Genomic DNA, 71,371 nt, shown 5'->3' with positions numbered 1-71,371 from the left:
GAAGGGCCTACTGTAAGTCCCACCTCAAGATCCCTAAACCCTGAGCTCTGTTTTTGCTGGCAGAGGGCTGCAGGAGACCTCAATGGCCAAAAATGGAGTCAGAGGGGAGGGGGTTTGTGCACTGCCCTCCTTAGCTCCATTTTCTCCTGGCAGAGGCACTGCGGGATGGTCCATTGTGGTTTCCATAGTGACCCCATGGGCCAGATCTAAGCAGCCCATGGGCTGGATGCGGCCTGCAAGCCTTAAGTTTGACACCCCTGCTCTAAAAAGATGCAAACGACCAGCTGCCTGCAAGGGATATACATCCTTCCATTCCCCACTGTTCGGTCAGAGCTGAAGAAGCTTCTCGGATGGGAAGCGAAACGTCTTCAAAAGAAAAACCAAGAAAACAACCATGTCCTGAACAACTGAGAATGTCTACAAACTGCAGCTCTCCAGATTTTGTGTGCTACTCTACTATTCACTAACTGGCTTTTGTAGGAGGTGTCATTTGGCAAAAATCTGAACTAGTGGTGCTATTCAAAAAATTTTTACTACTGGTTCTGTGGGAGTGGCTTGGTGTGCATAGCAGGGGAAAGATCAGAGGTGGTTTTTTACTTGTTCAGACTAGTTCGGCTGAGTAGGTAGTAACTCGGCCTGCCATGCCTCTGAACCGGTTCTCTCAGCAGCGCCATTTGTGCCGCCATCTTGTTGTTTGCTTCCGTGCATGTGCAGAAGCATTTCTAGTACTGCGCATGCAAGCACAGTCCACCCCTGGGAAGGATACTGTAAAATCTCCATTCCCACCCCACTCCAGGGGAAGGTTACTGCAAAATCCCCCATTTCCTCCCGATCAGCTGGGACTCAGGAGGCAGAGAATAGACGGGGCGGGGCCAGCCAGAGGCGGAATTTACCAATTATCCGAACTACTCAACATTTCCATACTGGTTCTCCAGAATTGGTCAAAACCTGCTGAATACCACCTCTGTCTTAGATGGAGCTGAACATGTTGTTTCAACACATTTGAAAGTCAGAACAGAATAGAACATAATAACAAAGTTGGAAGGGACCATGGAGATCTTCTAGTCCAACCTTCTGCTCAAGCAGGAGACCCTATGCCAGTGTTGATGAGCAGTTCCCCAGTGTGCACACAAGGGAGTGCCAGAAACCGGAAGAGCAGTTCTACGGAGCACACACAAGGGAGTGCCAGAAACTGGAAGAGCAATTCCCCAGCGCGCACACAAGGGAGTGCCAGAAACCGGAAGAGCAGTTCCCCAGTGTGCACACAAGAGAGTGCCAGAGACCGGAAGAGCAGTTCCCCAGTGTGCACACAAGGGAGTGCCAGAAACCGGAAGAGCAGTTCCCCAGTGTGCACACAAGGGAGTGCCAGAAACCAGAACACCAGTTCCCCAGTGTGCACACAAGGGAGTGCCAGAAACCGGAAGAGTAGTTCCCCAGTGTGCACACAAGAGAGTGCCAGAAACCGGAAGAGCAGTTCCCCAGTGTGCACACAAGGGAGTGCCAGAAACTGGAAGAGCAGTACCCCAGTGTGCACACAAGGGAGTGCCAGAAACTGGAAGAGCAGTACCCCAGTGTGCACACAAGGGAGTGCCAGAAACCGGAAGATCAGTTTTCCAGAGCGCAAAGGGAGTGTCAGAAACCGGAAGAGCAGTTCCCCAGTGTGCACACAAGGGAGTGCCGTAAACCGGAAGAGCAGTTCTCTGGAGCACACAAGGGAGTGCCAGAAACCAGAAGAGCAGTTCCACGGCACACACACAAGGGAGTGCCAGAAACTAGAAGAGCAGTTCCATGGCGCGCACACAAGGGAGTGCCTGAAAACGGAAGAGCAGTTCCCCAGCGCGCACACAAGGGAGTGCCGTAAACCGGAAGAGCAGTTCTCTGGAGCATACAAGGGAGTGCCAGAACCCAGAAGAGCAGTTCCCCAGCGTGCACACAAGGGAGTGCCAGAAACTGGAAGAGCAGTTCCATGGCGCGCACACAAGGGAGTGCCAGAACCCAGAAGAGCAGTTCCCCAGCGCGCACACAAGGGAGTGCCCGAAACCAGAAGAGCAGTTCTTCAGCGTGCACACAAGGGAGTGCCAGAAACTGGAAGAGCAGTTCCATGGCGTGCACACAAGGGAGTGCCAGAACCCAGAAGAGCAGTTCCCCAGCGCGCACACAAGGGAGTGCCGTAAACCGGAAGAGCAGTTCTCTGGAGCATACAAGGGAGTGCCCGAAACCAGAAGAGCAGTTCTTCAGCGCGCACACAAGGGAGTGCCAGAAACTGGAAGAGCAGTTCCATGGCGTGCACACAAGGGAGTGCCAGAAACCAGAAGAGCAGTTCCCCAGCGCGCACACAAGGGAGTGCCCGAAACCAGAAGAGCAGTTCTTCAGCGCGCACACAAGGGAGTGCCGTAAACCGGAAGAGCAGTTCTCTGGAGCATACAAGGGAGTGCCCGAAACCAGAAGAGCAGTTCTTCAGCGCGCACACAAGGGAGTGCCGTAAACCGGAAGAGCAGTTCTCTGGAGCATACAAGGGAGTGCCCGAAACCAGAAGAGCAGTTCTTCAGCGCGCACACAAGGGAGCGCCAGAAAGTGGAAGAGCAGTTCCATGGCGTGCACACAAGGGAGTGCCCGAAACCAGAAGAGCAGTTCTTCAGCGCGCACACAAGGGAGTGCCGTAAACCGGAAGAGCAGTTCTCTGGAGCATACAAGGGAGTGCCAGAAACCAGAAGAGCAGTTCCCCAGCGCGCATACAAGGGAGTGCCGTAAACCGGAAGAGCAGTTCTCTGGAGCATACAAGGGAGTGCCAGAACCCAGAAGAGCAGTTCCCCAGCGTGCACACAAGGGAGTGCCAGAAACTGGAAGAGCAGTTCCATGGCGCGCACACAAGGGAGTGCCAGAACCCAGAAGAGCAGTTCCCCAGCGTGCACACAAGGGAGTGCCAGAAACTGGAAGAGCAGTTCCATGGCGTGCACACAAGGGAGTGCCAGAACCCAGAAGAGCAGTTCCCCAGCGCGCACACAAGGGAGTGCCGTAAACCGGAAGAGCAGTTCTCTGGAGCATACAAGGGAGTGCCAGAACCCAGAAGAGCAGTTCCCCAGCGTGCACACAAGGGAGTGCCAGAAACTGGAAGAGCAGTTCCATGGCGTGCACACAAGGGAGTGCCAGAACCCAGAATAGCAGTTCCCCAGCGCGCACACAAGGGAGTGCCGTAAACCGGAAGAGCAGTTCTATGGAGCATACAAGGGAGTGCCCGAAACCAGAAGAGCAGTTCTTCAGCGCGCACACAAGGGAGCGCCAGAAACTGGAAGAGCAGTTCCATGGCGTGCACACAAGGGAGTGCCAGAAAACGGAAGAGCAGTTCCCCAGCGTGCACACAAGGGAGTGCCAGAAACTGGAAGAGCAGTTCCATGGCGCGCACACAAGGGAGTGCCATAAACCGGAAGAGCAGTTCTACAGCGCCCATGCAAGGGAGTGGCAGAAACCGGAAGAGCAGTTCCCCAGCGCATGCATGCTGAGTTTCTGGTTTCCGGCATGCGCATGCTCACCGGTCACCTGGTCTTCTTGTTTCTGACATTCCTGTGTGTGCAAAGACCAGCTGATCAGCGCACATGTACACACTGGAACTCGGAAGAGCAACGGGCAATGGCAACAGAGGCAAAGAATAGATGGGGGCAAGGCTAGTCACAGGTGTTATTTCCTGGTTCTCCAAACTACTCCAAATGTCCACTACCGGTTCTCCAGAACTGGTCAGAACCTGCTGAAAACCACTTCTGATCTGAACCGCAGAGAACTTTGGCTTGGAAGAAGATTGGTTGAGCCGTAACCAATCAATTGCATCACGCAGATTCCTCAATGTCGAAGTAGCCACTTCTCACAACAACAGCCCATCCCCAGTTGCGCAAGGGAGCCGAAGGAGCAAAAGGTTGGACCACACCAATTGAGATGTGCTTGCCAGATGTTTCGTTTTATTCTGCCTGGTTGAGGCTGAGGTAGGGCAATGCATTCCCCTGTTCCCTGATCTCGCCATCAGCCGCATATCGGAGAGGAGGAGGGGGAGGAGGACCCCTGTGATGGTCCCTTGGAACCACGTACCATGTAGGAGGAGGTAGGTCTTCTTCGGCCACCATGGATGAAACCAGAGTTCCCATCAGGCGATGGTAGCGGTGGTTTTCTTCCCGTTCTCCTCCATCTCCGGAAATCCACAACGTCCAAGAAGACAAAGGGGGATAAGATCTCTGGGCAGCCCGACGTAGTCTTGACCCTCTCCATCCCCAGGTTGAAGGCACCTCCTTTGGAATGGGCTCCAAACCTTGGTACAGTATCTCCTTGGAGGTAAGTGGTGTCTCTTTGGACTGGAACACAAAGACAGAAGAGGAGAACCTCTTTTGGAATCCAACCAGTTGAGTATCCCACTTGTTAATACCCCGTTTCCCTGAAAATAAGCCCTAGCGTGAGGGTCAAAACCAACATGATGACATCCGGGTTGGTGGGCAGAGCCTGCTACCGAGTGCGCCTGCAAAGGCAAGCAAACCGCGAGGGGGGGAAGAGTCTGCTGGGCCGCGTGATTAAGATTAGCTAGAAAGCAGAAAATCCTAATCTAAATCGCCCGTCACAGCTGATCGTCGGGAAAAACAGTTCGCCCGAACCGGTAGCAATTTTTTAAAAATTACCAGTTCGGGTGAACCGGTAGCATTTCACCCCTGGTTGGATCAGACGAGCTAGCAGATCCTATCCAAGTTCTAGGTTCTCTGATTCTAATTGGAGGAGAGAAGGTTTGTGGCAGTGGTAGGTTCTGGATCACGTTGCAACTGGTACGGTGCAATGGGGCCGGGCGCCCACCACATGAACGCACACAATGCGTGCATGCGTACTTACCGCCCGCGACACTCTGTGATGCCTCCGCGATGCTCCAGCTGCTCGGTAGAGCATCGTGCAGGCGCCGTTCACTCCTTGCATGTGCGCGGAAGCCCCGAAAACCTCAAATACCGGTAAGGAGTGGGGGTGCGTGGGGGGGACCTACGGAGCACTGTACCAGAACGGTACCCAGTGCTCCCAGCAGGCACCCATACGCCCATACCGGGGCATACCAGTCGTAACCCACCATTGGTTTGTGGTTGGCTAGAAATGACCCCTGGCATAATCTGGTGGAATCAGATTGGAGAAGACATCTCCTGGCCAGCCTCATCTAAAGCTTCGTTGGGCAGATTTAATGAATAGGGGAAGTTTTTCAAGTTTTCTGTTAAAAGAAAAATCTTCAAGCTTGGTGTTTTTTCTCACAAGATCCAGAACGAATAAACTTCACCCCACCACAATTCTCAAGATTAACCTCTGATACTCACTGCCCATTGGCCTCTCCGGAAGAACTTCAGTCGTCCCGGAGCTTGAGGTCCCTTTGTCTGTTCTTCCGGTTTGAGTTCTTCATCCTCCATTGCCTCTGACTTCCTTCCAGAGGTCCAGTTCCCCATTCCAGGGGGCTAAGCGCCCCTTGAGAGGAGATGCCCTTCTCCCCTCTTTTTCTCCCCTCTTTTAAGCCAGGTTGCTAGCCTCCACTGCAGCTGAGGAGGTGTGGTGGGATGATGCCATTGTGACCTCATGAAACTGGCCACCTGGGAGACCCTGAGATCAGTAGCCTCCAGCTCAACCCATTCAGAAGTTCTTCGCTTGCATTGTACTGCTTCCTAGTTCACACCATTCTTGACGGACCAGAGTCCGAATTTCAAACCTAGGAGTGTGACAGGCAAGCCAGTGTGTTTACTGGGATAGGTCCGAAAAGTCAAAATGGTGACTATAGCAACTCACAATCATATCACAGAAACCCTCTTGTCTGTCTTTTTTTCTTTCTTCCTTCATTTCTTTCTTTCTTTCTTTTTTCCATTTCTCTTTCTGTCCTTCCTTCCTTTATTTCCCTCCATTCCTTCCTTCTTTCTTTCTTTCCTTCCTTCCTTCTTTAGTTTTCTCTTTCTGTCCTTCCTCCCTCCCTGCTTCCCTCCTTCATTCCTTCATTTCTTTTTCTTTCTTCTCTCTTTCTGTCCTTCCTTTTTCTTTCTTTTTCTTTCTTTCTTTCCTTCCTTTTTTTCTTTCCCTTTCTTTCCCTTCCTTCCTTCTTCCTTCATTTCTTTCTTTCTTTCCTTATCTCTTTCTGTCTTTCCTTCAATCCCTTCTTTCTTTCTTTCCTCTTTCCTTCCTTTCTTTCTTTTGGTCCTTCCTTCCTTCCTTTCTTTCCCCCTTTCTTTCTTTCTTTCTTTCTTTCTTTCTTTCTTTCTTTCTTTTCTTTCCCTCCCTTCCTCTTATTCTGCCTGCCTGCCTTCTTTCATTTCCTCCTTCCTTTATTTCTTTCTTTCTTTTCTTCTTTTCCCTTTTTGTTCTTCCTTTCTTTTTTCTTTCCTTCTTCCTTCCTCCATTTCTTTCTTTCCTTTTCTCTTTCTTTCTTTCTTTCTTTCTTTCTTTCTTCCTCGCTCCTTTTTTCTTTCCTTCCTTCCTTCCTTTCGTTCTTTCCCTCCCTTCCTTCCTCTCTTCCTGCCAGCTTTCCTTCTTTCCTTCCTTCTTCATTTCTTTCTTTCCTTTTTGTCCTTTCTTCCTTCTTCCTTCCTTCTTTCTTTCTTTTTTCTTTTCTCCTTCCTTCATTTCTTTCTTTCCTATTCTCTCTCTTCCCTCCCTCCCTCCCTTTCTTGACAGTTCTATAAACTTGATCCTGCATCTCGATTCTACTCTCAAGGACCTTTTCAGTGACAACATGCAATCGTGCCTTTATGTATTCTGAAATTAATATTTTTTTGAAAGAACAGACTCCTTCCTTACTTTGTTTATAACACAGTGAAGCAACAGGGATGATTGAAAATGTTGTATCTTTTTAACACGTGGCTGGGTGTATGTGTGCGTTCCAACATGAACCCACAATCTGGGTTTCCTTATTTGGAAACCTATTAGGGGTCACCACTAGATGGCAGCAAAACCCAGGGATTTCTTTATAGAAGCAGTTACAAGCAGAGAATTGGAATCACAATTTCTGTCCTAAATCATTAGGGTCGTAAGCTGAATAGGACCCAATTTTATGACCATTTTCAGGACTGTTGTTAAACAAATCCATGGTCATGAAGCAAACATCATATTATAAGTATGCATCCATTCTTCCAAAGGACAGTTTTTTTATGGATTTGGGGGGGAAAGAGCCAGGAATTAAGATTATGTGACTGAAGGGCATTGCAATTGCTCATGTTGGAAGAAAAATCCAGTTCGGTTCCAAGCCGGGAGAAAGATGCTGGAAATAAAATGGAGACTGGCTACAAGGAAGGAATGACTTCTGTTTATTTGGAGGCCAGAAACATCAGGGACAGCAGCATGTTTCTGGAGTGGCTGACAAAATGGCTAAGTGAATGAATGAATGAATGAATGAATGAATGAATGAATGAATGAATGAATGAATGAATGAATGAATGAATGAATGAATATTTATTTCTTAGCCGCACCCTCTCCCGAAGGACTCGGGGCGGCGTACAATAAAACATATAAAATACATATCTAGACAAGACATACATATAACAAAAACGTGTACTAAGACGTGTACAAGGAGGAGGTGGGCTGATGGATAAAACCAATTAAAACCACAATATTTAAAAACCCCTAAATAAATAAATACAATTAAATTACACAAATAAAAAACCCGTCAGGAGCAATATAGTTAGATCATGGTTGAGCCAGGCCAGCTACTTGGAATAGGTGGGTCTTGAGCTTTACACGGAAGGAGCGGAGGTCGGAGGTAGTCCTAATATCCGGAGGGAGATCATTCCACAGGGCTGGGCCCGCCACAGAGAAGGCTCTACTCCTAGGTGCCGCCCCTCGGCACTGTCTGGTGGACAGCACCTGGAGGAGTCCCTCTCTGTGCGAGCGAATTGGTCGCAGGGATGTATGGGGCAGGATACGATCCCGCAAGTAACTAGGTCCTGAGCCATGGAGCGCTTTAAAGATCATTATCAAAACCTTGAAATGCACCCGATAGCCCACAGGAAGCCAGTGCAGCTCGCGCAGGAAAGGTGTCACATGGGAGTACCTAGTACTCCCCATAATTACCCGCGCGGCTGCGTTCTGGACCAACTGTAGCCTCCAAGTGCATTTCAAGGGAAGCCCCATGTAGAGAGCGTTACAGTAGTCCAGACGAGACGTCACCAGCGCATGAGTGACTGTGCATAAGGCGTCCCAGTCCAGTAGGGGGCGCAATTGGTGCACCAGGCGGATCTGGTGGAACGCCCCCCTTGCCATGGCTGTCACATGGTCATCCATGGACAGCCGGGCATCCAAGAGGACGCCCAAATTGCGCGCCCGCTCCACGGGGGCAAGTTGAACGCCCCCGATGGCCAAAGATGGAATTAATTGGCTGAACCGGGGAGCCGGTACCCACAGCCACTCCGTCTTGGAGGGGTTGAGTTTGAGTCGGTGAATGGATGGATTTTTACAGGGTTCTGGGGTTTGAGATGCTCCAGGGGGGTTGTGCAATGTAGTGAGCCTTGTGTCTTTTGCTATTCTAATCATTATCGTCCTTTAATGACCCCCATGTCCCTTGCGGGGTGAAGTCTGGGCTACTGAATGAAGCTAGCGGAGTGTTTTAATGGCCAGATACCGTTCCTATCACCAATGCGGAGTTTTTGTTCAGCAGATATATTCTCATTGTGCCCAGAGAGAGAAATATATCTCTGCCTCTACCTAGGATCGATCTCACAGCCTCCACTTCTAAACCAGTGCACCACTCCATCTTTTGCTATTCTAATCATCATCATCATCCTTTAATGACCCCCATGTCCCTTGCGGGGTGAAGTCTGGGCTACTGAATGAAGCTAGCGGAGTGTTTTAATGGCCAGATGCCGTTCCTGTCACCAATGCAGAGTTTTTGTTCAGCAGATATATTCTCATTGTGCCCAGAGAGAGAAATATATCTCTGCCTCTACCTAGGATCAAACTCACAGCCTCCCACCTCTAAACCAGTGCACCCTTCCGTCTTTTGCTATTCTAATGGTGGTCGGTAAATCCTATTATGTCTTGTCCTGTCTTTAGGATTTGGATGGGGAAATGTAAATTCTTAATTCCCATCAGCTTCAGCTGAAACGGTATAGGGTTTCCTGCCTAGGCAGGGGGTTGGAGTAGAAGACCTCCAAGGTCCCTTCCAACTCTACTATTGTATTGTATTGTATTGAAGGAGTTTCGTTTATGAATAGGATTCATAAATGGCTTTCTTAACAGGTACAAAATATCCATCTCTAAAGAACTGAGGCTTCTGCTTCAGGCAATGGCAGGAAGATTGTGTCTGCTTTCTGCCTTTGTTAAGATTTTTCCCCTTTAGAGAAATGTAATATTCTGCCTCTTGTTTTTAACAAAAATAAATTTTTATTCAACGTTTGGCCGTGTATAAGGAAAAATATTTACAAAATGTTTTGTAGGTGGCATTTCCCCCCAGCAAGATTGGCCAAAATGTTCCCCTTCAGCCTCCCCCTCACCCCAAGTTGTTGGAAATGCAACTCTCAACAAGGGACCTTCTATCACATATGGTGAACATGTCCCAAAGCTAGAGAATACTGGACGAAAATTTCAAAAATGGTTGGAGGAAATAACGGAACAAAAAAATTGACATGAAAACCAGAGTTGTTTCTTCTGGCAATAATAAAAGTAGAAATATAAGTAAGGAAATTCCATATATTATGCTTCGTGTAATTACTGCAGACAGAGTTGCATTTGCTCAAAACTGGAAACAAAATATTCTGCCTCTTTTAATATCCCCCAAAATATTTCATTCTCTGGGGGAGCGCAGGGGCTTCCCATAATCATATATATGAGCTGATTATCAACCACACAAAGTAAGCACATGAACATAAGAGTGGTCTGATCATCAGAAGTGCAAGGACCAATTCTAAGTGAGAGGAACGGGACTTGAGCATAGTGGCGATCCAATCAATAACGAAGATGAGAATTACATGAAACTAATCTCCTCGGAGGTGGAGGTCGTTTCTTTCAAAATCCCCCCCCCCCCCAAAAAACCATCAACCCAAAATGAGTTCTCGAAATGACAAGACGAGCATTGCGTTCACCAAAATGGCAGAAGGATGGTTGAAATCATTCCCCACCATCCAGTCAAGGCTGAAGAAGCTTCTTGGATGAGAAGCGAAATCTCTTCAAAGATAAAACAGGAAGTCCAGTTGACTCTTGAAAAGGCAACCTTTGGGACAATGGTCCTTGGACTTTATTGAAGGAAGGAGTTGACTCTTGAAAAGGCAACCTTTGGGACAATGGTCCTTGGACTTTATTGAAGGAAGGAGTTGACTCTTGAAAAGGCAACCTTTGGGACAATGGTTCTTGGACTTTATTGAAGGAAGGAGTTGACTCTTGAAAAGGCAACCTTTGGGACAATGGTCCTTGGACTTTACTGAAGGAAGCTCCACCCCTTGGTTCCCCAGGACACAACTCAACCGTGACATAACTCAACCATATTTTACAAACTCTTGGGTTCTCCTGTGCGTAAAACAGGGGTCGGCAATCTTAAACCCTCAAAGAACTGCAAAGATTCTAAACGGAAGCCCCCCATTCAATTCTGTAGCAGACCGGAAGTCCTGGTTCCCCACCATACACTTTCCTCCTAGCGCAGCATCTTTTTTCCTCTACCTCTCCTAACCGAAAGCCCTATCAATTGTGGAGCTGACCAGCGAACAGGGAGCCGCAGCAGAGAGATGAAAGAACCACATGCAGCTCTAGAGCTGTGGGTTACTGACCTCTGGCCTGAACACTTCATAGCACTTCTTCTTCTGCAAAAAAAGAGAGAGAGAGAGAGAGAGAGAGAAAGAGAAGACCGCTAGAACAAACTCACCTCTTACTACTTAGCACTCAGTTCTTTATTGTCCAGCAAAAACGCACAATTTACCGCATTACCCCAAATTAGACTTCCTTTGCCCCGAGGACAATCAGAACACCGTCAAGTTTTTCCATCGACGCTTGATGTCTCGAGAGAATTGGTCCAGCCACCATTCTGCAAACATGACTTCCTGGAGCCAGAGTTGAAACTTCTCCCATTCGTAAGGGTTCCGGAAGTCTTGTGGGGTCAACTCTAAAAGGGCAGACTCCAACTTACGGAGCGTTGCTCCCGAAAGACGAAGGTTCCGATAACGGAAGTTTTCCTTCCAGCTTCTTACTTGCCCCTGGAATGCAATAGCGAGCGGGAGTGTTGATCAAAAAGATTCACAAGCCAGGGGGGAAAAAAATGTGCCACCACACCACCTCTCTCGTCTTGACCCCACAGAGATATAGAATGCTTGAATGAACAGATAAGGGAGGGCATAGCCCACAACTGCATAACGGACTGAGAAAGAAACTCAGAATCAAGTTTCTCTAACTTCTCAGGCGATAAAACAGACAGCGGGAGTTTTGTACATTCAGATGTGCAAGGTTCTATTAATGTAGCCTGACAATAAAGTGCCACAGCTCGGCTGGTCAGTTTTTCTGCCTGGTTTACCTTGGAAGACTGACTTCCACCCCTGAATGCCTGCACGTATAATTCTCCCACTGTCTATTTTACTGCATGAAGAGTTCAAAAGGTTCTTTTTTGAGTTTCTTTCTGTGCATGTTGCACAGCTGTGGGCTATGCCCTCTCTCATCTGATTGTGGCTAGCCTCTCTCCCACCCTCATGTCTCCCCTCTGAACCTCCATTTTGGCCTGCAATGTGCCAGGCGAGGCCTAAGCAGGACTAAACGGAGCATCGGAGAAGAATCCCCTCTGAACCTCCATTTTGGTCTGCAATGTGCCGGTCGAGGCCTGCGCAGGACTAAACGAAGCATCGGAGAAGAGTCCCCTCTGAACCTCCATTTTGGCCTGCAATGTGCTGGCTGAGGTCTCTATGGGCCTAAATGGAGCATCGGAGAAGAGTCCCCTCTGAACCTCCATTTTGGCCTGCAATGTGCCAGTCAAGGCCTACGCAGGCCTAAATGGAGAATTGGAGAAGAGTCCCCTCTGAACCTCCATTTTGGCCTGCAATGTGCCCTTCGAGGCCTGCGCAGGCCTAAATGGAGCATCGGAGAAGCGTCTTCTCTGAACCTCCATTTTGGCCTTCAATGTGCCAGTCAAGGCCTGCGCAGGCCTAAATGGAGCATCGGAGAAGAGTCCCCTCTGAACCTCCATTTTGGCCTGCCATGTGCCGGGCGAGGCCTGTATGGGCCTAAATGGAGCATCGGAAGAGAGTCTCCTCTGAACCTCCATTTTGGCCTGCCATGTGCCGGGTGAGGCCTGTATGGGCCTAAATGGAGCATCGGATAGGAGTCTCCTCTGAACCTCCATTTTGGCCTGCAATGTGCCGGTCGAGGCCTGCGCAGGGCTAAATAAAACATCGGAGAAGAGTCCCCTCTGAACCTCCATTTTGTCCTGCAATGTGCCCTTCGAGGCCTGCGCAGGCCTAAATGGAGCATCGGAGAAGAGTCCCCTCTGAACCTCCATTTTGGCCTGCCATGTGCCGGGCGAGGCCTGTATGGGCCTAAATGGAGCATCGGAAGAGAGTCTCCTCTGAACCTCCATTTTGGCCTGCCATGTGCCGGGTGAGGCCTGTATGGGCCTAAATGGAGCATCGGATAGGAGTCTCCTCTGAACCTCCATTTTGGCCTGCAATGTGCCGGTCGAGGCCTGCGCAGGCCTAAATAAAACATCGGAGAAGAGTCCCCTCTGAACCTCCATTTTGTCCTGCAATGTGCCCTTCGAGGCCTGCGCAGGCCTAAATGGAGCATCGGAGAAGAGTCCCCTCTGAACCTCCATTTTGGCCTGCAATGTGCCAGGTGAGGCCTATGCAGGCCTAAATGGAGCATCGGAGGGGAGTCTCCTCTGAACCTCCATTTTGGCCTGGCACATGTCTCTGTGGTTGTTGCAAGATTGGTCATTTCAAGACTCGTTCAATGCTCATACCCCAGGGATTACCTGAATTTGAGGGGCTATCACAAAGAAGAGTGGCTCAGCCTATTTGCCAAAAGGCAAGACAAGAAAGAATGGATGGAAACTAGTCAAGGAGAGAAGCACCCTGGAATTAAGGAGAAATGTCCTAACAGTGAGAACAATTAACCAGTGAAATGCCTCAGAAGTTCTGGGTGCTTCATCCCTGGAAGTTTTTAAAGAAAAGACTAAACAGCTGCTTGTCTGAAATGATGTAGGGTCTCCTGCTTGAGCCCGTAGACATTTACAATATACAATAATACAATAGTAGAGTTGGAAGGGACCTTGGAGGTCTTCTAGTCCAACCCTCTGCCTAGGCAGGAAATCCTATACCGTTTCAGACAAATAGCTATCCAACATCTTCTTAAAGACTTCCAGTGTTGGGGCATTCACAACTTCTGGAGGCAAGCTGTTCCACTGATTAATTGTTCTAACTGTCTAAATTGTTCTAACTGTCTAAATTTTAGAAACAACGACAGAGGGAATAGCTTGTGGAGATTGAGCCACCAAAAGGGACTGAGAAGTGGAGAGCTAGATCCAAGAGTTCATAGGACCAATTAAAGCAGAATCCCTTAAAGGAAAGTCCTCAGCATGAACTGGAAGACTAAGTAGGAGATGTGTGGAAACAAATCAAGGAGAGATGCAACCTAGAACTAAGGAGAGACTTCCTAACAGGGAGAACAATGAATCAGTGGAATGACTTGTCTTCAGATGTGGTGAATGCTCCAACACTGGAGGTTTTAAAGAGGAGATGGGACAAGCATTTGTCTGAAATGGCATAGGGCCGTGATGGCTAACCTCTGTGTGCCGAAAGTGGCCATCTCTCTGGGCACGCCAGGCGTTGCCTGTTGCTCGTCAGAGTTCCAGCGTGCGCACCAGCTAGTATTTGCATGGACGGGGAATGCCAGAAACCAGAAGCCAAGTTAACCGGTGCACATCTGCATGCCAGAAACCCGAAGCTCAGCATGCGCGTGCCCGGGGAACTTCTCTTCCGGTTTCTGGAACCCCTGTACGCAAACGCTGGGGAAGAGCTCTACCGGTTTCCAGTGCTCCCATTTGGGCGGGCGCTCCTGTTTCAGCAGTTGGCGCAGAAAAGACTCGCAAATACTGGCATAGGGTCTCCGTGGTCCTTTCCAACTTTGTTATTATGTTCTATTCTGGTCTGACTTTTAAAAGGTGTTCAAACAACATGTTCAGCTCCATCCAAACCTTAGGTGGTATTCAGCAGGTTCTGACCGGTTCTGGAGAACCGGTAGCGGAAATTTTGAGTAGTTCAGAAAAACAGTAAATACTGCCTCTGGCTGGCCCTGCCCCCCATCTCTTCTCTGCCTCCTGAGTCCCAACTGATCGGGAGGAAATCGGGATTTTGCAGTATCCTTCCCCTGAAATGGGGATGGGATGGGAATTTTACAGTATCCTTCCCCTGGAGTGTGGAGGAAATGGAGATTTTGCAGTAACCCTCCCCTTGAGCGGGGAGGGAATGGGGATTTTGCAGTAACCTTTCCCTGGAGCAGGGAGGGAATGGGGATTTTGCAGTAACCTTCCCCTGGAGTGTGGAGGAAATGGAGATTTTGCAGTATCCTTCCCCTGGAGTGTGGAGGAAATGGAGATTTTGCAGTAACCTTTGCCTGGAGTGGGGAGGGAATGGGGATTTTACAGTATCCTTCCCCTGGAGAGGGGAGGGAATGGGGATATTGCAGTATCCTTCCCCTGGAGTGGGGAGGAAATGGAGAGTTTGCAGTATCCTTCCCCTGGAGTGGGGAGGAAATGAGAATTTTGCAGTAACCTTCCCCTGGAGTGGGGAGGGAATGGGGATTTTGCAGTAACCTTTCCCTGGAGTGGGGAGAGAATGGGGATTTGACAGTATCCTTCCCCTGGAGTGGAGAGGAAATGAAGATTTTGCAGTATCCTTCCCCTGGAGTGGGGAGGAAATGAGGATTTTGCAGTAACCTTTCCTGGAGCGGGGAGGGAATCGAAATTTTACAGTATCCTTCCCCTGGAGTGGGGAGGGAATGGGGATTTTACAGTATCCTTCCTCTGACCCACCCACCAAAGTCACACCACGCCTATCAAGCCACACCCACAGAACCGGTAATAACAAAATTTGAATCCAAACTACTGATCCAAGAGATTTGATCTGTTCATTGGTGGGAGAAAGATCCATTCGTGCTGAAGGTAACTCGGAATAACCATGGAAAAGGAGAGGGGGCAATTAAAGGGGAGAAGAATAAGAAGGAAGAAAATAAAGTGTTCCTTTTACAGAACCCAAGATGGCCAGAAATAAGTAAAATAAAGGGAAATGAGGAAAGGTTTTCTTTTTAAAGCTAAACAGCACCAAAGTGAGTTTATAAGAGGCAGTTTGGTCTACTGCTTAGGACACCAGACTAGAAAGCAGGAAGGCGTGAGTTCAAGTCCTGACTTAGCTACGAAAGCCAGCTGGGTGACTTTGGACCAATCCCCCTCTCTTAGTCCACCTCAAAGAGTGGTTGTTGTCAAGAAAACAAGAGGGAGAATGTGCGTTGGCTGTTTTTGCCACCTTGAGTTATTTAAAAAAAAACATAAATTCAAAGAAATAAGTAAAGTATCAATACAATGCAATACAATACTGTAGCAGAGTTGGAAGGGACCTTGGAGGTCTTCTACTCCAACCCCTGCCTAGGCAGGAAACCCTATACCGTTTCAGACAAGTGGCTATCCAACATCTTCTTAAAGACTTCCAGTGTTGGGGTATTCACAACTTCTGGAGGCAACTTCTGTTCCACTGATTAATTGTTCTAACTGTCAGGAAGTTTCTCCTCAGTTCTAAGTTGTTTCTCTCCTTGATTAGTTTCCACCCATCGCTTCTTGTTCTACCCTCAGGTGCCTTGGAGAAGAGTTTGACTCCCTCTTCTTTGTGGCAACCCCTGAGATATTGGAATTCTGCTATCATGTCTCCCCTAGTCCTTCTTTCTCTTAAGCTAGACATACCCAGTTCCTGCAACCGTTCTTCATATGTTTTAGTCTCCAGTCCCCTAATCATCTTTGTTGCTCTTCTCTGCACTCTTTCTAGAGTCTACACATATTTTCTGCATAGTGGCGAGCAAAACTGAATACAGTATTCCAAGGGTGGCCTTACCAAGGCATTATAAAGTGGTATTAACACTTCACGTGATCTTGATTCTATCCTTCTGTTTATGTAGCCTAGAACTGTGTTGGCTTTTTTGGCAGCTGCTGCACACGGCTGGCTCATATTTAAATGGTTGTCCACTAGGACTCCAAGATCCCTCTCACAGTTACTACTATTGAGCAAGGTACCACCTATACAATAGTAGTAACTGTGAGAAGGGATCTTGGAGTCCTAGTGGACAACCATTGAAATAGGAGCCAGGCGTGTGCAGCAGCTGCCAAAAAAGCCAAAATCCAAATTCACAAAATCAGAATTCACCAAGAAGAGAGGAAAGGAGAGTGAAAGACGAAAGGGTAAAGGAGAGAAAGAAAGGAAGGGGTAGTAAGAGTTGGAGAGTGGGCAGGAAGGGGAGGAAGAGGGGAGAAAAAGGGGAAGAAGAAAAGAGAAAGGAGAGGAGGAAAGAAGAAAGTAGAGAAGAAGGGAGGGAAGGAGAAAGAGAGAGGGAAGAAGAAGTAGGGCTGTTGTAACACAAGATGGATGTACGAGATGGGAGGAAAGCAATCTCGATTATACTATTCTATCTTTAGGGGAAGAATGGAATCTTCAGTGTTAAAGGATAACATAATACTAACAATATCTATGAGACATGTTTATTTGTGAATGGATGTATGAGAAACAAAGAAAATCTATTTTCAGGGGGGGAAAAAGAATTCACAAAAGGGACGCGTGAATCATCCCTCCCCCCTAAATCTTGGGGCAGTGAGTTTCGCAGATCAACCTCTCCTGAAAAAATAATAATAAAAAGAAACCATTTCTCCTAGAGTTGGAAGACGGGGTCTTGCTCCTCCCTCCCCAACCACTTACAACGCAACAGATCCTTGGCCAACAGCAGTCCAACACTTCGGGGTGTTTCTCTTGCCTTCTCGGGGCGCAAGAGGCAGCCTGGCTAAGGCCCACTTGGGAAGGAACGCTCCCCATCAGCCCCCAGGGCCGCGTGGGCCAAGGCTGCTGGGCTTTTCCTGGAGTGATAGGTGAAACCTCAGCTGGCTCTGCCTTTGAGGTGGCCTTCAGCCCCCCCTTCAGTCTGACCTCATAATGATCAAAAAAAAGGGGGAGAAATAAGATCAAGGGGGAAAACCACCCACCCACCTTCCCTCCCTCCTTCCCACCCTGGCTGATGCCTTCATTTGCTGGGAGACCCCCCCACCCCATCCCTAAAACAGAGTAGGATGGAGGGGAGGTGGAAGTCAAGCTCCTAGATTTCATGTCATTTGAATTTCAACTGGATCACAATGAAGCACATTTAATGACATTGCGTGATCCGGGCTCTGCTGGATCCTTCGAACATCCCAGAAATGGTGGTTTAGCAACAAGGTGTGTGTGTGTGTGTGGGGGGGAAGAGCGTGATACTTGTGGACTTTGGTGGGGCGATGGAGCCTCAGGCGGCCTCAGCAGTCTACCTCAAAGGTTCGCAACCTTCGGTATACAGTAGTAGATCCCAGCATTTGAGTGGTTGAAGAGCCTGGGTCTCCTCATGAAAGAAAGAAAGAAGAAGAAAAAAACACCTTTTTCCTCATAAAAGACATAGAGGTGTTTGAAGACATGTTATATTTATTATATTACCGGCTTCTCCACCTTGGTAAATTCTAGAGGTGTCTGGACTTCAGCTCCCAGAGTTCCCCAGACTGCACAATCGTGGCTGAGAATGCTGGGAATTGAAGTCTACTCAGGCAGCTCAAGAGGGGATGCGCTGATTTAAAATTGTAGTTATTTATCATGTCTTCCAATTAGATGTCTTCCATGGGATGCAAACCACAAGTTGAAACTTGGCCATTCAGGTCATACTAAGGCCAATAGATATAGATATTAAATATGAGTCAGCCGTGTGCAGCAGCTGCCAAAAAAGCCAACACAGTTCTAGGCTGCATCAACAGAGGGATAGAATCAAGATCACCTGAAGTGTTAATACCACTTTATAATGCCTTGGTAAGGCCACACCTTGGAATATGCATTCAGTTTTGGTTTCCACGATGTAGAAAAGATGTGGAGACTCTAGAAAGAGTGCAGAGAAGAGCAAGAAAGAGGATTAGGGGACTGGAGGCTAAAACATATGAGGAACAGTTGCAGGAACTGGGTATGTTTAGCTTAAGAGAAAGAAGGACTAGGGGAGACATGATAGCAGTCTTCCAATATCTCAGAGGTTGCCCCAAAGAAGAGGGAGTCAAACTATTCTCCAAGGCACCTGAGGGTAGAACAAGAAGCAATGGGTGGAAACTAATCAAGGAGAGAAGCAACTTAGAACTGAGGATAAACTTCCTGACAGTGAGAACAATTAATCCGTGGAACAGAAGTTGCCTCCAGAAGTTGTGAATGCCCCAACACTGGAAGTCTTTAAGAAGATGTTGGATAGCCATTTATCTGAAACGGTATAGGGTTTCTTGCCTAGGCAGGGGGTTGGACTAGAGGGCCTCCAGGGTGCCTTCCAACTCTGCTATTGTATTGTATTGTATAATTAAAGGTTGTCGTTTCAGAAGGCGGTCAGTGGGTGGCAGTCATGAATTAAAAATGTGTACGAATGCCAAAACAATAGCAGGAAGGTTATAAAACCTTCCAAGTGGCTACTTTATACTCTACTGTAGCTGGATCCTCTTGAGAAACGTTTTCCAACTTTGGCCATTTAGAGATATGCGGATTTCAGAATCCCCCAACCAGACATGTATGTTGAGATTCTAGAAAGAGTGCAGAGAAGAGCAACAAAGATGATTACGGGGCTAGAGGCTAAAACATATGAAGAACGGCTGCAGGAATCGATTATGTCTAGTTTAATCAAACAAAGAACTCGGGGGTCAGCCCTGAAGTGAACCTGGCTGGAAATCAGGTGGAACAACAGTTGATGACCTCTTTCTATCGGTCCACCATAGAAAATGTCCTCACCTACTGCGTTATACTGCTGATTTAACAGCTGCGGACAGGAAGACACTACAGAGAGTGATCAATTCGGCACAAGAAACCATTGGTTGCCCTCTGACACCACTGGATGACATCGCTAGATCTCGCTGCTTTAGCAGAGTAAGGAAGATACTCAGAGATGATTCACACCCTGATCAGTGTCTCTTCGCACTTCTACCACCGGGCAGAAGACATCAAAGCATAGCCAGCTGAATAAATAGGTTTAAAAAGAGTTTCTACCCTTGGACTGTCAGTCTCTTAAACACAACCCCAATCACTCCACACATACGCGGAAACGTATGACTACTTTTTCTTTCTTTTTTTCCTAATTATTTACAATACAATAGCAGAGTTGAAAGGGATCTTGGAGGTCTTCTAGTCCAACCCCCCTGCCTAGGCAGGAAACCCTACACCGTTTCAGACAAATGGCTATCCAACATCTTCTTAAAGACTTACAGTGTTGGGGCCTCAACAACTTCTGAAGGCAACTTCTGTTCCACTGATTAATTGTTCTAACTGTCAGGAAATTTCTCCTCAGTTCTAAGTTGCTTCTCTCCTTGATTAGTTTCCACCCATTGCTTCTTGTTCTACCCTCAGGTGCCTTGGAGAATAGTTTGACTCCCTCTTCTTCGTGGCAACCCCTGTGATATTGGAACGCTGCTATCATGTCTCCCCTAGTCCTTCTTTCTATTAAACTTGACATACCCAGTTCCTGCAACCGTTCTCCATATGTTTTAGCCTTCAGTCCCCTAATCATCTTTGTTGCTCTTCTCTGCACTCTTTCTAGAGTCTCCACATCTTTTCTACATTGTGGCGACCAAAACTGAATTTGCATAGGGATTCTTCTTTATACTATTTATGTTTGTTTGTATTTTTTTGGTATGGATTGCACCAGTGAGGCTAAAACCAATTTCGTTGTATACATGATGCACTATGACACTAAAGGCTATACTATACTATACTGAGGCTATCTTGAAGCCTTCAGAGTTGCCGCAAAGCAGAACAGGGGACAGGGATGAGGGAAATAGCTAGATGGGGTTTTGTAGCAAAAAAAAAAAAAAAAAAAGTTTTTCTGTGGGAACCAAGGGCATCCTGACAGGTGGCTGGCTTCAGGAGGAGTAAAGTGAACAAAGCAACTGGATTGGACAACAAAACCAGTGACGTGGGGGGAAAGGGGAAACATTTACTTTTTTAATTAGGTGAAAGCCGTGGGAACTTGTAGAGTCGGCTTTCACCAGTTGTGCCGATACGATGTATCCAATAAATTGTCGAGGAATTTGCCTGTCTCAGAGTTTTGCTTTCTATGGGTGCATTAATTGGAACACGGATACTGGGATGATATAATAGCAGTCTTCCAATGTTTGAGGGGCTGCTCAAAGAGGAGAGGGGGGTCAACTAATAAAGTTAGTTATCACTGGTATAGGTACCAGGAGGTTGGACCAGAAGACCTCCAAGGTCCCTCAAAGTTTGTTATTCTGTTCCATTCTGTTCTGCCTTTCAAACAACATATTTCACTGATGGGAGAAAGATCCAAGTCATGGTAAAAGCAATTTGGAATAGCTATGCTAAAGCAGGCAGGGAAATTCAAGGGGAGAGGAACGAGGAGGAAGAAAACATGGAAATAAAGCTGTTCTTTTATAGAACCAAAGGCGGCCAGAAATCAGGGGTGGGCTTCACAAATTTAACAGCAACGGGTTCTCTGTCTGGTTACTGGGTGGGCATGGCCATGGCGGGCGTGGCCTAGTTGGCCTCCTGCACCACAGCTGGTGGGAGCTGTTTTCGCCTTCCCCAGGCTCCGGAGGCTTCCCTCGAGCCTCCGGGAGGGCAAAAACTGCTTTCCCCAGGCTCCGGAGGCCCTGGGAACTTCTGGGAGGCCCATTTTTCCCCCTTCCCAAGCTTCCATGCGGGCCCTGCCCAAAACGGGCTGCGTGGAGACTCCTGGGAGGGAATGGGTGGGCATGGCCAGCCAGGGTTGGGATTTGAAGGTTCTCTAACCCGGCCATAACGTTAGCTACGGGTTGTCCCGAACCTGGGCGAAACCCGTAGCACCCACCCCTGCCAAAAATCCAATAAAATAAATGGAAATGAGAAAAAGATTTTCTTTTTAAAGCTACGGCAGCACCCAAGTGAGTTTGTTCCCCTTCAAACTCTTGTTATTCTGTACATCTTAAAAGCTGCTAAAATTGAGAAACACTAAATCCGAAGAATGGGACATCATACCCAAAGCAGTAAAAAAAAAAAAAACCACACACACACACACACACACACACAGCTTTACAAAGACACAATTATTCCCCAAGTGTTTTTTTTTAAGCAATCGTTTTATTGTAATAAACGTACAAAATTAGTACAAAGGGTAAATCCAGAGACGGCACTGCTGGGAAATCAATCAGGTACGGTCCAGACTATCTCCTATGCCCAATATTAGAAATTGTTATTAACAGTGCTCCAGAAGCCAATCCATTTGCTTCTTTGTCTGAATAACCTCAGTTCCATGAACTACCTGGACTTCCACCCTACCTCCATTAAAACTTCATCTAGGCAGGGTACAAGTTCCAACCGACAAATTTAACAGGAACGCACAAGAGAAGCAACCTAATTTGAAAAAGAACGCTTTACTTTTCCCCGAAATATAGTGTGATCTTTTCCATCTCGGCCGAGCCTCCATGTTGGCGTTCAAAGTCCAAAGCCCATACTTCCCAGCCATTAGGGATATCCAGCCCTGTTAGAAAAGAGCAGCTAGTTTGAGGAGTGGGGTGGAATTCACAAGAGGTATGGGCCTCTCGTCTTCTAGGAAGCTTCCAGGGACCACAGATGATCAGATTCTGACTGGTTTCTTTCTTCTTTGTCTGTCCCCAATTCATTTTCACATCGGTTGAACTGCAAGATCCACCTTTTCCTAAAGCTGGAGTGTCCCACATGGATGATTTGGGACAGAAGGCTCATGGTTTGGTGGTGGAATTCAAATACAGCAAATACCCCGTTTCCCTGAAAATAAGACCTCCCTGGATAATAAGCCCAATTGGGCTTTTGACTGCATGCCCTCCCATGAATAAGCCCTCCCCTGAAAATATTGCAACACAGCAGCAGCCACGAGGTGACCACGCACCACAAAAATAATTAAGATCTCCCCAAAAATAAGGCCAAGTGCTTATTTCAGGGGGGTCAAAAGAAAATAAGACGCTGTCTTATTTTCGGGGAAACGCGGGTACAACTAGAACAACAGTTTCAGATGAAGCCTTCAAGACAAACTTCTCATCAACCAATTATCATGTTTTAATCTTTAAAGGATTAATCTTTAATCCTCATTCAGGGGCTTCTTAGCCTTGACCCCATTCAGCTTCCAAACCCAGATGGGATCAGCTAGATACTTTCAGAATCACGAATGGGCAAACAAAATTGAAGGTCAGTTGCAGGGCCTAAGTACGGGGCTAACTCTCAAATACCTTCTATTTTGCGCAGGATCCTTAAATCATGTTCTGATCCAGATTCTCCCCTGGCTTCGGAAGGACAAAAGGCCTGTTCTCACGGCCTGAAGCCACGGCTGATGATTTTGAGGTTCTAAAAGTGAGGATTTCCTTTTGAACTGCATCCCCATCTTTCAAACCTGACCATCCCTTCTGGGTTTCTTAGTTTTCTGTACTAGACCGTCGGTCACATTCATGCTTACGAAAAACGCCACTTTTTTGACGTTATTACACACACTGTCCTGAAAAATCTCTCCCATTCAAGCTTGGATGTGATTCTCGCGCCCAAGGAAATAGAACCTTATGGGAATGTGTGTTATGGATAAGGAAAACATCTCATGAACTTAGGGGTGAGATGGAGCTCAGGTTCTCCCAATTATTTTGGGAACGAGCTTGGCTCAAAATACGTTCTTCACCAAGGGTCAAACTGTCCTGAAGAATTGGAGAAACTCAAGACAAAAAAAAATGAGTATTTGCAGTCTCCAACTAAGTGCTCTGTGTTAAAAACCACTTAAAATTCCTACACAAGTATGCACACTCCAAAGAGAATTGACACACGTTGCCTGGCCACTTCTTGGATTTAGGTTGGGACCAAGATTTGGGACCAAGAATTTCAGGTTAGGGAGTATATCACGTGGGAAATAGGTATGGCCACATCATACAGGAGAAAGAGGTCAGGTGTCGACATCATGGTAAAAAGAACTCAGTCTCTCTCACCGTTTCTCCGAAAGATCTCCTCAAAATTGCAGAACATCATCTTCCATTTCTAGCAATCACCCAGGGGAGGCTCTGAAGCACCTGGGGGCTTTCTGAGGACCACCAAAAAGGTTTAGTGCATTTCCTGAAGCTTCATTGACAAAGACATCTTAGCCACATTGAATTAATAGAATCTCTTTTCAGAAATATATATAGATATATATATAAAGATAAATTCTGCAACTAACAGTTTATTCCCAAAGGCACCAAGTATCCAAGAGAAGCACTCTAGCATCATCTAGCAAGGTAGTCATAGAGATTCAAAATAGCAGAATCCAATCATTTGAAATATACAAAGGTCGGGAGAAACCACAGATAGGATGAAGGAAAATGAGGAGGAGGAATAAAATTGGGTGCAGGTATTGTGGCCGGCCAGTGGCCAGCGGAGCTGGCGGCAGACTTAGACAGGGAGGAGGTTGGGGAGGAACATGGGCCAGTCCTGGAGTCTGGGGAAGGCTCTGATGAGGGCTCTGTGTCGGAGGCAGGGAGGGGGCCACGGCCATCCGACAGTTATCAACTGCCTTTGGAGTCGGAGATCAGTGGGGCAGAAGAACAGCAGGAGCCTGTTCCCGATGTGTGCATGCGCAGAGCTGCCAAGGGAAGGGAACAGTTAAGGAACAAGGGCCGACTCAGGAGTAAAGGCACAGGTGGACGGTGAATGGCCCCTCCCATAGGGAATAAAGAGGAGCGAGAGGAGAGGGGAGTTTGCAGGAGACAATGAGTTCAATTCATTAGGGTGAAGATCTGTTCCTGACTTCTTGCCGAGGAATTGCTGCTACAGCGTGGCGTTTGGAAGATATTGGCCTGGCAGCTCTCCAAGCCGAATAAGGGTCTGCAGTTGTGAAATCTCTTGAAAGACCGTTGGCCGGGACTTTGCTGGAGAGGAATTCCCTTTAAACTAAAGAAAAGAGGTTTTATCCGGAGGAAGAGTCTTGGGAAGCCTAGGTCAGAACAGGATGAAGGAAAATGAGGAGGAGGAGGAGGAGGAATAAAATCGGGAGCGGGGACTGTCACTGGAACCGATGTCGCGAGGAACCAGCATTGAATATGAGGGGATGGCGCCAATCCAACCGAGACCAAAACATTAGCAGAAAAAAATAATAATAATACAACGGTTAGACTTGGATTAACCCAAAGCAGGCGATCTGCAACCTTTTAAGTAGAAAGACAATTCGAGGGGATGGGGAGAGAGGAAGGGAGTGCAGGCTGGACAGCAGAGATCCCCGGAGATCCACCCGCAAGTCAGATCCACAGGGATTTCTGTTTCGGCGCCCCGAGGGCACGGAGAGTGGCGTGTGTGCCTTCTGCGTCTCCCCGCAGCTGAGCGATAAGGTGGCATGATAAGAGCTATTTTTTTTTTCACTCCGGTTCGGGCGGGTCAATCCACAGAGTCGCAAATTTGTTCCACCGCGGTGTTGAAGGCCCGGGGTTGGTCAGCGTAGACGTGGTGGGAGGCTCTGGGGATGGCCTAGAAGAGGAGGACAAAAAGAGGAACAGCCATCATGCTCAGCTGGGGGTAGATGTACTTATCCTATGGCCCATCCCCGTCGCATTTGGATAGAAACACCAGAGGTGAAAATGTGCCAGAGGTGCATTTTTTGTTTTGTTTTTCAGGACGCAACTGGACTTTTCTTGGTTTTTTTTTCCTCTGAAGACGTTTCCCTTCTCATCCAAGAAGCTGCTTCAGCTCTGACTGGATGGTGGGGATGGGAAGGGTTTATATTCCTTGCAGGCAGCTAGGAATATCAATCCTTCCGTTCCCCACCGTCCACTCAGAGCTGAAGAAGCTTCTTGGATGAGGAGTGAAACAAGAAAAACAAGAAAAATCCAGTTGAGAGAAAGGGAGGGAGAGAGAGAGGGAGGGAGGGAAAGGGAGAGAGGGAGGGCGAGGGTGAAAGAGTGAGGAAGGGAGTGGGAGAGATAGAGGGAGGAGGGAGGGGGAGAGAGGAAGAGAGGGAGGGGGAGAGAGGGTGAAAGAGTGAGTGAGAGAGGGATGTAAAGAGGGAGAGAAATAGAAAGGGAGGGAGGGAGAGAGGGGGGGAAGGAAGGGGAGAGAGGGAGAAGGGAGGGAGAGGGAGGGAAAGAGGGAGAGAAAGAGGGAAAGAGGGGGAGGGATAAAGGGAGAGAGAGAGAGATAGAAAGGCAGGGAGAGTGAGGGAGGAAGATAGGTGGAGGGAGGGAGAGAGAGAAGGGGGAGAGAGAGGAAGGTAGGGAGGGGAAGAGAGGGTGAAAGAGTGTGGGGGAGAGAGGGGGGAGGGAAGGAAGGGGAGAGAGGGAGAAGGGAGGGAGAGGGAGGGAAAGAGGGAGAGAAAGAGGGAAAGAGGGGGAAGGAAAAAAGGGAGAGAGAGAGAGATAGAAAGGCAGGGAGAGTGAGTGAGGAAGATAGGTGGAGGGAGGGAGAAAAAGAGAGGTGGAAGGAAAGAGGGAGAGAGAGAGAGGGGGGGGGAGAGAGAAGAAGGGAGGGAGAGAGAGATAGAGGGTGAAAGAGTGAGGGAGAGAGATAGGGAGGGAGGGACAGAGAGAAAGAGGGAGATAGGGAGGGAGAGAATGAATTTTATGCCTGATGACCCTATTTGTAGAAGCCCCATACTCTGGGCCAAGGCCTTACCATGTCCTTAACGTAGCATCCCGGCCGTAGGTACCTGACCTTCTCCCCAGTGCTGGTATCGATCCAGGAATTGGCTCCGTAGATCAGGGTGATGGGCAAGTCACGCTGGATCATGTGGATGCGTTGCAACATGGGACGGCGGGCCCATCCCAGGGATTCGGTCATGGCCTTGAACGCTGCCTCCCCACTGATGCAGAACAAGAAGAGAGGGCATCTGTCTGAGATCCTCAGTCATCCAAGGTCAATGGTTGTCCCAAAGGATGCTTTTTCAAGAGACAACTGGGCTTTCCGGTTTTGCTCGGAGGACCTTTGGCTTCTCGTCCAAGAAGCTTCTTCAACTCTTCCAAGAAACGCCAGGAAGTCCAGTTGCCCCTTGGAAAAAGCACCTTTGGGACAAGGGAAGACGTAACGACATAATTTCATCTCCCGCAATGGTGGCTGCTCCATTCAATGGAGATTTTGAAGAAAATATGGGACAGCCGTTGGTCTGGAATCATAGAGTAATCTGGAATCATAGAGTAATCACTCTTTACTTGGGCAGGAGGGATGGAGCGGCAGACTTCCAGCGTCCCTTCTAGTGATTCTACGATGATTAATACTAACAGCCTGACCTCCACTTAGTACAGGGATGGCAAACCTTTTTTCCCTCGGGGGCCAAAGGTGCGCGCGCACATGCTCACACCCATAATCCAATGCCTCCCCCTGTAGGCCCCACCCCAGCGCATGCATGCATGACCCCCATTTTGGTGCCAGCAGGCCTCCCTGAAGCCTCCTGGGACCAAAAATTGGGTACGGAGGGTGCCGCTTCCCCCACGCATGCGAGTGCGATCCCCCCCTCCCCCCTGCGCATGCTCACACCTCTCCCAGCAGAGACCTGAAAATCAGCTGGCCGGTGGGAGGTGCGCACGCATGCGCAGAAGAACTGACCTGGGTCGTGCCATAGATTTGCCACCCCGGACTTAGTATCATTGGGAAGCCTAAAATATTTCCCATTGCATCCAAACTCCACTCCGTTTTAAAGTTTAAAGAATACAACTTTTCCCTGCATTTCTTACAGTGGTGAAATCTAATTTTTTTCCTCTACTGTGGGTGTGGCTCGTTGGGGGGGTCATGTGACTGAGTGGGCTTTGCAATGTAGCCATGTGACTGGGAGGGGGGTTGTCAAAAGACAGAAACTCACTTTAACAATGTCCTGGTGGAGCAGTGGTTTGGACTAGATGACCTCCAGGTCCTTTCCAGCCCTGGACTGCTGTGCTCTTTCAAGGCATCCTCTGAAGCTGTGTTATAGTGCCAGGTTTGTGGTCCTCGCCTATTTATGACTCTGATGGGGTCCACACAAGTCATTTACCCTTCAAAAGAGGTGTCTATAAAGAGGTGCTCATTAGAGGGCGTTTCTCCCTCTTGTTGTGTATCTCATTTCTCTCCTTGTGTCCTTAGCTGAGTGGTAAAGACTATCTATCATGTATATGTCTGTATATATGTACCGTATATATAAACTTCCAGTCCTGGATTGCTGTCCTCTTTCAAGGTAGCTGTGTCTAGTGCCAGGTTTGTGGTCTTTCCTCCCTTTTTCCTTCCTTCCTTCCTTCCTTCTCTTTCTTTCTTTTCTTTCCCTTTCTCTCTCTCTTTCTCTTTCTCTCTCTCCTTCCTTTTCTTTCTTTCTTTCTTTCCTTATTTTTCTTTCTTTTCTTTCTCTCTCTCTCTCTCTTTCTCTCTCCTTCCTTTTCTTTCTTTCTTTCTTTCTTTCTTTCTTTCTTTCTTTCTTTCTTTCTTTCTTTCTTTCTTTCTTTCTTTCTTTGTTCCTTCCTTTCCTTTCCTTTCATTTCTTTCGCCGCAACCCTCCCCCCCCCCCGTTTTTGGCCTAACAGATCTCAGGGAAGCCACCTGTGAAGAAAAACAGACCCCCAAATGCTAAAAATAAAGTTTTTAAAAAATTTCTTACCATTGCGCAGCGCAAGCTTTGTCAAGCATTTTTTTTTCTACTACCGGTTCAGGCAAACTGGCCCAAAACCATTAGAATTTCATCCCTGGTTTCTTATATAGAGTCCTCAAGATACGACCATCATGGAACCTGCCCATTGTGCTCATCAGCCATAACGGACGTAAAAGAAGTCCATCACGTGACCAATCTAGTTTTATGTCTTTTTTTTTTTTTTTTTTTGGTGGTGGTTGTCGTTAAACTTGTTGAGCGAACCAACCCTTTTCGTCGGGTGTGGTTTTGCAGAAAATGAGAAGTGATGGGTTTGGACAAAACCATCATAAAATGCAGTCACGCATGGCCGCAGGACACAGCAAATGGGCCACCAGCACATTTGTTGCGTTGCCGGGCGCCCAATGTGGCTTTGGGGAGGTGGGGGAAAACCTTCAGAACGTCACATCCAGATTGTAACTTTAAGTGATTGGTCATAAGTCAGGTCAACGTACAACAGTTCATTTAGTGACTTGTCAAAGGTACAACCCCCCCGCCCCCAAAATGATCTGTGACCGTTTTTCACACATACGACCGTTGCATGGCCACGCGGTCAAAATTCGGAGGCTTGACAACTGACCCACATTTATGACGGTTGCATGCAATCCCTTTTGCCACCACCTGACAAGCAGTCAATGGGGAAATCGCTTCACAATACTGTGACTCACTTAACAAATGCAACGATTTTCTTAACAACCCTGGCAAGAAAAGTCGGGAAACGCGGCAAACTCACTTGACAAATGTTTCACTTAACAACATACGTTTCGGGCCCCCATTGGGGTCATCCCTCGGCTACCTGTACTAATGTTTCACTGGCTTATCACCATCCTCAATGCCACTTATCTTCACAGTGGTGGTGGGCTCCTAACCAGTTTACTACCGGTTCGCTGAGAGCCGTTTTACACGTGTTGCTCTCTTCGCTTGCTCGCACACCCGCCGCTGTGCATGCGCAGTTGACTGAAAACTGTTCTGTGCATGCACAGGAACATGGCACCGATGGGAGAAGAGACCGGGGAGCTGGTTCAGGGGCGTGGCAGACCTGGGTCGCGGATGGTTCCAGCTCCGCAGGCCGCCATACCACTACTGGTTTGGCCAAAGCGGTCCGTACCGGTAGGAACCCACCACTGCTTCACAACTATTAGACTGGGATCTGTCTAGTCCTCTCTTGCCACCACTCAAACAGGATGCCTCTTACTGGGGCCACAGCTAACAGGTGGACACATGGATGGACCGGTGGCTTCCTCACCTCGGCGTCTGGGCATTGCAGTGGTAGATGTATTCAGAGATGGTGTCGTCGTCAAAAAAATTGGCAAACTTCTGCTTAAAATCTGGACGAAACCGCTGGACCAGCCCAGGACCTAGAGAAAAATATTGGATACTCTATAAACACATCTGCCTCAAAGAAGAGGAGGTCAAGTTATTCTTTGGATAATCTTGGACAAGTTTGGAAAAAGTTCAAAGAAGAGCAACTAAGAGGATCAAAGGCCTGCAGACTAACACACATCAAGGAAGAGGGAAGTATGCAGTGGAGTACCCCAAGGCTCTGTTTTGGGCCCAGTACTCTTCAACATCTTCATCAATGATTTGGACGAGGGGATAAATGGGGAACTCATCAAATTTGCAGATGACACCAAGCTGGCAGGAATAGCCAACACTCCAGAAGATAGGCTTAAGATAGAGAAGGATCTTGACAAACTTGAACATAGGGCACTATCTAACAAAATGAAATTCAATGGTGAAAAGAGTAAGGTTATACATTTAGGCAAGAAAAACGAAATGCACAGGTACAGTATAGGTGGTTTCTTGCTCAACAGTAGTAACTGTGAAAGGGATCTTGAGAGTCCTAGTGGAGAACCATTTAAATATGAGCCAGCAGTGTGCAGCAGCTGCCAAAAAAGCCAACACAGTTCTAGGCTGCATCAACAGAGGGATAGAATCAAGATCAGGTGAAGTGTCAATACTACTTTATAATGCCTTGGTAAGGCCACACTTGGAATACGGCATTCAGTTTTGGTCACCACGATGTAGAAAAGATGTGGAGACTCTAGAAAGAGTGCAGAGAAGAGCAACAAAGATGATTAGGGGACTGGAGGCTAAAACATATGAAGAACAGTTGCAGGAACTGGGTAGCTTAAGAGAAAGAAGGACTAGGGGAGACATGATAGCAGTTTTCCAATATCTCAGGGGTCGTTCTATTCTACTCTACTCTACTCTACTCTACTCTACTCTACTCTACTCTACTCTACTATCCATTCCATTCCATATTTTCTATTCTATTCTATTATTATCAATTCCATTCCATATTTTCTTTTCTTTTCTATTCTATTCTATTCTACTCTATTATCCATTCCATTCCATATTTTCTATTCTATTCTATTCTATTCTACTATTATCCATTCCATTCCATATTTTCTATTCTATTCTATTCTATTCTATTATCCATTCCATTCCATATTTTCTATTCTATTCTATTATTATCAATTCCATTCCATATTTTCTTTTCTTTTCTATTCTATTCTATTCTATTCTATTATCCATTCCATTCCATATTTTCTATTCTATTCTATTATTATCAATTCCATTCCATATTTTCTTTTCTATTCTATTCTATTCTATTCTATTCTACTCTATTATCCATTCCATTCAATATTTTCTATTCTATTCTATTATTATCAATTCCATTCCATATTTTCTTTTCTTTTCTATTCTATTCTATTCTACTCTATTATCCATTCCATTCCATATTTTCTATTCTATTCTATTCTATTCTATTCTATTCTATTCTATTCTACTCTATTATCCATTCCATTCCATATTTTCTATTCTATTCTATTCTACTCTATTATCCATTCCATTCCATATTTTCTATTCTATTCTATTCTATTCTATTCTATTCTATTCTATTCTATTCTATTCTACTCTATTATCCATTCCATTCCATATTTTCTATTCTATTCTATTCTATTATCCATTCCATTCCATATTTTCTATTCTATTCTACTCTACTCTATTATCCATTCCATTCCATATTTTCTATTCTATTCTATTCTATTCTATTCTATTATCCATTCCATTCCATATTTTCTATTCTACTCTACTCTATTATCCATTCCATTCCATATTTTCTATTCTATTCTATTCTATTCTATTCTATTCTATTATACTCTATTATCCATTCCATTCCATATTTTCTATTCTATTCTATTCTATTCTACTCTACTCTATTATCCATTCCATTCCATATTTTCTATTCTATTCTATTCTATTCTACTATCCATTCCATATTTTCTATTCTATTCTATTCTATTCTATTCTATTCTATTATACACTATTATCCATTCCATTCCATATTTTCTATTCTATTCTATTATATTATATACTCTATTATCTATTCCATTCCATATTTTCTATTCTATTCTATTCTACTCTATTATCCATTCCATTCCATATTTTCTATTCTATTCTATTCTATTCTATTCTACTCTACTCCTCTACTATCCATTCCATATTTTCTATTCTATTCTATTCTATTCTATTCTATTATACTCTATTATCCATTCCATTCCATATTTTCTCTATTCTATTCTATTAAGCTCTACTCTATTATCCATTCCATTCCATATTTTCTATTCTATTCTATTCTACTCTATTATCCATTCCATTCCATATTTTCTTTTCTATTCTATTCTATTTTATTTTATTCTATTCTATTATACTCTATTATCCATTCCATTCCATATTTCCTTTTCTATTCTATTCTATTCTATTATACTCTACTATCTATTCCATATTTTCTATTCTATTCTATTCTATTCTATTCTATTCTATTCTATTCTATTATACTCTATTATCCATTCCATTCCATATTTTCTATTCTATTCTATTCTATTCTATTCTACTCTACTCTACTCTACTATCCATTCCATATTTTCTATTCTATTCTATTCTATTCTATTCTATTCTATTCTATTCTATTCTATTCTATTATACTCTATTATCCATTCCATTCCATATTTTCTATTCTATTCTATTATGCTCTACTCTATTATCCATTCCATTCCATATTTTCTTTTCTATTCTATTCTATTCTATTTTATTCTGTTCTATTATACTCTATTATCCATTCCATTCCATATTTCCTTTTCTATTCTATTCTATTCTACTCTACTATCTATTCCATATTTTCTATTCTATTCTATTCTATTCTACTCTACTCTACTCTACTCTACTCTACATATTCTATTCTATTCCCTTTCTTATTCTATTCTTAACTCTATAGTTCAGAAAGACCACTCCAAACTCTTGCCACCTTTGATTCAAAACCTTCCAGCCAACTTCACTCACCCCAAGGTCCTGCAACTCGAAGGACGGCCAGAGGGTTGGACCGTCCCAACACGGTAGCTACAGCCTTGACCCAAGTTGGAGCAGTACGGGCCTGATCTGGATCAGATGGCCGTGTGGGGAAACCCCAAGGATCCACCAGGATTAGATGTTTCACCCTGGGACAAGAGGGGACAAGATACAAATTACACCCGTTCCAACGGAATACGGCCAACATCAATACAGTAACCAGCGTAGGAGGAAAAAGTGTTTCCTCAACCCTATTGCTATAAAATCAAACTCTTCCGTTCTCTGAAGAGTTTGGTTCTAGTTTCAACGGCGGATCATCGTAAGAACGACTTCTTTCACTTTGAAAAACTACAACTGGAACTTGCTGCTTTCCTCTTCCCTCCTCACATTTTTTTTTCTCTTTTGGGTTGCTTCTTTTAGATTTTTTTTAAAAAAATATACAGAACTTGGTGCGTCTTATACTCCAAAAAATACAGTAACACATAAGTGTTACCGTATTTTTTGGAGTATAAGACGCACCAAGGTTTTGAAGAGGCAAATTTAAAAAAAAAGTTTTGCACTCTGCACATCTCCCCAAAACAGCCCATTTTTTGTCAAAAAAAGGGCATGAATAGCCTTTAGGAGGCTTGTAGAGTGCTTCTGGGGCTGCCCCCCCACAAAATGAGCAAAAAACTGGCCCGTTTTTCATGAAAACGGACCCATTTTTTATTAATAAAGGGCATGCATAGCCTTTAGGAGGCTTATAGAGTGCTCCTGGGGGCTGGGGGGGGGGAAATGGCCCATTTTTCACTCATTGTTGCCCTCCCCAGTCCCCAGGAGTACTCTGGAAACCTCCTAAAGGCTATGCATGGCCATTTTTGCAAAGGGGGCGGGGTTTCCGGAGGCCAAAAATGCTGTATTCAGTGTATAAGACGCACCCAGATTTTCACCCTCTTTTTTGAGAGAAAAAGGTGCGTCTTATACTCCGAAAAATACAGTTAAGTATTAAATACATGAATAGTGTGGAATCTGGGTATCATTGGTTTTGCTACATCATAATAGTGGTAATTTTGATAATACTTGGCAAGAATGCAGGAATGAACTAATTGCCTCCTGCAAGCTCCACTCCCCTTTTGCTCCTCTTTTATTCCCTATGGGAGGGGCCATTTACCGTCCACCTGTGGCCTTACTCCCAAGCCGACCCTTGTTCCTTATCTGTTCCCTTCGTCTGGCAGCTCTGTGCATGCGCACACTGGGAACGGGTCCCAGCTGTTCCTCTGCCTCACTGATGTCTCACTCCAAAGGTAGCTGATAACTGGCATACGGCTCTGGCCCCCTCTCTGCCTCCGACACAGAGCCCTCATCAGAGCCTTCTCCAGACTCCAGGACTGGCCCATGTTCCTCCCCAACCTCCTCACTGTCCGAATCTGCTGCCAGCTCTGCTGGCGGGTCACAACAACTAGATCTCACTGCCTCCTGGGGATTGGCTCAAAGTTATTCAGCTGGCTTTCATGCCTAAAACAGGGTTAAAACTCACTGCCTCCTGAAGAGTGGCTGAAAGTCCCCCAGCTGGCTTTCATGGCTAAGATGGGACTTGAACTGCTTCGATGTGCAAACTGAAACATGTGTGCATGTGTGCCTGCTGAAAAGCTGGAAACCCGAAGACCAGCTGGCCGGTGTGGGCGTGCTTGTTTTTTTTTTTTTTGCCAGTTTTCTTGCCGTTTTCAAGCCATTTTTGTCTGTTTTTCAGGCAGTTTTTCAGCCATTTTGGCACAGCTTTCCCAGCCATTTTCAGCTGTTTTGTGGGCCCCCAAAACAGCCTGAAAATAGCCCGAAAAAGGCTGAAAAACAGCCTGCAAAACGTCTGTTTATGGAGCCGTTTTCAGGCCGCGAAGACCAGCTGGCCAGCATGCATGAATAGCCACTGGCAATGGCACATGTCATAGGTTCGCCATCACAGATCTAGACCAAACTGGCACTTTAAGAAGCAAAACAGGCTTGGGTCACACACACACACACACAAAGCCGCACCCTGTTCATCTTGACTTAGAAACAGCTCTTGGAGTCCCAGACAGCTCACTAGATGAGCAAAAGCCCAAGGGGGAAGTGATTGAACCTACAGGAATGCAATTACCTGGGAACCAGGTTGATGAGCTTACCTCTCCGGGTACTGCAAGCTGTACGAGGCCGCCAGGAACCCGCCCAAACTGTGACCCAGCAAGATCATGTTGGGGATGCCCATCTCCTCACGCCAGGCCTCGATGGAGCTCACAAAGGCTTCCTCGGCCCCTTGGGCGTCATTGGGGAACGGCGGCCGAGAGCTCCGTCCAAAGCCCAGGAGGTCAAAGGCATGGAGGGGACGGCGGTGGCTTAGCGAGTCCAGGTTGAGAATCCACAGCCCGATGCCGCCCCCAAAGCCGTGCACCATCACCAAAGGGGTACGTCCCTTGCCCCATTGTGGAGACAGCGAGATGGTCCAGATCTTGGCCTGGTTCGGGAGAGGCACGTAGCGGGCCACAAATCGGTTCTGGAGGCCTGGGGAAAACGAAGAAGCGGCAAGAGTTTCAGCACATAGGGCCAAACCAACTTGAAATCCAGCAGTTCCAGCTGCTGGGAAACCCAGAGGAACGGGAACTATCCGGTAGAGAATGAGATTCAGGATTAGGGGTGACATACTAGAATGCCGGTAGTCCTCAACCTACGACCACCATGGAGCCCCAAAATTTCTATTACTAAGCAAGACGGTTGCTAAGAGAGTTTGGCCCAATTTTACGACCGTTCTGGTGGCGTAGTGGTTAGAATGCAGTACTGCAGGCTACTTCTGCCGACTGCCGGCTGCCTGCAATTTGGCAGTTCGAATATCACCAGGCTCAAGATTGACTCAGCCTTCCATCCTTCTGAAGTTTGTAAAATGAGGAACCAGATTGTTGGGGGCAATATGGAGGGAGTAGGCGTGGCTGAGGTGGGCGTGGCTGAGGTGGGCATGGCCAGCTTGACGTCACTTGTGTCAGGGGCACCTGTGGTAGCCAAGTGCTAAGGCAGGACTTCCCACAGACTCTCCTTTGCTCTCATTATAATCTCCTTCCTTCCTTTTCTTCTTTTTCCTTCCCTCTTCCTTCTCTTTTCTTCTTCCTTGCTCCCTTTCCTTATTTTTCCTTCCTTGCTCTCTTCCCATCTTTCCTTCTTTTTTTTTTCTCTTTCCTCCTTCCCCTTCTCCTTTCCTGTCCCTCTTGCATGCTCAAATGAAAAAGGGGAAACATTTCTCCTTTTCTTTTGGTTTCAGTTTTGCCAACCCACTGCCAGTGAAAATGAGCTTGGGGGGGGGGCATGCATGTGCCCCGCCTCCCGCGGCCCATTTTTGGCTGGGATGGCCTCCTGCAACCTTCTACAAGCAAAAACGGGGCTCGGGGGGGGGGGCGCTCCATTTTCGCTGGCAGAGGTACCGCGGGGTGGAACTTTGCTGTCTACAGGGCAGCCCCATGGCCAAGATCTAAGCACCCTGCGGGCTGGATTCGGCCCTAGGGCCTTGAGTTAGACACCCCTGATTTAGACATATACTGCTTCATAGTGCTTTTCGTTGCATTTAACCAATTTCGTTGTATTTAAGTACAATGACAATAAAGATTATACCTACTTTACAGCCCCCTCTAATTGGTTTACAGAATCAGCATATTGCCCCCAGCAATCTGGGTCCTCATTTTACCGATCTCGGAAGGATGGAAGGCTGAGTCCCTCAGAATTGAACTCCTGGAATGAAGAGTGAGTTAGTCCTGCAATACTCCATTCTAAGCACTGTACCTGTTTTGGCCCGCTAGCGGCCAGCGGAGCTGGCAGCAGATTCAGACAGTGAGGAGGTTGGGGAGGAACATGGGCCAGTCCTGGAATCTGGGGAAGGCTCTGATGAGGGCTGTGTGTCGGAGGCAGAGAGCGGGCCAGAGCCGTCTGACGCCTTCGGAGTCAGACATCAGTCAGGCAGAGGAACAGCAGGATCCTGTTCCCAGTGTGTGCATGCGCAGAGTTGCCAGATGAAGGGAACAACTAAAGAACAAGGGTTGACTTGGGAGTAAGGCCACAGGTGGACCATGAATGGCTCCTCCCAGAGGAAATAAAAGAGGAGAGAAAGGGGAGTGGAGTTTGCAGGAGTCAATGAATTCACTTAATTGGTTCGTGACTCCAGAGACTCCTTACCAGGTTTTGCAGATATCTGGCCTTATCGAGCCAGATAAGGTCTGTGACTATAAATCCTCCCTTGAAAGACTTTGCTGGATGTAAAGGAGCAGAATTCACGGTGAATTAATAAAATGGGTTTTTGTCGGGACAAGGAGTTTGCTCTTGGGAAGCCTATGTCAGAATACCACCACCACGGCTCTCCTTGGTGACTCTTGACAAGGGATGGGACCCACCCACCCAAAATGAGCAGACAAATCGTTCTTACACTGCAGGATCCGCGCTTCCACGTTCTTGAGGTGGGACATAGATGTGGGCCGCCAGGCTGGCAACCAACCACCTAGCCAGCCTTGGGACCTGTAGGAAGGAAAGGAGACCACGAGGAGAGCACGGTTAGAACTATCGAGCAAAGATGGGGAAAGGACATGAGACAGTCAAATGGTCATTGATCCAAACAGCAAAAGAGGGCTGTTTTCAACAACCTGCTCTCACAACTTTGTGATGCCCAAAAATTGAAGTCACCCAACTCCACCCCCGAGGCTAGGAAGACTCCAGTGAGAATAATGACAATTAAATGAAGAAGCTAAATGAATCTTCCCAACTTGAAGCATCCTTCAAATGCTTGCAATTCCAACTTCATTATTAAATGATTACACATATGAGATACATTTTGATGATTTACATCAATTTACTGTAGTACTCTCAAGGTTAATTTTGGTTGGTGTATTTTATTATTTTCATTTTCTTTGGGCTATGTAATTTCATCAAGTATTAATCTACCTATGGGGGGGGGGTATGTTATTGCCTGTCTTTTGTCTTCCTGTATATCATTTCTGTATTTTCTCTTTTTTTAAATTGAATATATATATATATATATAAATGGCTCTGTGTGTGTATGTTCCAGCTTAACTCTGGAACGCCTCAAGCAATTTCAACCAAACATGGTACACAGATGACTTACCCTCTGGAAACAAATACTTTGGGGGTAAGACACCCCTAACGCCCCTCGGGGTGTGTGTTCTGTTAAGATGTAGCCTGTTGTGCCTTAAAATGGCTTCTACTGTACTGCTGTAAAATGGCTTCTACTGTACAGCGCAGTGGAGTTGCCATGGTAATGGCTTCACAGTACTCCACAAGGGGGCTCCCTCTGATAAGGGGAAAATCCAACATTAGAAATTATGTTTGGTCCGGACATTTTCCCCCTATAAATAAATATCAGGGCAACGCTAGGTTATCAGTGTGTGTGCGTGTAAATAATGCATTGTCCTTCAAATATATATATAACGTTTCTGCGAGGTCTCACTTGCCATCTTCAGGCTGGGTTTTGGGCTTAAAATGTGATTGGAGCTCGTCTTTCTATAAATCTTGGTGGGGGTGTTTGGAGTGATGGCTTTGTTTCAGTAAGTGGAGTGATTGGTTGTGTGGTTGTATCATGATTGGTAGATTGGTGCTGATTGGTGCTGGCTGTGTGTCTATTGTTGTTTCGTGTTGTAACAGCGTAGGTGGTGGGTGGGGTTCATTTGTTGACTAGGGCTGGTTTCCAGATGTCTGATAGGCAGGAGGTATCATCACGTTTATTCATGTTGCATGCAAAATCTGCCCTGCAACATACATAGGACAAACGAACAGGAAAATAAATGCACGCATCGCAGAACACAAGAACGCAGTAAGAAAAAAAGAAAAAAAGAAAAAAACTTCCTCCCTTTTCCAGCACCTTAAAACTACAGGACATGAAATTAATTTTGAAGGAACCATGTTTATCTCCAAAACAGAACACTTCAACAAGAGAATAATTATGGAAGCTATCGAAATAGAGAAACACCCCCACAACATGAATAAACGTGACGATACCTCCCGCCTACCAGACATCTGGAAACCAGCGCTAGTCAACAAATGAGCCCCACCCACCACCCAAGCCGTTACAACACGAAACAACAATAAAGACACAGCTTACATCTCCTCAGTTACTTATTTATTTTATAATATGCCCACGTTTAAATTGATCTTTAAATTTATAAATTTAAATAACTCCTCAGAGTTATTGATTTAGAACAGGAATATCAATTTGCTTAAATCCCCTCAGTTATTTATTTATTTATTTATTTATTTTAGGAGATTTCTGTCAGTTTAAATTGATCTTTAAGTTTATACATTAAAATTAGCCCTCAGAGTTATTGATTTAGAACAGGAATATAAATTTGCTTAAATCTTCTCAGTTATTTATTTATTTTAGGAGATTTCTGTCAGTTTAAATTTATGTTTAAGTTTATACATTTAAATAACCCCTCAGAGTTATTGATTTATAACAGGAATATCAATTTGCTGAAATATACTCAGTTATTTATTTATTTATTTATTTTAGAAGATTTCTGTCAGTTTACATTTATCTTTAAATAATCCTCAGAGTTATTGATTTAGTTCACATATTTCTCTCAGTTTAAATTTATATTGCCGTTTACTCGTACACGGTGACTCAAGGCGGCTTACAAGAAGACGTAAGAGCACAATCTAAAATAAATAAAAATAATTTTAAAATATTGTTTTGTTTTGTTTTTGTTTTGTTTGTTTTTTATTGGATTTATATGCCACCCTTCTCCCAAAGAACTCAGGGCGGCGTACAACATTAAAAAACACACATCCCAAAAGTTAAAAAGAAATTAATTATAAAATAAATAAAATAATAACCTCCCCACCCCGGCGACAACACACATTCATTTGTGTTTAATGGGCTTTTTAACGGGCTCCATCCCGCTCTGGGTAATTAAAACCGGGTTCCAGAGTTTTGACAGTGATGAATACAACACAAATATTCCTCATGTAATCACATTTTGGCAACTGATTCACATTTATGGCCATTTGTGTGTCCTGGTATCCTGTGACCACAATTTTTGGCATTTTTAAAGACCGGTTTCTGGCATGAACGTCCAGCAAAATAACTTCCACTGAAGAAAATGGATTCGTTTAAAAACCGTGGTGTTTGTGTAACGAGTGCAGATTTCACTTAAGGACGGCAGTATTTTTAATGACCACTGGGAAGGGGGTGAAAAGTTGCAAAACTACGTGGTGACCCGCTTAATGACCTTCATGACTTATGACTGAAATGTCTGGGTCATTATCAGTCATAAGTAGAGGACTACTTGCAGTGGGCTTCAAGGCACAGATCGGAATCCAAGTCACTCAGCTTGATCCTTTATTTGCGGAGAACACCACAATCCATTGTATGAGTAGCCACAGGTGGCCTAGAGGTAAAGATGCTCGCCTCCTACTCGGAAGGTTGAAAGTTCAATCCTAGGCAGCGATATTGGTCACTCTATCAAGGCGCAAAGAGAAAATATCTGCTGCAAACTCTGCAGAGGCATCAGGGAGGGCACCCGGCCAGTAAATGCTCAGCTCTATTCAATCACCCCAATCCCAAAGCAAGATATTACACAGTTGTAAACAGGGGAGGGGAGAGCTACACTCCATTATATGAGTCCCAAAGTGGCACCATTGCTCAGAGCAGAGCGGGTGAACGTGGCTTCCCCAGCTGGGTTTAGCAATTGCACTGGTGGTTCGGCAATGCCTGCACATCTGCATCCAGATGCCAACCTCTGCAAAGGTCAGCCGATGAGCCAGAAAAGAGGGTCTTCCACGCACAGACACAAGTGTGGCAAGAGGTGTGCAACAGAGTCTTCCTTCTTTATCTCTCGCCTGTTCTCTCTCTCCGACTGGCAGCGGGAAAGAAGGAAACAATGAAGGACTTATGCTACACAACTTGCGGTTTCACACAATAAAGCACAAGCTGTCCCTGCGGCTTACGGCACGGCAGGCATACCAATGAATTACATTCTCTGTTGGTACATGCACCCTGTTGTAACTTTTAATGCCGAGCTCAAGGCTGGGAGGGAGGGAGGGAGGAAGGCATTTATGCCTACCTATCGAGTCCTTACCAAGGACCTAGGATAGGTAAACCTGGATGTTTGACGGTGGTTACAGATATCATCGCAGGACGGAAGCTGTTCCAGGTAAAGCCGCCTTCTGCAATTGACTGGTGGCAAATGTGTCAATGCCAAGGATTATTGTTGTTATACAGAAAAACAGAATAACAGAGTTGGAAGGGTCTTCTAGCCTAACCCCTGCCCAAGCAGGAAACCGTATGGCAGTGGTGGCAAGCCTTTTTTTTCCTCCCGCAGCCCCCCCCCCCCCCGTGCATGCCCTGCGCATATGCCCGCAACTCCCGTTTTGATGCTAACAGGCCTCCCCTGAAGCCTCCTTTGGACCCAAAAATTGGGACACGGGATAGGCGTGCAACGTCTCCCAGCAGACTCAAAAATCAGTTGTCTGGCGGGAGGTGTGTGCACATACATGGGGGGGGCATGCAGGCATGCGTGAGGGTGCGGGGTTTCACGCAGATGTGCGCGCAGGGGAATGGATGGAGTTCCCCCTGTGCCTCGTTTTTGGTCCCAGGAGGCTTCAGGGAGGCCAGCTAGTACCGAAGTAGGGGTCGCGCTGACTTGGGCGACGACTCGCGTGGCCGCAGAGGTGGCTCTGGGCTCCACATTGGTACGCCATCACGGCCCTATGGCATTCTGCCCAATGCCTGTCCAATCTCTTATTCAAATCCTCCACCCACAACTTCTGAAGGCAAGCTATTCAGAATAATGCAGCGAGAACAATTCATCTGTGGAACAGAAGTTGCCTCCAGAAGTTGTGAATGCCCCAACACTGGAAGTCTTTAACAAGATGTTGGATAGCCATTTGTCTGAAACGGCATAGGGTTTCCAGAGAGTAATTAACATAAATTATGACTTTTTTTGAGTGGGGATCACAAGTCACTCATTGACTTTTGAGGTGCCAGGGATTGCAAATGCAATCAGACTAGAGATTCATTCATATAAAATAGAATGAATAAAAATAACATTAAAATCAGAGTGAATGAATGAAAAGAAGGACTAGGGGAAGACATGATAGCAGGGTTCCAATATCTCGGGGTTGCCACAAAGAAGAGGGAGTCAAACTATTCTCCAGGGCACCTGAGGGTAGAACAAGAAGCAATGGGTGGAAACTAATCAAGGAGAGAAGCAACTTAGAACTGAGGAGAAATTTCCTGACAGTTAGAACAATTAATCAGTGGAACAGCTTGCCTCCGGAAGTTGTGAATGCCCCAACACTGGAAGTCTTTAAGAAGATGTTGGATAGCCATTTGTCTGAAACGGTATAGGGTTTCCTGCCTAGGCAGGGGGTTGGACTAGAAGACCTCCAAGGTCCCTTCCAACTCTGCTGTTGTATTGGATTGTATTATTGTATTGTATTGTATTGTAAACAGAGTTGGAAGGGTCCTAGGTGGACTACTAGTTTAACCCCCCCCCCCCCCAGCCCAGGCAGGAAACCTTGGCCTATACCGTTTCAAACAAATTGTCCATTTTGTTTTATATTAAAACCTCCAGTTGGAGCACCCATAACTTCTGGCGTTAAGCAGTTCCACAGATGAATTGTTCTGTCAAGACATGTCTCCTTAGTTCTAGGTTTGTTCTTTTCTTGATGGGTTTCCAACCGTTGGCTTTGGAGAATAGGTTGTTCCTCTTCTTTTATGACAGCCCCTCAAATATGGGAACACTGCTATCCCATCACCCACCCACCCCCGTTCCTTCTTTTCCTTATACTAGACATCTACCCAATCCCTGCAATTCCTAATTATTTATTTGTATCCCACTTTTATGATTTTTTTACAAATAACACGTATCGAAGCTGCCTTCCTCCTCCGGTTTCCCCCATAAATGTGACCCTGTGAGATTTGTAGGGAGTTAGCACCCGCTCCTCTCCTAGGAAAAATGAGGTATTTTAGGAAATATTAAAAGGGCGGAATATTCCCCCCCACCCAGGCAGAAACTTAGCCACCCTACCCCACCCCCACCTTTGTCAATAAGGCCTGGGGCAGTCTATTCTACATAACAAAGATATATCTCCTTTAGTCACAGCCATAGAGGAATTGCCCAAAGCCTTTCCAATAAATCATCACCCAGCAAGACTCAACCAAGCTTGGGACTCAGGACGGCCTACATGGGACCAATCAGAATACAAGCTCAAATTCAAAAGCCCAGAGTGGGTATAAAACCCAGGCACTCTCAGCATCTCTCCCCTTTTTGTCATCTTCACCCAACATACTTCAAGGCATGTGGTCCTGTCCACCATTAAAACCATCTTTCCAAGCAGCCCGTCATGTTTCCAGGGTCTTTTTCCCCAGATGGACATCTCTTCCAACAGATTTTAGAACAATGCACAACGTTATAAAGGCCTCTGAGCATACCTGGAGTATTTTCTCCCTTTCGCTCTCACAGAGAGGGACTTCTCCAGGTGCCGTCCACTAAGCAGTGCCAAAGGACGGCGCCCAGGAGTAGGGCCTTCTCTGTGATGGGCCCAGCCCTCTGGAATGACCTCCCCCTGGATATTAGGATTACCACCGACCTCCGCTCCTTCCGTTCAAAACTCAAGACCCACCTTTTTCAACCAGCAGGCCTGGCTCAACCATAGTTCCATATTTACCCCTCCTGGCAATTTTTAAACTTGTAATCTCCATTGGGGTATTTAATTTTAACTTATTTTAATATTTCTATGTTATTATAATGATTGTATTGTGTTTTTATACCTCCTCCGTACAATGTGTAATTTTATAATATGTGTTTTTATTTATTGTACGCCGCCCCGAGTCCCTTTGGGGAGAGGGAGCGGCTAACAAATTTAATAAAATAAATAAAATAAATAAAATAAATAAATAAATAAATAAATTCACCGAGTACTGTAGGGCAACTCCTTGAAAGAAGTTTCCCAGTTTGGTTTTGACGTGCTGCCTTTTTTGAAACGAAACTTCAAAGAAATGCCAGCTGGTTTCGCCTAAGGCTTGGACGGTGGAAGTAGCCGCAGACTCTTCCCGAATTTTTATTTTTATTTAGCAAGGGGAGAAAAGTCCCTTGTCTCTTTGGGAAGGAGAATCACAGGCATCCTAGCAACAGAAAAAGAAGTTGTGAAGCAGTGCTTAAACTCATTTGTTGAAGCCCAGGGACCCAGCTCCAAGCTAGCTGCCCTCCCTTTCTTTGCCTTTGCACTGTTTGGGGACCTAGCTTTTGTGAAGTTTTATTCGGTCCGTGCCAGTCCCCCCCAGCGCTGGCCTCTTCTTGGCACTTTCTAGAAGCCGGCAGAGGATAAAGCCCGGCTGCATTTCAATCTACCTTCTTACCAGCCTGCTTTTGCTGACAAAGGCAGGCGTAATCCTCAAATCTTAGGGCTCGGCATTAACGGCTGAGAAATCAAATACGGGAGATTAAGGACAATTCTTTGCAGAAAGCATATCGACCCTCTTTATGTAAAGTTTTTGTGAACACTGGAAGTCTTTAAGAAGATGTTGGATAGCCATTTGTCTGAAATGTTATACGGTTTCCTGCCTAGGCAGGGGGTTGGACTAGAAGACCTCCAAGGTCCCTTCCAACTCTACTATTGTATTGTATTGTAAAGTCTCGGGAAATCTTCCCCAATTTTTTTTTTCCCCACAAGGACCTGGGAGTTTGACACCCATCGTAATAAATAACAATTATTATCATCTTAGCTGGTCTCTCCCACACAGCCAGCCAGGTGTTTGTAGACTGGAGTTGGCATTTTTATCCGCCTATCAAGGCCTTCCAAAGGACCTGGCTTAAGCAGATAATGTTGTTTGATAATATTAAAGGTAATAATAGTTAGAACCATTAATCACTGCCTCCAGAAGCTGTGCTCCAACACTGGAGTTTTTAAAGAAGAGACTGGACAACCATTTAGTAGAGGGTCTCCTGCTTGAGCGGGGAGTTAGACTAGAAGACCTCCGAGGAGCCCTTCCAACTCTTGTTATTCTGTATTGACAGAGACTGTAAGCCGTTCCAGTAAAGCTGCCTTTTTGCAATTGGCTGATGATTTTTGTCAATGCCCATAGTATTGAACTGATGCTTTAGGATTGTATCTAGCTTATTGCTATTGGTATTTTTAAAACAGTTTTTTTTTTCTCCCCATTTTTTTATAAATTGCTCAAGGCAGCGGACATAGCCCATACTTCTTCTTCCTCCTCCTATTATCAACAACAACCCTGTGAGGTGGGTCTAGCTGAGAAGGAGTGGGCCAAAGTTACTCAGCTGGCTTTCACATGTAGGGAAGGACTAGAAGTCACGGCTTCCTGGTGACTTTTCTTTCCTAGTGCCTTAACCACAAAATCAAACTAGCTCTCTTCCATATATATTTATATATTGAGAATGTGTGTGTGTGTGTATCGCACGTATTGTGTGTATTATGTGGCTGGTGTGCTCCCAATTAAAAATAATGTCAAATAAAAGCGACGTTGATTTCATTCTAGTAGTTTGTTTTCTTTTGCCACAAATCTTGCCACTTATATTAGCAGGTCTTTATATTGTGTTAGGTGGCTCAGTGGCTAAGACACTGAGCTTATTCATCAGAAAATGCAAGTAGAAAAATAGGAACCACCTTTGGCTGGGAAGGTAACAGTGTTCCGTGAGCCTTCGGCGTTTAGTCATTGCCGGCCACATGACCACGGAGAACGTCTTCGGACAGCGCCGGCTCTTGGGCTTTGAAACGGAGATGAGCAACGCCCCCTAGAGTTGGGAACGACTAGCACATATCTGCGAGGGGAACTTTCACCTTTCGCTTTAGATTGTGTTATTATTGCTCCAGTTCTTTCTCTCCTCTAACGCCTTCTCTTAAGTATTGCTACATCCACTGTCCAGGTTTTTTGGGTGTTATGCAACAGGTGTTTTGTTGTGTCTGAATTTGAGAGTCCCTGAGCACTTTCGCTTCTTCATTTTCTATCACTTGATCTCCATCGTCCTGGACAGGTTTTAAGTGACAGCCCCCTCCCCAACTCCCATTTAAAACACTTGTTATGGTTTGTTTTCTGTTCTTCCCTCTCCCCCCCCCCCCGCCACCCATCGCAATGATTATATCTTTATGTACACTGAAAGCTTAGGCCCCAAAGGCAAATTCTTCGTGTGTCCAATCGCACTTGGCCAATCAAGAATTCCATTGTTTTATTCCATTTGGAATATCGCCCTCCTGTCGCTGTAGCTCTCAGGAGTGTTTCGTCAGCTGGATTAGGGAGAGTTTTGTAACCATGACTCAGGGTTTAAGCACAACCAAACCGCACACCACACACCACAACAATCCAGGACAAGCCCTGCCGCTAGGAAGGAACTAGGAAAGCAAATGTAAAGAGGCCAAAAAGTGCTGGGCTGAGCAAGGACAAGAAGCCAAGAATTCAAAAAAAAAAAAAACAGATTTAAGTAGAATAATTCCATGCTGCCAGCCGCCCCCACAAACGGATACACAATTACACAACCAGGGGCTTCAAAAGCAACAACCATTGATCCTGCTTTCTCCTGCCCACCAGCCTTGCTTCTCATGGACAAGGACCCCCTCCAGTCCAGATGTTGCAAGGGAATCTGGGGCTTCCTCCCCCTCCTCCTCCTCCCCCTCCCCCTTTGGGGAAGACCCCTCCCCAGGAAAGCCCAGAAAGGCGGGGCAGCCCCCTCCCACCTCCCTCTCCTGCCCTCCCCCCCTCCCTCCCTCCCCTAGGAAAGCCAGCCCCGGACTTACGACGGCTCAAGGTCTTCTTCCATGGCTCCTCAAGAAGGAACGCATCGCAACAGCTGGGCGGGGGAAGGCGGGGTCGTTCAGAACGGGGGCGTGGCCAGCTTCTGGCAGGGGCGGGGCTTACATTTTATGAATGGATTGGGCGGGGGCAAAAAAAAAGAAGAAGGAGGAGGCGGTTGAGGAACGTTCCTGCTGGGTTTTGGATTGGAGGGAAGGGCCGGGGTCGGCCGGAGGGAAGCTCCAAAAGAGAGCGCGGCAGCCCTCCCTGGTGCTCCCTCCTGCCTGGGGTGGGTGGGTGGGTGGGCGGGCGATCAGGTGGTGGAAAGCTGACTGGGGGGGAGAGGAGGAGGAAAGGAGGCAGGCGTCACAAAGAGGGGAGGGGCCTGGGGGGCTTGATTGACAGGAGGGGAGAGTGGGCTGATCCAACGACAGCTGCCATTGCAACCAGCTGGAAGAGATGGGGGTCTTGCATGGCAGAAGGTGCTGGATGCAAGAGGCAGGTTTATCCCCCAACGGATTATGGTCTCTCTCCTTTTTCCCTGCTCCCCCCCCTCCCCACTTTCTGAGCTCTTTCGCAAATGACGAGGGGGTCCTTCAATTCAGAGGGGCGGGTTTTTTTTTTGCAAAGGCAACTGCAAAGGACCGAACGAAGAAGACGCCTTGCATTCATGCAAACTGCTAAGATTGCAATGCAATTGCAATTGGCATGATCTCGCAGGCTGCTGAGCTTTGCAGATCAAATCCTAGTTCCAATATTTGAGGGGTTTGCCTGAGAGAGGGGGGGGGTCATGTCATCCTATTTTCCAAGGCACCTGAAGGCCAGACGAGGAATAACGCATGGAAACTGATCAAGGAGAGATTCAACCTAGAAATAAGGAGAATATATATATATATATTGACAGGGAAAGCAAACAACTCCATGGTTTCAAGAAGAGACTACCATCTGTCAGAAATGGTGTAGGGTCTTTGGACTAGGTGACCTATAGTGCAAGTCCCCTTCCAACTCTGTTAATCTGAATCTTAGTGCCCTATGTGTCTCTTATTACCTACAGGCTGAAGGTAGTTAATGCTGTCCCAAACTGGACTTTGTTTTTTTTTCCTTGAAGACGATTCGCTTCTCATCCAAGAAGCTTCCAAGAAGTTATGGATGGATGAATGAATCAGAGAGGATGGAGGAGAGAGGATGGATGGATGGGAGAAAGGAAGATCAGAGAGAATGGAGGGAGGACCAGAGAAAGCTGAATGGATCAGAGAAAAACTGAATGATTATCTACATGAGTATATAGCTAATGTTACTTAATGCTATTATTTTTATTATTTATTTCATCAAGTATAAATTAGGTAACAAATATAAGTATAAACATGATTATGAATACGTAAAATGGATACGAATAAAAAGGAACATTAGGACAGGGATGGTAGGCACCCTGGTGCACTTATGCATGCCCCTTAAAGACCTCTTAGGAATGGGGTGAGGTCAACAGTAGACAGTCTTCGGTTAAAGTTTTGGGGGTTTGGGGAAGAAACCACAGAGTCAGGTATTGCATTTCAGGCATTGATCACTCTGTTGCTGAAGTCGTATTTTCTGCAATCGAGTTTGTAGCCATTTACCATAAGTTTGTATCTTATTGTTTGCCCGTGTATTATTGAGGTTGAAGCTGAAGTTGTCATTTGACAATTCATTTAGTTATGGATGAATCAAAGAGAATGGAGGGTTGGAGAGATGGATGGATGGGAGGAAGGAAGATCAGAGAGAATGAAGGGTGGGAGAATCAGAAAAAGATGGATGGATCAGAGAAAAACTGAATGAATGAGAATCCACATAAGCATATATTTAATGCTACTTAACGCTTTTATAAAGTACATTGTAAATATTTTTTTTATTTTTTTATACTTATATAAATAAACTTCTGGAGGAATTTATCCCCTCCACCCATTTATTTAGAAGCCTAAAATCCCAAAGAAAGATTTGCTTTTTAAGTTTCTTTAAGCACACCCACCCACTGAGAGTAAACTCATTCATTTTGTAAACTCCAAGGATAGAAACCAAAGGCGCACGCGCAATGATGACTGTATCACGCATGCGTAGAAAGCGGACCACAGCCCACCGACCGTTTCTCGGCTCATCAGCCTAGCCCACTCATGCGTCATCGGTCAAAGGTTGACGCGCTACGCATGCGTGCCAGTCTGCCCACACCAGGTTGACGTTGAGGGGGGAACCGTGGTTCCTACACTACGCATGCGTCTGTCTCAAAGCGACCCCGGAAGCTTTTTATACACGCTTCCGGCCACTCAAGCAAACGAAGCCTGGGCAGTGTGTCCACCGTCGCTATGTCGGGTTCAGCGTCTGGTTCGGCCGGCTCCGGGGCGAGCTCGGTGACCTCCGTAGTGCGGCGCTTCCTATCCGAGTACAGCAGCGGGACGCCGAGCCGCCTGAAAGTGCTGGACGCCTATCTGCTCTACGTCATGCTGACGGGGGCCTTGCAGTTCGGCTACTGCCTCGGCGTCGGCACCTTCCCCTTCAACTCTTTCCTCTCGGGCTTCATCTCGGCGGTGGGCAGCTTCATCCTGGGCGGTGAGGCGCTTTCTGACATGGGTCGGGGTAGGCCCAGTGGGTTTGCGCAGGCGCGACTGTCCCCGTGGCAACCCGGTTGCCCTTCTGCCTCAGGGTTCTGGCGTTGCCATGGTAACCGCCACCCACCTGCCACCTCCCATTGGCGGGTTTTCAACGGGAGGGGGCGGGTGTTTCTAGGTCGCCGTGGCAACCTTCCTTGAGGGGCTTTGTGGTTGCCATGGCAAAGCAGGTAATCCTTATTCTTCAAGCAGTTCATAGAGGGGTTTTAATGGTAGACGGGACCACATGGTTTGAGATGCTGGGGAAAAAGGGAAGAGATCGGTATCGAGGAATGTTGTCGATATAGTTTACTTGGACTTCAGTAAGGCATTTGATAAGGTAGACCATAACCTACTACTAGATAAAGTAGAAGAATGTGGGTTAGACAGCATCACCACCAGATGGATTCGTAACTGGCTGACCAACCGCACTCAACGGGTAGTCCTCAATGGAACTGCATCTACATGGAGGGAAGTATGCAGTGGAGGACCCCAAGGCTCTGTTTTGGGCCCAGTACTCTTCAACATCTTCATCAATGATTTGGATGAGGGAATAAATGGGGAACTCATCAAATTTGCAGATGACACCAAGCTGGCAGGAATAGCCAACACTCCAGAAGACAGGCTTAAGATACAGAAGGATCTTGAGAAACTTGAACATTGGGCACTATCTAATTAAATGAAATTCAATGGTGAAAAGAGTAAGGTTCTACATTTAGGCAACAAAAACGAAATGCACAGGTACAGTATAGGTGGTACCGTGCTCAATAGTAGTAACTGTGAAAGGGATCTTGGAGTCCTAGTGGACAACCATTTAAATATGAGCCACCAGTGTGCAGCAGCTGCCAAAAAAGCCAACACAGTTCTAGGCTGCATAAACAGAGGGATAGACTCAAGATCACGTGAAGTGTTAATACCACTTTATAAGGCCTTGGTGAGGCCACACTTGGAATCCTGCATTCAGTTTTGGTGGCCACGATGTAGAAAAGATGTGGAGACTCTAGAAAGAGTGCAGAGAAGAGCAACAAAGATGATTAGGGGACTGGAGGCTAAACCATATGAAGAACGGTTGCAGGAACTGGGTATGTTTAGTTTAAGAGAAAGAAGGAGTAGGGGAGACATGATAGCAGTGTTCCAATATCTCAGGGGTTGCCACAAAGAAGAGGGAGTCAAACTCTTCTCTAGGGCACCTGAGGGTAGAACAAGAAGCAATGGATGGAAACTAATCCAGGAGAGAAGCAACTTAGAACTGAGGAGAAATTTCCTGACAGTGAGAACAATGAAGCAGTGGAACAACTTGCCTCAAGAAGTTGTGAATGCCCCAACACTGGAAGTCTTTAAGAAGATGTTGGATAGCCATTTGTCTGAAACGGTATAGGGTTTCCTGCCTAGGAAGGGGGTTAGACTAGAAGACCTCCAAGGTCCCTTCCAACTCTGCTACAGTATTGTATTGCATTGTATTGATACTTTACTTATTTCTTTGAATTTATGGTGTTGGATAGCCATCTGTCTGAAACGGTATAGGGTTTCCTGCCTAGGCAGGGGGTTGGACTAGAAGACCTCCAAGGTCCCTTCCAACTCTACTATTGTATTGTATTGTATTGTATAACAGATGCTGAGAGTGCCCTGGATTTATGCCCTGTCTGGGTCCCGCCTTAGTGTTTCCTGTTCCTGTGTAAGAAATGTATCCCATTGGCTGTCAAACTCCCAGGGGGCGGAGTCTTAGCTAACTCTGTAGGTTGTCCTGAGTCCCAGCCTTGGTTGAGCTTTGCTGGGTGATGTAATCTTCCCAGGTGCCATGTGGTGAGATGGGCAGAGGGCTAATCCTATCGTGTCCTGAGGGCCATGTCTTAATCCCATCACCCTGGAGCTGAAGGAGGGGCAGGGAGCTGCTTTGTCTTTAAAAACATATTTCTCCTTTTCTTATCTAGAGAAATATATTATTCCGCCTTTTTAGTATTTCCTAGTGTGGAAAGTTATCACCCAGCCCTCTCCCAGAAAAATGAAATATCCTAGGAAATATTGAAAAGGCAGAATATTACATTTCCCTGGATGTGAAAAGGAAGAAACATATTTAAAGAGAGAATAGCTCCCTGTAGCTTCTTGCCTCCACCCACTTTGTCAATGGGCCATTAAGAAGGCCAAGCAAGTCCCTTTACATAATCAAGAGTTCTCCCCTTCAGCTCCAGGGGGATGGGATTAAGGCATGATAATATAAGCCTTTACTCAACTCCCCACATGGCATCTGAGAACTCAACCAAACCTGGATTCAAAACTCAGCCTAGAGAGTTGCCCCTGCATGGCCCCATGGGAGTCTGACAACCAATCAGAATACAAGCTCAAGATCAAAGGCCAGAGAGGGCATAAAACCAGGGTCTCAGCCTCTCAGTCCTTCTTTCTCTTCTCTTCTCCACCAACATTGAAGCATGTGATCACCTTTTCTGTTCGGGACTCAAGCCATGTGGTCCTGTCCACCATTAAAACCATCTTTCCAAGCAGCCTCCATGTCTCCAATGTCTTTTTCCCCACTTGGAGCCGAACCCAGAAGGATATTTCTTTCTACAATAGAATATTTCATTCTTCCAGGCAGGGGGTGGATGCTAACTTCCTACACCCTTTTGCGACCTTCTAACAAGCAAAGTCAATGGGCAAGCCAGATTCACTTAACCGGGTAACTAACTTTTAACAATTGTAGTGATTCACTGATCAACTGGCAAGAAACGTCATAATACGGGGCAAAACTCACTTAACCAATGTTTCACTTATCAACATAAAGTCTGGGCTTGATTGTGGTCGTAAGTCAAGGACTGTCAGTAGCCTGAGCTATATTTGAGAATATCACAATAGAGAGATTTTAATTTGAGCTATGAAAATATGGGAAAAATACTTTAATTAAAAAGTACTCCTTGTTGTGGCCCGCCAACAGAGCTGACAGCAGAGTCAGACAGTGAGGAGGTTGGGAAGGAACATGGCCCAGTCCTGGAGTCTGGGGAAGGCTCTGATGAGGGCTCTGTGTCAGAGGCAGAGATGGGGCCAGGGCCGTCTGACGGTTATCAGCTGCCTTCGGAGTCAGACATCAGCGATGCAGTGGAACAGCTAAGAAATCAGGGTCGACTTGGGAGTAAAGCCATAGATGGATGGCGAATGGCCTTTCCCGTAGGAAATAAAAGAGGAGCGAAAGGGGAGTGGGTTTTTGCAGGAAACAATTTGTTTGTTTCAGGAGTGTGAAGATCTATCCGTGAATCTCAGACTCTATGCCAAGTCCTTGCACAGCACTGGGTTTGGGAAAGGTTTCCGTGGCAGCTTTCCAAGCTAGATAAGGTCTGTAGTCATAGCTTCCCCTTTGAAAGATTGTTTACCAGGCCTTTCCTGAAAGTGAATGAGAGGCACTCACAATTCGTTTAATAAAAGGGGTTTTGTCAGGACCAGGAGTCTGCTTCATGCTTGTTGGGGAAGCCTACGCCAGAACAGTCCTCAATGTATTGAGCCCTACATTTCTGTTCAAAGCAGCAACACAGTTAAAGTGAGCTTTGCCCCATTTTACAATCTTTCTTGCAGTCATTCATTGAATCACTATAGTTGTTAAGTGAATCGTTCGATCATTGAGCGGATCTGGCTTTCTCCTTTGACTTTGCTTGTCAGGAACCCGCTGGAAACAGGGACGTGCGGGCAGGGGAGGCAGGGGAGGCAGAGCCTCACCTCTCTTCATGAAATAATAGTATATAATATTATATACTATATGTATATATAATATTATATACATCCGTCGCTTTCGTGCCTTCGTCATCCAGGAGCGCCGACAACCTTTCTGCCTCCGCAGCTCCCAGGCGCGGCCGGACGGAGGTAGCCACAGCAACGCCGAGGCAGTCCGGGCGGACGAAAGAGCGAGCGTGGCAGCCTGTTCCTCGGTCGCTCGCCTGCCGGACTGCCTCGGCGCCATTCTGGCTACCTCCGTCCGGCTGCGCCCGGGAGCTGCGGAGGCAGAAATGATGTTGGCGCTCCCGGATGACCAAGCCACGAAAGTGATGGGGGAATGACGAGAACCTTCCTGCCTCTGCTGGATTTCGCGCGCTCCTCGCGATTGCAATATGCAGTCGCGAGGAGCGTGCAAAGTCCAGCAGAGGCAGGAAGGTTCTTGTCGTTCCCCAGTTGCTTTCGAGGACTCCGGAGCGCAAGCCGGCGGAGCACGCTCAGGAAGGCGGGGAATGGGATCACGTGTGCTGGAGGCCCAGGCTGCCTCAGCCTCCAGCACATGTCCCATTACCCGCTTTCCTGATGACGTCACCAGCCTCACCAGCCATAAACCTCACCACACGTCACTGGCTGGAAAGGTTACAAAAGGTGATGACCTCACCCTGGAACAGTACAACTCTCATAAATATGTGCCAGTTGAGATCTGTTTGAATATCAGTAGCTCAGGTTGGCAGTTGAGCTGTTGGTTTGAGCTCTGAGCTGGGCATTTTGGTCACAAACATTTCATCACCGTTGGAGGAAACCTCGTCCGTGGACTTTGAATGGTTCTCATCTGTCAGAACATTGGTCTTTAAATACTTATTTAAAATGTTTTAAGTATGGAGTTTATTTAAAAACCAACGTTCTGACAGACGATGTCTCCTCAAATGGTGATAAAACCTTGCCAATTGCCAAGCTCATATGGAGCTCAGACCAACAGCCCAATAGGCCAGTTGCCTAAACCTCTCCATTTGGATCATGGGACCACAGTTGTAACATTGCAAGTGTGAAAACTGATCGTCAGTTTTTCACTGCCATTGTAACTTCAAAGTCTCTAAATGAATGCTTGTAAGTAGAAGACGAGCTGTACAGTGCAATTAAATTTGTATCATGATATGACCTAAGATTAGTGCACTAGTTTAGCTACTGTATCTTGCAGTGCTAAAGCCAATGTTAAGGTTATTGTATTTAACTGGACTATTTCTCATTCTGATATTTTTCCTCCAACGTTCCATTAAAACAGGGGTGTCAAGCCGGCGGCCCGCAGACCAGATGCGTCATGCACAGGCCACGCCCACCTCAGCGCCGCGAATGGGAAAACGTCACGTGACGGCAAGGTGACGTGGCGAGTTTGACACCCATGCATTAAAACAATGTGTTTCTCCTCCCCCCCTTTTTTTTCTCTCTTCAGTTTGCTTGAGGATTCAAATCAACCCACAGAACAAGGGAGAATTTCAAGGAATCTCACCAGAACGGGCCTTCGCAGACTTCCTTTTTGCTAGTACAATCTTGCATCTCGTTGTCATCAATTTTGTAGGCTGATGAAGGAGGTACGTACACCTTTTAGGCATGGGGGATATTTTTCAGATTTGCTTGTAGAAAATAAAGAGGCTACAAAAAATATTTCAGGAAGCAATTTTGTGAAATGTCCCCTTTGGGGTAAAAAAAATTGTTACTTTCTTAAAAGTGGGAAACCTGCCACCCAGAGTAACCTGGAAATATTTCAAGTGCAGAGCAGCTGCTGCTAATTCTCCGCTTCCCATCCACCCCAATTCAAACAACCCCGTCTTATGTTTGAAATGGCCATTTCGTGCTGAAGAAGGGACATTTTGCAAAAAAATAGTGTTATGCTTCGATCAGAACCAGCTGAAAAATTTGTAGGAGGCCTCTCATATGCTCTCTAATTATCAGTAGCTCTTTAAAATGAGATTTCAGATGCTGGGTGGTGGTGGTGGAGTCAAAACCATCTAACAACACAAGTTTTTCTATTTTTTTAATGTTTTAAATGGTGCATTTTAGTTGGAAGTATTCTCTGTACCACAGACCCCAGGCAGAATAATATTCTTTGAATCCTTTCCATAGGTCTTTTTATCACATTCCCTAGGAGCCTATTAGTCTTCTCTCAAATTTAGATCTGCATGCTGATACCCTGTTTCCCCCAAAATAAGACCTCCCTGGGCTTTTGAGTGCATGCTCTAAAATAAGTCCTCCAAAAAAAAATAAGTCCTCCCCGAAAATATTGCAATACAGCGGCAACCATGAGGTGACCACGTCTGCTGCCTCCTGGAGAAACATGGTACAAGAAGTTCTAAAATCATCCAGACTGAAGCTACCCTCCAAACAAGGGGCTGTAATAACAGGCAACGCTACATGAAACTTTGACCTCAGCTTCATTGCAGCAGATGTAGAGCAGTGCTTCCCGACCTTTGCAAATTTAAGTTGTGCGGATTTCATCATCTCCCCATGACTGGCTGTGGAATTCTGGGACTTGAAGTTCATACCACTTGTCAGGGTTGAGAAACAATGTTGGCATATTTCAAATAACCTTGTCCCTGTTTGCCACTTGGGGCCCCAGTGGGGGAATCAACGCAGTGGAGGTGGTTGATTGGATAATAACAGTTCCCACCTTCTCCCTACTTTGTCCCCAACACTCCCCATGTGTCCTTAGATTTTAATGTTTGAATTTAACATTTTATTTTTTTAACTAAGATGTAAGTGTAAGCTGTCCAAAGTTACTTGGTAAGATGAGTGGTCAAATTATATACATAAATACACAGCCAAAATTGTGGAAACTTTTTGGGAAAAGTGTACAGTATTTTTGAGGTTTGATGGCTGATAACACCACTTTTTTTTTTTTGGCAGTAGTGTTAAGTAATTAAGCACCCCGTTAGAAGAGCGAGTATGCAAAGAAGCGTAATGAGAGTGATATGGAATAGCATGCACAAACCAGCATACAGAGACACTGAATAGTATAAAAATATAGTAGTTTACTATGTAGAAATATAGAAGTATTCAGAGTCCGGTTAACAGTCCAAGTCATACACAGTTCAGTAATTCAGTTATCAAGATAGTCAGTTTAACACACAAAGTAGCTAACAGTAGCAATACTCAGTAACTCACGAGCAGTATCAACAGTATCCACGATCAGCATCTAACAAAACAGAGCTAACAGCCATTCTGGCTCCCTCTTATAGCTGCTTGAGGTAACAAACCAATTACATCTGTTAAGTATTTAAAGTAACAGTAAAGTAATCATAGCTTATATACATTGCCAAGCCTAGGGTTACATCCCTAAGAAGTAGTATCATAAAATTATTTATCAATGGAAAGTAATTTAACGAAGGATGTAATGCAATAACTTTTATGAAGGATTTGCTATTAGAATAGCAGTTATAAAGAAGAAAAGTGAAACACGTAGAAAAAAAAAGAGAGACAAAAATTATCACCTTAGAAAAAATGAGATACACAAAAATTATCACCATGTCAGTTAATACTTAGTTGCGTAACCTTTAGCATGAATCTTTAGCCTTACAATGTCTTCCCATGGAGTGAACCAAGTCCATTAGTTCTGCAGCTCTTATAATGTGAACCCAAGATTGAATTAACTGGGTTTTATTGCTGGGTCCCTTCTGACTAACAAGTTTCTTCAGTCGGCTCCATAGATTTTCAATTGGATTAAGGTCTAGGCTATTCCCAGGCCATTCCAGCAGTGGAATATGATTATCTTGAAACCACTTTTTGCACACAGCCACAACATGACAAGGAGCTGAATCCTGTTGAAATATAAATGCTTCATTGTCTTGGAAAAAACCATGTGCCGAAGGCTTCAGTTTGGGCTGAAGTATTTCATCAATGTATATTTGACCATTTATGTTCCCATGAATCACACAAATTCTTCCCACACCTTTTGATGTCATACAACCCGAGATCCTAACACTGACTGTGTGTTTCATGGTACATGTAATACAATCAGGATGCAAATCTTCTCCGATTCTTCTCCTTTTTCTCCTTATTTGGCTATAACACTTCATAGAATACAGACAATTGAAGAAATTTTGTTGCATTACATTCTTGATTAAATCATCTTTCCATTGATACATAATTTCATGGTACTACTCCCAAACAAAGCGTTGTTAGAAGCCATCAAACCTCCAAAATGCATTTTTCCCAAAAGGTTTCCTCAATTTTGGCCACTACTGTACATACATCAACCAATGAAAGATTCTGTATGTTCAGCTAATTCACGGAGTCATTTAGAGTCTAAAGGTACATCAGTGAAGCAAAGATAGATGATAGATAGATAGATAGATAGATAGATAGATAGATAGATAGATAGATAGATGATAGATAGATAGATAGATAGATGATAGATAGATGATAGATAGATGATAGATAGATAGATAGATAGATAGATAGATAGATGATAGATAGATAGATAGATAGATAGATGATAGATAGATAGATAGATGATAGATAGATGATAGATAGATAGATAGATGATAGATAGATAGATAGATAGATAGATAGATAGATTGATAGATAGATAGATAGATAGATAGATAGATAGATAGATAGATAGATAGATAGATAGATAGATAGATGATAGAGATGGATGGATGATAGGTAGGTAGGTAGGTAGGTAGGTAGGTAGGTAGGTAGGTAGGTTGGGTGGGTAGGTAGGTAGGTAGGTAGGTAGGTAGGTAGATAGATAGATAGATAGATAGATAGATAGATAGATAGATAGATAGATAGATAGATGATAGATAGATAGATAGATAGATGATGATAGATAGATGGATAGATTGATAGATTGATAGATTGATAGATGATAGATGGATAGATGGATAGATGGATGATAGATAGGTAGGTAGGTAGGTAGGTTGGGTAGGTAGGTAGGTTGGGTAGGTAGGTAGGTAGGTAGGTAGGTAGGTAGGTAGGTAGGTAGGTAGATAGATGATAGATAGATAGATGGATAGATGGATAGATAGAGATAGATAGATACTGTAGATAGCTAGATTTTAATATTAATAAATATTGGCTTAGAAAATGTTTCTTTAAAGGGATTGGCCTTAGTATGATCTGAATAACCAAGTTTCAATAACCAAGATAGATAGATAGATAGATAGATAGATAGATAGATAGATAGATAGATAGATAGATAGATAGATAGATAGATAGATAGATAGATGATAGATAGATGATAGATAGATGATAGATAGAAGATAGATAGATAGATAGATAGATAGATAGATAGATAGATAGATAGATAGATAGATAGATAGATGATAGATGATACATAGATAGATAGATGATAGATAGATAGATAGACGGACAGACAGATAGATGATAGATAGATAGATGATAGATAGATAGATAGATAGATAGATAGATAGATAGATAGATAGATAGATAGATAGATGATAGATAGGTGATAGATAGATAGAAGATAGATGATAGAGATAGATAGATAATAAAATTGATTGAATAATTGATTGATGTTGGGTATATTAGTACATGTAATTAGCACAAAGAGATGTGATTAATTTTGTTCCTCTTAATTTGTCTTTACTCTGTTATTTACCCTGTTTCCCTGAAAATAATACCTCCCCGGATAATAAGCCCAATTGGGCTTTTGAGCACATGCACTAAAATAAGCCCTCCTCCAAAAAGAAGCCCTCCCCAAAAATATTACAACACAGCAGCAGCCATGAGGTGACCACGCTCGTCGCCTCCTGCACCTCAAAAATAAGACCTCCCCGAAAATAAGGCCAAGCGCTTATTTTCGGGGAAACACAGTGTCCTCAAGCAAATAATGCATCTGGTGTTAATGTGGGACATGCTATAAGTTCTTGCCTTGTGTGGCATTTCCAAACTAAAATTCAGCACATTGAATTGGTGGTGTCAGCCACTGCTTTCATACAAAGCATGGAATTTGAAGCGAATAGTTATGAGCTCCAAAATTTTCTATAGGCAATCTAGAGAAAAGAGGGATGGATACATTGCATGATCCTGAACCTAGGGAGATTAACATGTGGTTGAATTTGCAACCAATGCCCAAAAGTATTGTTGCTACAACAAAAGAAGATACCCCGTCCTTAATAGCAATTGTACTTTCTCTTGTATTTTGTATTTTCTCTTGTAGACTGTCCTGGACCTCTCTTTTTTTACTGAAGACAGGCCTCTGTTGGACAACATCCCAGACTCCAGTTTGTTTTCTAATAAGAAATAGTCTGAGGATCAAAATGAATGAAGGAATTGGCCGCCGCCTTTTATGTCTCAATAAATTCACTTTTGTTATTTCTTCCGTCACTTGTTTGGATCTTGACAACAGTTAGAAAACCACAACATTGTTGGCAGGCTTCGGACGACTCTTCTGTAACCTCTGATTTATTCAGGATATTTCAGATAGTTAGTTGCCTGGGCACCTTCATTCTGCAGCCATCTGAATGTGCATTTATTTCTTCCCAACCTAGTGTGCGCTTTGTTCTTGTTGCCTAGATGTTGGCAATGGTTCTAAAAGCGTTGACAATGCTAGCATGTCATCACTTTCCCTTTTATTCTGCTGCCATCTTTTGTTTGTTTAGAATAACTGCACCGTCAAAACATCTTTCTTCGTGACTACCTCACAAGGGGATAAAGGATGACAAAGTTACTCCCTTGAGCAGAACAGTTTCTCTCTTTAAGTTTGCAAGAAGACAACGCAGTTCTGCTCATAGGTTTTCAGCTTCCCGTGCTAAAATGCACTAGCCTTGACATTGGGCAAAGCTAGATAAAGTGGCAAATAAGTATTTTAAAAATGCCTCCAAATCTCACACGTAGGAACTGCAAGCTACCGTGTTTCCATGGAAATAAGACTGCGTCTTTACATATTAACATTTGTGTCCTAAGATGCACTAGGACTTATTTTCAGGAAAATGTGGTGCTAAATGTGTGTGTCTGGCTGAGGATCATAACGGGGGCTTATTTGGGGGGTGGGGGTAGGGCTTATATTGCAAGCATGCTGAAAGATTGTTGGACTAGAAGACCTCCAAGGTCCCTTCCAACTCTACTATTGTATTGTATTGTATAAATGCTAGGGCTTATTTTCCGGTGAAATAATACCCGATTTCCCTGAAAATAAGCCCTCCCCAAAAATATTGCAACGCAGCAGCAGCAATGAGGTGATCACAGTCGCTGCTGCCTGCACCTCAAAAATAATAAGACCTCCCCAAAAAATAAGGCCAAGTGCTTATTTCTGGATGGGGGGGGGGTCAAAAGAAAAGAAGACCCTGTCTTATTTTCAGGGAAACACGGTGTTCCTAGCAGGTAGAAAAGTCTTTGCAAGAACATAGAATATTGTGTGAGCTCTCAAGTCACACGTTAAAATAACTTTTATCCAACATATTGTCAGCTTTCGATTTGAGCTTTATCAGATTTTGAGAAAAGCCTTTTTTCCTCTCTCTTTTTTGACATGCTAGATTTTTAGACCCAGAATACCTAATATGTCCTCGTATTTGCACCCCATCAGATATTCACATCAGTCATTGGGCTGCAAAATAATGCGATTTGGCTGTGGTTTCTACTTGGCTATCGTTTCCGTATGAAACCAGAGGCCTTTAGAAATGAAGGGGAGGTCAAATTATACAGAATAAAGAAAGAGATGCATTTTATACAGAATAAAAAAAAAGAGACACTGGTCCCATTTGTTGCCCAGTATAGTTAGTGTTTGCAATGAAAGAAGTTGGATTTTGCTGCCAGCCATCTCAACTATTACAACATTTACTCTGAAAGCAAAAAATAATAATCACATGCTAATGTTTGTCCCTGCCTTGCATGCTGGCTGGGGAATTCTGGGAATTGAAGTCCACTTGAAACATGCCTAGATGTGCCAATTTGCCATTTTAGGGGCCTTAAAGAGACAAATAAGGCAAATTAGGAGAGGATTTTATTTACTTTTTAGAATGAGAAGATAGGAATTTCCTAGCATTGCCGAATGACAACTTGGTTGGATTGCTGGTGCTTGGCAGGCAGCAACATCTGGAAGAAACGTGGAAAGTTTAGTAGCAGTAACTATGAGAAGGATCTTGGAGTCTTAGTGGACAACCAACTAAACATGAGCCAGCGATGTGCAGCAGCAGCCAAAAAAGCCAATCCTAAATTGCATTAACGGAGGGATACAATCAAGATCAAGTGAGGTACTAATACCACTCTATAAAGCCTTAGTAAGAGCCACACCTAGAGTACTGCATCCAGTTTTGGTCACCACACTATAAAAAAGATAGACTAGAAAAAGTGCAAAGAAGAGCAATCAGGATGATGAGACTGGAGACTAAAAAAATGAAGAACGGTTACAGGAACTGGCTAGTCTAGTGAAGAGAAGGACCAGGGGAGACATGATAGCAGAGTTCCAATATTTGAGGGGCTGCCACAGAGAAGGAAGGGATCAAGCTATTTTCCAAAGCACCCGAAGGCCAGACAAGGAATAATGGATGGAAACTGATCAAGGAGAGATGCTACCTAGAAACCGAGAAATTTTCTGACCGTGAGAACAATCAACCCATGGAACAGAAGTTGCCTTTGGAAATTATGGGAGGTTTGTCAAGGGAAGCTTTCAAGACGAGGCTAGACAGCCACTGTCATAAATGGTGTCCTGCTTGGGGGGGGGGGGGGGGGCTTGGACTAGATGACCTATGAGGTCCCTTCCAACTCTTAAATCTGTTAAAACTATGGTCAACTTAATTTATATTCCACCAAATGAGGGCAAATGGATGGAAATTTCAGTATCCTACTGGTTACCTTATTCCAGGTCAACCTGATAACTTGGAGACTTTCCAAACTGCAGAAAAGGCAAGAGTTTATTATATTTATTAAATGTATATGCCACCCGGAAAGGCATGGCAATCTGCTATGGCTTATTTGACCTCATTGGAACAATTCATGGGATTGTTTTTCCAGTCTATGCTACGTGATAAACCCTGTTCCTAAGCTGTAGTTACACATAGTGTGTTTAAGCACCAGCGTGTTTGACTGTCAAGAATTTCATGAAGCGTCAGTGCAGGAATCTGGACTGATAATGTTGCATTGACCACTCCCAGGTCCCACCTGCCATAAAACCATCCAGAACCTTTTCCTTAAGTACTTAATACAATAATACAATAATACAATAGTAGAGTTGGAAGGGACCCTGGAGGTCTTCTAGTCCAACCCCCTGCCTAGGCAGGAAACCCTATACCGTTTCAGACAGATGGCTATCCAACATCACCTTAAAGACTTCCAGTGTTGGGGCATTCACAACTTCTGGAGGCAACTTCTGTTCCACTGATTCATTGTTCTGACTGTCAGGAAATTCCTCCTCAGTTCTAAGTTGCTTCTCTCCTTGATTAGTTTCCACCCATTGCTTCTTGTTCTACCTTCAGGTGCCTTGGAGAATAGTACTTAACGCCATCGCATGCTTTTTCTCTCCAATGACCTGTTTTGGGATCTACGTCCACAGACATCATGGGATCCTTGCTACCCGAGCAGGAAAAAAAATTAACATCCCTCATCCCAGAAATAAAATTATTGGGCCTCCTTTCATACCCTCGATCGTCCTCAAAGGGGTGTGCAAGGGCTCTCTTTGTCCCAGTTGTGTTTTTTTGTTGTTCTAAGTTCCCCACAAATGAAAGGACCACAAAGTTATTCTTAGTCTTTGCAGGCCTTTTACTAGTGGTATACTTAGCTGCAACCTCTCTCCCCCCCCAACCTTCTGCACACCTGTGCATCTGGCCGTGTTGTGGGTTTTCCACCTTGACTCAACTTGAGGTGTAACGTTCTCCCCGCTCTGTTTTTTTCATTTTTTCTTTTCGGAGTTCTGGCACGTGCCAGCTCTTTGTTCGATTTTGCAAAACAACTTTTTTTTGCTAGAGGAAGCGGTCTTTGCGGGAAGAGCTTCAAACAGTGGCCCAGATCAACTTCGCCGCTCCTGACGTCATGGAAGGCGAGTTGGGTTTCGAGCCACGTTTAAAACCTGCCCCCCTTTTTTTCCGTTTCCTGCTGTTGTTTATTTCCTCTTGCTTGAGCTTTGCTGGGCCAGGGGTGAACTCTTCTGAGAAGATATTTTTAAAACTTAAAAATGAAAACTGCGGCCCAGGCGAAGGTTGACATTAACACCTGGAGGATGTTAAAAATAGTCCCTCTGCTTTTAAAATATCCCCCTCCAAAAAAGCTTTGTTTCCCATCCTGGAGGCCTGCACAGTCAAACCTGACCCAATTACCCCCAGTTTGTTTAATAGAAGTTCCTCTCTTAATTCCTAGTAGCTAGTAAAAGAAAATACAGTTGTCTTCAGACAAGTTTTAACACGGACTATTGCACGCTTCAGTTAAGTAATTGGAGAAGATCGCTTTCAGGCATGCTTTAATTAAGTAATTAGAGAAGATTAGATAATGGCACGTTAGCAAGAATTGGCACCAGCTTTTTGTTGCTGCAATCTTTTATTTTTCAACTGGTTGGATTTTATAGTTTTTAAAATGATTTTATATTTTTTAAAAAGCTGAGAACCATCCAAAGTTGGTAGAAAGATGGGTGGCTATATCATTGTTTCAAATAAACAATGATAGCATAGCATAACATAGCTGTAGATTAGATTAGATTAGCTTGGATTGGAGTGGAGTGGAATGGAATGGAATGGAATGGAATAGAATAGAATAGAATAGAATAGAATAGAATAGAATAGAACAGAACAGAATTCTTCATTGGCCAAGTGTGATTGGACACAAGGAATTTTTGTTCCTTTTGTGCATATACTCTCAGTGTACATAAAGGAAAAATAAAATAGAACACATTCATCAAGAATCATAAAATACAACACTTAGTAATAGTCATAGCTAAATAATAAGCAATCAAATTATACTAGGAAACACATAAAACCATATAAAATTTAAAGATACAAGCAACATGGTTATAGTCATAAGTGGAAAGAGATAGGTACTAGGAAGGATGAGAAGAAGAATAGCAATGCAGTAGATAATTTGACAGCGTTGTGGGCATTAGTTCTTTAGCAGAGTGATGGCATTTGGGAAAAAAACTGTCCTTGTGTCTAATTGTTCTGGTGTGCAGTGCCCTATAGCGTCCTTTTGAGGGTAGAAGTTGGGACAATTTATGTCCAGGATGCGAGGGGTCCGTAGTTATTGTCACAGCCCTCTTTTTGACTCGTGCAGTATAAAGGCTTTCGATGGAAGGCAGGATGGTAGCAATTGTTTTTTTCTGCAGTTCTAATTATCCGTTGAATTTAAATGTATCCATTGTGCTACCTGGGAAAATGCAGGATTGTTTTGTAAAGGAAGTAATGTCATCCTTGAAGCATCTGCTGTAAGATGATTTCTGGGTTTTTTTTAGCACCCAGAAACGAGACAGTTCAAACCGAGAATCTTTTCGCCCTTGAAATGTTGCTGGCCAACTCCTTTTTTTTTTTAGCACACTTTAATAAAAGCTCCGCAAGAAATGTTATGTCTGTTCAATTTTTTACATCCATCAACTTAAATGTGTATTTCTGAGAAATTGATTGCATGCTCTGATCCAAAGTGAAGGATCTTAGTTATTAGGCATCAGGTTCCATCTCCACTATTCAGGTGACCTTGAGCGCACAGATGTTTAAACCTCCAAGTGGCCTCAATGACTCTCAGAGAGAGAGTACTAATGACCAGATGACTGCAAGGAATATAAACCCTTCCTTTCTCCACCATTCAGTCAGAACTGAAGAAGCTTTTGGGATGAGAAGTGAGATGCCTTCAAGGAAAAACAAAGTCCAGTTGCCTTTTGGAAAAGCAGCTTTGGGACTAAGTCATCTGGGGTTGGTACTGTCCAGGGATTTAAATGTGTCTATTATTAAAGGCTGATTGAACTGTATCAAAATAGAATCAGAATATATATGAATGAATGCATGCATGCATGCTACACCTATTTATTGCACAGTTATGAGATTAACTAATACAATACAATAGTAGAGTTGGAAGGGACCTTGGAGGTCTTCTAGTCCAACCCCCTGCCTAAGCAGGAAACCCTATACCGTTTCAGACAAATAGCTATCCAACATCTTCTTAAAGACTTCCAGTGTTGGGGCATTCACAACTTATGGAGGCAAGCTGTTCCACTGATTAATTGTTCTAACTGTCAGGAAGTTTCTCCTTAGTTCTGTGTTGCTTCTCTCTTTGATTAGTTTCCACCCATTGCTTCTTGTTCTACCCTCAGGTGCCTTGGAGAATAGTTTGACTCCCTCTTCTTTGTGGCAACCCCTGAGATATTGGAACAATGCTATCATGTCTCCCCTAGTCCTTCTTTCTCTTAAGCTAAACATACCCAGTTCCTGCAACCGTTCTTCATATGTTTTAGTCTCCGGTCCCCTAATCATCTTTGTTGCTCTTCTCTGCACTCTTTCTAGAGTCTCCACATCTTTTTTACATCATGGCGACCAGAACTGAATGCAGTATTCCAAGTGTGGTCTTACCAAGGCATTATAAAGTGGTATTAACACTTCACGTGATCTTGATTCTATTCCTCTGTTGATGCAGCCTAGAACTGTGTTGGCTTTTTTGGCAGCTGCTGCACACTGCTGGCTCATATTTAAATGGTTGTTCACTAGGACTCCAAGATCCCTTTCACAGTTACTACTACTGAGCAAGGTATCACCTATACTGTACCTGTGCATTCCATTTTTGTTGCCTAAATGTAGAACCTTACTCTTTAAATTAAATTTAAATTAATCAGATTTATAGACTGCCCCCTCTCCCCGAAGGGACTCGGGGCGGTGTACAGGCGTCTCATTAAAAACAAATACAAAAGATAAATACCCTATACCCTTAAAAACGAATTAAACCTAATACAGCTGTACAGAATGGTAAAAGTCAAAATCAACTAAAAAGCATACCCCTAAAAATTTAAAAATGCAGGCTTGAGGGACAAAAATTGGGAGTTAGGCCAAATTGAACAGGTGGGTTTTAAGCTTCCTACGGAAGGAGCGGAGGTCGGTGGTAGTTCTGATATCCGGGGGGAGGTCATTCCAGAGGGTCGGGCCCATCACAGAGAAGGTCCTACTCCTGGGCGTCGCCCGCTGGCATTGCCTAGTGGACGGCACCCGGAGGAGTCCCTCTCTGTGAGAGCGAATCGGCCGAAGGGATGTATGGGGCAGGATACGATCCCGCAAATAACTTGGTCCTGTGCCATGGAGCGCTTTAAAGATGATAACCAACACCTTGAAACGCACCCAGAAAGCCACAGGTAGCCAGTGCAGCTCGCGCAGCAAAGGTGTTACGTGGGAGTATCTAGTGACTCCCACAATTGTCCGCGCAGCCGCATTCTGAACTAGCTGCAGCCTTCGGGTGCATCTCAAGGGGAGCCCCATGTAGAGAGCATTACAGTAGTCCAGTCGAGACGTCACAAGCGCATGAGTGACTGTGCAGAGGGCATATTGACATATATTATCACAGCATTATTGGCCCTGCAATAATGCTATGATAATATAGCAAAACAAAAACAAAAAACCCCACCTCTGGCCAAATATCAAATAATAGGTTATTCAAACTATTCTCCAGAGCACCTGAGGGTAAAACAAGAAGCAATGGGTGGAAACTAATCAAGGAGAGAAGCAACTAAGAACTGAGGAGAAATTTCTTGACAGTGAGAACAATTCATCAGTGGAACAGCTTGCCTCCAGAAGTTGTGAATGCCCCAACACTGGAAGTCTTTAAGAAGATGTTGGATGGCCATTTGTCTGAAACGGTATAGGGTTTCCTCCCTAGGAGTGGGTTGGACTAGAAGACCTCCAGGGTCCCTTCCAACTCTGTTATTCTGTTCTGTTCTATGTCCGACATTTGATTAAGGACACCCCAGCTAAGTAAATTCCACTGTTCTTGATCCATTTCTTCCATTCTTAAAACAATTCCACCCAGATTTACATTGTCGCCTATTGTTTTTATTTTGATGCTCTTCAATCTAAAATGTACCTCCTTCGTTTTCACTTTTTTTCATAGGACTGGCCATTTTCAATGTCTATCGCTTCATAAAAAGAGGAGCTATAACTAATTCAGAATAAAATGGAGTTATTGTTTCAAATGATGTCGGGTAGTAGGTCTGGAATGCCACAGATTCTTTTTTTCTCATAAAATAAGAAGCACCTTTCCCTACAGTGGGTGATTTAATATTCCGTAAGGAAAGAATAATTATAAAGTTATATAGATAGTCCTCGACGTACGACCACAATTGAGCCCCCACATTTCTTTTTAGTTTAATAATTTTTTATTGTTTTTGTCTTTTCATCACATATTACAATCTTTATACCAACAGTTTGTACAATGTTACATCGTCGTATCTATGTATGTTTTCCTCTCTTTACCATATATTACAATCCTTATGTCATCTTATCTATACATTTTTATGATCTTTTACATATTTACCTACTTTTATATACAGTTCTATGTTTATTTATGTATATCGTTTTCGGCTTAATTGTTTTTCTTATTATCCAACCATTCATACCACTTATTCCAAATTTCGTAGTATTCCGATTCTTCTTTGTCCTTTAATTTTAGGGTTAATTTGTCCATCTCTGCACAATCCAAGGTTTTTTTTTTTATCACTAATTCGTCCGGTGGTGTATTATTTTGCTTCCAGCATTGGGCAAAGGCAATTCTAGCTGTGGTTAATATATGTGTTAGTAGATATTTAATTTTTTTTTTTGGTGTAGTTCCCTTTAATTATTCCTAGTAAGAAGGTTTCGGGTTTATACTTTATTTGTTCCCCCATAATTTCTTGTGCCCACTTCCAGATTCTTTTCCAATATTTTGCGATTCCGGGCAGGTCCACCACATGTGGTAGTAGGTCCCTTGTTCTTTTTTACATTTCCAACAGGTCGGTTTCAGTGTTGGGTACATTTTTGCCAATCTTGTTGGTGGTAGGTGCCAACGATAAAACATTTTGTATATATTTTCTTTCAGTGTTGCTGATCTCGTTAATTTATAATTTATATTCTAAATTTTTCCCCAATCCGCTAGATCTATATTATAACCAACATTTTTGGCCCATGCTATCATACAGCCTTTAACTATTTCTTCTTCTAAGTTTATTTCTAGCAAATATTTATACATTTTCGTTATAAATTTGTTTTCTGGGCCAATTAAGATTTTGTCTATTTGTTGCAGTTCTGTATATATTCCATATTCTTTTATATCTTTTTTATATCTTGATTGTAATTGAAGGTATGGCCACCAATCTATATTTCTGTTGTTAAGTGAAACATTGGTTGAGTGAGTTCGGTGACTTTTTATGACCTTTCTTAACCACCGTGGTTAAGTGAATCGCTTCACCCGATAAGTTAGTCACCCGGTTGTTAAGTGGATCTGGCTTGCCCATTGATTTGGCTTGTGAGAAGGTCGTAAAAGGAGAACACATGACCTTGGGATACGCAGCAACGCTCATAAGGATGAATTAGTTGCCAAACATCTGGATTGTGATCACATGGATAGGTCGTAACTGTGAAAAGTGGTCATAGGTCACATTTTTCGGTGCCATTGTAACTTTGAATGGCCACTAAATGAACCATGGTAAGTCAATAATACCTATATATGGTACACTACAAGAATATCCTCAGTTGAGAAATAAGACATATTTAATTCTTACAAAAAAAATAATTAAGGAAGAAAATAGCTTTGTTGAATCAGCCTTTCTCAATTCACTGTCTTCTCAATATGGGAAAATTCAACCAGCATCATTCTTTAAGCTAATCTGGAGAACCAAGTTTGGCCTAGTGGTGAAAGAACTAGGCTAGAAAGCAGGAGACCTTGAGTTCAAGTCCTGCCTTTGCCATGAAAGCTAGTTGGGTGACCTTGGGCTGATCACCTGGGGGCTGTGACTTCTAGTCTCACTCAGGCATGAAAGTCAGCTGGGTGACTTTGGATCATTAGAAAACAAGAGTTCCAGTCTTGCCTTAGGCATGAAAGCTAGTTGGGTGACCTTGGGCCAATCACTTAGGAGACTGTGAATTCTAGTCCTGCCTTAGCCACGAAAACCAGCTGCATGGCTTGGAGCTGATCACCAGGCGACCGTGAGTTCTAGTCCCACCTTAAGGCGTAAAAACTGGCTTGGTGACTTTGGGCCAGTGACTCACTCTTTCAGCCCAACCCACCTCACAGGGGGGTGGTTTTCGGGGAGGAGGAAGGTGTGTTGGATATTTTCGCTTCCTTGAGTGGTTATTTGTAAAAATAACAAAGGTGGAGTAAAAATAAAATGAAATAAAAATAAGTTCCTTCCAATTCCTAAACAATATTAGTTCCCGGGGTGGCAAAATGGTCAGAATGCAGTAAAGATAAAGTTAAAGGTTCCCTTCGCACGTATGTGCTAGTTGTTCCCAACTCTAGGGGGCGGTGCTCATCTCCATTTCAAAGCCGAAGAGCCAACGCTGTCCGAAGACGTCTCCGTGGTCATGTGGCCAGTGTGACTAAACGCTAAAGACGCACATAACGCTGTTACTTTCCCACCAAAGGTAGTCCCTATTTTTCTACTTGCATTTTTTACATGTTTTGAACTGCTAGGTTGGCAGAAACAGAGACAAGTAACAGGAGCTCACTCCATTGCGCGACACTAGGGATTCGAACCGCCGAACTGCCAACCTTTCTGATCGACAAGCTCAGCGTCTTAGCCACTGAACCACCTTATAGAATGCACTCATCCCTTATAGAATGCAGTCTTGCAGGCTAAATCTGCTGACTGCCAGGGGTTCGATCAAATTGCTGGCTCAAGGTTGAGTCAGCTTTCCATCCTTCCAAGGTCAGTAAAATGAGGACCCAGATTTTGGGGGACAATATGCTGGCACTGTAAACCCACTTAAAGAGGGCTGTATTATTATTATTTATTCACATTTCTAAACCGCCCCCTCTCCCAAAGCCCTGTGAAGCGTTATGGAAGCCCTGTGAAGTGGTATGGAAGTCTAAATGCAACAGATTTGTGTTCCAGTATCTCAGGGGCTGCCACAAAGAAGAGGGAGTCAAGCTTTTCTCCAAAGCACCCGAGGGCAGGACAAGAAGCAATGGGTGGAAACTAATCCAGGAGAGAAGCAACTTAGAACTGAGGAGAAACTTCTTGACGGTTAGAACAATGAATCAGTGGAACAGCTTGCCTCCAGAAGTTGTGAATCCTCCAACACTGGAAGTCTTTAAGAAGATGTTGGATAGCCATTTGTCTGAAGTGGTGTAGGGTTTCCTCCCTAAGCAGGGGGTTGGACTAGAAGACTTCCAAGGTCCCTTACAACTCTGTTATTCTATTCTAAAGACAACAGATTTAAAGACTAAGTTGAAGAAGCTTCCTTAGATGTTAAAGACAGCAAAACACTTGCTGGTATTGTCAGCTTGAATGCGGTGGTTTGTTCGGGGAAAACAAAACTATAATTACGTTTGTTTTCTGCTTTTGCTGAAACCTCTTTGTGTAGGCATCAATGGAATGATGTTCAAAACAAATGAACTTTATTTTTTTTTTTTTTAAAAGAGATAGTTAACTCAGCAAGACCAGAAGGCCAGAATATTTCTTAGCTGGCGTGTAATTCTTGTAAAAGCGAAACCAACACTCAGACGCAGGGATGAAAAGCTGAAATAAAATTCCGTGGCGGGCAAGAGCTCTAAGAAGTTTATGCTTTTAGTATAGTACAGCCTTTATTGTCATTGTATAAAATAAATACAACAAACTTGGTTTTAAATGTGCAGGTCCCAACCTTCTGGCTTTGATTTCAAGTGTGGGAAGAAATATACATCTGGTTCAGTTTCAAACCAGGGGAAAAACACTGGAAACAGGCATTGAATTGGAAAGATGCTTTATTGGTGAAGCAGAACTCCATGAGTTTGTGGTCCTGGGCAGCTGACAAAATGCAGTTGAGAATGGAGGGTTTATATACCTTCTCTAGGCTTTGTATTTGAGCTTCCTGTTCCTGAGCAAGAACATGTATTCTATTTGTTGTTGTCCGATTCCTACGGAGTCATGTCGGGATTATGTAAGGATCGTAGCTGGCTCTATAGGCAGAAGAGAAAATGCATATTCCTAGGTGCTTGTCTAAGCTAATTTGCTTGAGGTTTGGATTGTTCCAGGGGGAGGGGGAGGGAGATACAATACAATACAATACAATAGCAGAGTTGGAAGGGACCTTGGAGGTCTTCTAGTCCAACCCCCTGCCTAGGCAGGAAACCCTATACCGTTTCAGACAAATGGCTATTCAACATCTTCTTAAAGACTTCAAGTGTTGGGGCATTCACAACTTCTGGAGGCAACTTCTGTTCCACTGATTAATTAATTGTTCTCACTGTCAGGAAATTTCTCCTCATGAAGGGGCTTGTGTTATGAAAGGGTGTTGGAGCAATTCCTATTGGGCTTAAGAGCTTTGTTCTGGTTGGGATCTTGAGTGAGGGGCGAATCCTACCATTCTCTCCTTTGTTCCGACTTTGCTGAGGGGGTTTCAAAATACCCTGTCTTGAATGGATTTCCAAACCTGCATTTCTAAAAGGTGCCTCCTCAGTTTCTAATTGGGTGCAGGGAGACGGGGGCTGCTTCCTGCCTCTAAAAAAATATGTTTCTCCATTTCTGGTCTAGGGAAACATACAATACAATAGCAGAGTTGGAAGGGACTTTGGAGGTCTTCTAGTCCAACCCCCTGCCTAGGCAGGAAACTCTATATCGTTTCAGACAAATGGCTATCCAACATCTTCTTAAAGACTTCCAGTGTTGGGGCATTCACAACTTCTGCAGGCAACTTCTGTTCCACTGATGAATTGTTCTAACTGTCAGGAAGTTTCTCCTCAGTTCTAAGTTGCTTCTCTCCTTGATTAGTTTCCACCCATTGCTTCTTGTCCTGCCCTCAGGTGCCTTGGAGAGGAGTTTGACTCCTTCTTCTTTGTGGCAACCCCTGAGATATTGGACCACTTCTATCATGTCTCCCCTAGTCCTTCTTTTCATTAAACTAGCCATGCCCAGTTCCTGCAATCATTCTTCATATGTTTTTGCCTCCCTAATCCTCTTTGTTGCTCTTCTCTGCACTCTTTCTAGAGTCTCCACATCTTTTCTATATCATGGTGACCAAAACTGAATGCGGTATTCCAAGTGTGGCCTTACCAAGGCATTATAAAGTGGTATTAACACTTCTCATGATCTCGA

General features: G+C 44.8%; 2 protein-coding genes and 1 long non-coding RNA gene across 3 annotated transcripts; 1 reads left to right on the top strand and 2 right to left on the bottom strand.

Annotated features, from left to right (window-relative positions):
- Positions 1-21,288: 21,288 nt before the first annotated feature.
- Positions 21,289-46,166, bottom strand: LOC309400498 ((Lyso)-N-acylphosphatidylethanolamine lipase-like). The gene is made up of 7 exons (XM_081969026.1): positions 45,889-46,166; positions 36,551-36,639; positions 34,275-34,650; positions 32,131-32,285; positions 29,033-29,144; positions 25,818-26,004; positions 21,289-24,677 (listed from the first exon to the last, which is right to left on the bottom strand). The coding sequence occupies exons 1-7, from the start codon at positions 45,909-45,911 to the stop codon at positions 24,588-24,590; spliced, it is 1,032 nt and encodes a 343-aa protein (XP_081825152.1). The 5' UTR covers positions 45,912-46,166; the 3' UTR covers positions 21,289-24,587.
- Positions 21,289-58,366, bottom strand: LOC309400500. Its single transcript, XR_014176667.1, has 2 exons — positions 57,834-58,366; positions 21,289-21,987 (listed from the first exon to the last, which is right to left on the bottom strand). It is a non-coding gene; the product is annotated as an uncharacterized lncRNA (long non-coding RNA).
- LOC309400499 (dolichyl-diphosphooligosaccharide--protein glycosyltransferase subunit DAD1) lies at positions 48,145-58,534 on the top strand. The gene is made up of 3 exons (XM_081969027.1): positions 48,145-48,460; positions 53,642-53,780; positions 58,373-58,534. Exons 1-2 carry the CDS (start codon positions 48,217-48,219, stop codon positions 53,770-53,772), a joined length of 375 nt encoding a protein of 124 aa, XP_081825153.1. The 5' UTR covers positions 48,145-48,216; the 3' UTR covers positions 53,773-53,780; positions 58,373-58,534.
- Positions 58,535-71,371: the final 12,837 nt, after the last annotated feature.

This window comes from Natrix helvetica, assembly GCF_964273705.1.
Source record: "Natrix helvetica genome assembly, chromosome: W".
Taxonomy (NCBI): domain Eukaryota; kingdom Metazoa; phylum Chordata; class Lepidosauria; order Squamata; family Natricidae; genus Natrix; species Natrix helvetica.
Note: the sequence above shows the minus strand (reverse complement) of the source record. Positions and strands in the feature narration are given on the sequence as shown.

Bases quoted from the DNA above. Each gene is read 5' to 3' on its own strand.
- LOC309400498 (XM_081969026.1), bottom strand. From the start codon at position 45,911: ATGGAAGAAGACCTTGAGCCGTC. The intron at 32,286-34,274 runs GTAAGCTCATCA...CTCTTGTCCCAG, and splicing joins AGCTTGCAGTACCCGGAGAG to GGTGAAACATCTAATCCTGG. The intron at 26,005-29,032 runs GTGAGGAAGCCA...GTTCTGCATCAG, and splicing joins TGCAATGCCCAGACGCCGAG to TGGGGAGGCAGCGTTCAAGG.
- LOC309400499 (XM_081969027.1), top strand. From the start codon at position 48,217: ATGTCGGGTTCAGCGTCTGGTTCGGCCGGCTCCGGGGCGAGCTCGGTG. The intron at 48,461-53,641 runs GTGAGGCGCTTT...TTCTCTCTTCAG, and splicing joins GGGCAGCTTCATCCTGGGCG to TTTGCTTGAGGATTCAAATC.